This window comes from Pteropus vampyrus, unplaced genomic scaffold, assembly GCF_000151845.1.
Source record: "Pteropus vampyrus isolate Shadow unplaced genomic scaffold, Pvam_2.0 Scaffold58, whole genome shotgun sequence".
NCBI lineage: Eukaryota > Metazoa > Chordata > Mammalia > Chiroptera > Pteropodidae > Pteropus > Pteropus vampyrus.
In genome coordinates this window covers 10,310,800-10,382,888 of record NW_011888839.1, presented here as the reverse complement: position 1 = coordinate 10,382,888, position 72,089 = coordinate 10,310,800, and the positions used below count along the sequence as shown (strand labels likewise).

At 31.8% G+C, this 72,089-nt stretch overlaps 1 pseudogene; it reads right to left on the bottom strand.

Moving 5' to 3' along the window:
* Positions 1-37,545: 37,545 nt before the first annotated feature.
* Positions 37,546-37,664, bottom strand: LOC111740138 (annotated as a pseudogene).
* Between the last annotated feature and the right edge of the window lie 34,425 nt (positions 37,665-72,089).

Below are 72,089 nucleotides of genomic sequence, written 5' to 3'. Positions count from 1 at the left end.
ACTACCATTTGCAACAACATGGATGGACCTTGAAATAATCTTAGTAAGTGAAATAAGCCAGATAGAAAAGGTTGAAAATTACATGATATCACTTATATGTGGGATATAAACCTAAAAGCAACAAACAAACAGGACAAACAAGCAGAGACTCATGGACATGGACAATGGAATAGTGGTTGCCAAAAGGGAGCGGGGAGAGGGAAAATAAATAAATAAATAAAAATTTAAAAAAGAATAAATAATTTTAAAAAATAAAAAATCAATTAAAATTGTCACTTATTTCTTGGATCTAACTTCTAAATAAGCTGTCAGGGTTTTTTTGTTTTGTTGTGTTTTGTTTTTTTCCTGATGAATAAGAGGCATCCTTTCCAGAAAAAAATTTATTTTATATGGGATCCATACACCTTGCATATATATATACAAACACTCATGCACATACTATCAAGACTGAAACTTCTGTTCTCATATATGCATTACTTATGCCGCAGGAAACACTAAAATCTCATGAGAATGGTTCCTGACCAAATAATTTTTCAACAGGTAATAAAACCCTGTCTCCTGGGTTATTCTGTCACATTCCATAATCATTCTTTCATTCTTGGCTTATCAAACAAAACAACAGAAAAAAATAAAATCGAAAACAAATGACAACAACCAAAAGCTGCTGTTGTTACTATATTCTCGGGAGACTGGTAACTTAATATATCTTCCTGTTATAGGGTAGGTAAGTGAGCACACTCTATCAGAAACACTCCACTACTGCCTGGGCATTGCCTAGTACTCACGTGGTGGTCAAGTCCATGAATATTCAGTTACAGCAAATAACATAGTGTCTGGAAGAAATAAAGCATCCAAAACTTACTGAATCTTTTTTTTTTTTTAATGAATATACCATTAGGATTCTTGATTTGAGATAAATTAGGTGTTCTAAGAAACTCTCCCAGTAAAGAACATCTAAAATTCTGGATAAAATACTTCTAAAACACACTTTTAAAATTCAAGGCTGACTGGCAAGAGAAGGAGTGATAATCCTGGAGTAAAGAATTTTTTAAAAAGCATGCATCTAAATTTTAAGACAATCGAAACCAACTTAATTATGCTCTTTATTCATTTTTAAACCCAATGTTACCAAGAACCCCAGACTCTCAGCCCACCCTATCTCCTGAAATCTCATCCTTGTAGGTATTTTATATCCTCGATTCTAACTCAATTTTCTAACTCCTGAAATACTTCTATACTTTTAGAAACACATATTCATTCTAAATCCTCCAAACATTCAAACTTTACTTCGATCATTCTTTTACCTTCGCTCTCACCTAAGGGCTCTGCCTGCCTACAATCTGCTTGAGTAGTGGATATTTTTCCTTTCTCATCTCCGATTGCACTATCCTGGAGTTGGATAGTGCCTGACTTTGCCCTCATTGACACACTTCCAGATCAGTGATGCTCTCTCTTGCCTAAAACCCATGTCACTATACCATTCCTAATGATTGCTTGTCTGTCACCTTGCACATGTATATCAGTATGTATGTATTTCCTGTCATGGTCTATCATTGTTTAAAATGCCAAGTATCTGGTAATTCATTTTCCTCTTCAGACACCCTTGGAAATGTCCTATCCTGGCTAAACCAACTCTTTGCATAAAACTATACATCTTAATTTAGACAATAAAAAATGGAAAGACATACTTCTAGGTCTCACTTTCATTTTGTGATTATTAATCAAAACAGCCCCATAGAGCTGTCTGTTAATTTCACTGTATGTATATCCCATTCATCCTCTCACTACTTTATATAATTATTTCATAGTTCTTTTTTTTCAAGCCTCTAACATCTTTTTCCCCATCTTCATTCTTGGTTTGATTCTCCTCTTTATTTCATGTAGACAACTAAAACATTTTAAAATATAATTTACTTTTTTAACATTGGTATTTTATAAATATTGATAAACTTTTAATATTTATAATTTTTAAATTGATCTATTTATGTATTGCAGCTTTTTTATTTACATTAGGAATTTAAAGCATAAATTTCCTGTCAGTACTGCTTTGACTACCTATAAATAATACATGAATTATTTAATTAACATATTTAAGAATTTTTTCATTGTATTTTGACACATAAATTATTTAGAAGTTGTGTTTTTAAACTTCTTTATGTAAAAGTTGTTAATTTTTTTGTTTTTAAATTGATTTCCCCCTTAATTATCTTGTATAACAAGTATATAGTCTATTTTCTTTATTCTAATAATTATTTGAACTGTGTTTAGACTCACTTTATGACTTAATATGTCATCACTTTGTTAAATGTTCCATGTGTAACTGAACAGATTAAATTGTTAATATAATTGGAAGATTTTATTTATATGCATAACATTACGTATATATATGTACACTTAGGTGTATATTTATGTATGTGTGTATATATATATATGTATATGTGTATATGATTTTTGTAGCAAATGAGTTAGATTGTTTTATTCTTCTTATAAATTATTTCTTTTATCATTAAGTTTTTATGCTCTTTCTATAAAATGCTTTGCCTGTTACTGATATAGATACATATGCATTTATTGTGTTATTATTTTTCTGATGCATCCTTCTCTTCATTTAATTTCAATGCATTCAATTTAGGTACACTCTTGATAATCAGATTATATAGCCCTGTAGTAAATATTTAAGCAATATTACAATATTTTATTTTTAAATGGCAAGTTTATGAATTTGTTTTAAAGTATGATTTAAATGGATTAATTTATTATTTCACAATATTTTGTGTTTGCTCTTGTCCTGCTTTGTTTTACTCATGTTCATCTGTTTTCTTAACTTTTTATAGTAACAGCTCTATTGATATATAATTTAAATATGATACAATTCACTCATTTAAAATCTGATTTAGTGTTTTTTAGTATACTCACAAAATTGTTCAACCACTGCCAGGATCAGTTTTAGAATATTTTCATCACCACAGAAAGAAACCTCATACCTTTTAGTTATCACTTCTCAATCCTCCAACCTCAAACTCCATCCCTAAGCAACTACTAATATACATTCTGCTCCATAGATTTGCCTATTTCATGTACAATGAATTATGCTATCATATAATATGTGATTTGTTTGTTTTTATTTCATGTTTTAAGGATTTAATTATGTTGTTCCATGTAACAGTACTTTATTCCTTTTTATCATTGAAGAGTGCATTATTGTATGGATATAGTCAATTTATTTATCCATTCATTAGCTGATGGACGGTGAGTTGTTTTCCATTTGGGGCTATTATGAATAATACTGTTATAAACATTATATACCAATTTTTATGTGGGCATATATTTTTATTTCTCTCACAAAATGGAGAAAAAAATAAAAATTGTATATCTAATAAGGGACTTGTGTCTAGAATGCATAAATAATTCTTAAAATCTTAATAATACATTATTTATCCAATACTGATAAGAGAAACCAGTTCAAAAATGGGCAAAGTTCTGAGTAGAGGTCTCTCGGAGGAGATACAGAAATGGCAATAAGCAAATGAAAAGATGCTCAACATCACTGACCATGAAGGAAATGAAAATCAAAACCATGATGAGACACCACTTCTCACCACGAGGATGAGTATAATCAAAAGGACAGATAATAAGGATAAGTTAGGATGTAGAGAAATTAGAACCTTCATTCATTGCTGGAGGGTATGTGTAATGTACAGCCACTTTGGAAAATGGTATGGTGCTTCTTGATTTTCTTTTGAATATTTTCAGGCCACTTTCACTTTGAAAGTTAGTAAAATATATTTTCTAATTCTATAATTTTAGTGATTTAAAGTTTTAAAGTCAAGCTTAATTAAATAAAGTCAAAGTTATTGTTTATGTTTTCTTGGCTCCCCAAAAACTGTCTTAGAAAGATTTACCTCTAAGTAAATCTTTTTTCATCTCACATGTCAAACCAATCTAATAGGTTTACATTGGTTTTAAACACCAAACTTTATTATTATTAGCTTATAAATCAATATTACCTTATATTTTTGTGCCTATCTGCCAATCTAATTGATCATCATTCATTCTTATATGACTTTTTTTAAAGTAATTTATTTTATCTTCAGTATAAACTTAGAATTTTTTTAGAAAAGACATTGATTTTAAACCCTATCAATTATTTTTCTTTTCTTTCTAGAATGCATTTATATAGTTCTCCAACTTGAATGATAATTTAGTAGGGTATACTAAATATTCGGTTCTAAGTTGACAATTATCTTCTCTAATAACTACATGGTATACTTTCACTGACTTTTGGCTTTCACTTGTACTGTTAAATGTTGCTGTCTACATGCAAAAAAAAAATTAAATTAAATTAAACCACTTTCTTGCACCATATACAGAAATAAAATCAAAATGGTTTAAAAATTTAAATGTTAGACCTGAAAATATAATATTCCTAGAAGAAAACATAGGCAGTAAAATCTGACATTGCTCTTAGCAATATTTTTTCTGGTATGTCTTCTCGAGCAAGGGAAACAGATAAACAAAAAACCAAAAAAAACAAATGGGACTACATTTAACTAAAATATTTTTGAATAGTGAAGAAAACCATCAACAAAACAAGAGGACAACCTACTAAATGGGAGGAGATGTTTGCAAATGATACATTTGATAAGAGGTTAATATCAAAAATATAGACAGAACTCATATAACTTTATACTAAAAAAATGAACGATCCGATTAAAAAATGGACAAAAGTCCTAGATAGACATCTTTCCAAAGAGGACAAATGACTAATAGACATATGAAAAGATACTTGACATTACTAATCATCAGGAAATGAAAATTAAAACCAGAATGAGATGTCACTTCACATCTGTCAGAATGGCTGTCATCAATAAATCAACAAATAACAAGTGCTGGCAAGGATGTAGAGAAAACATAACCCTCGTACACTGTTGGTGTAATTGTAAATTAGTGGAGCCACTATGGAAAACAGCATGGAGAACCCTCAAAAAATTAAAAAATAGAACCCCCATACAATCCGGCAATTCCACTTTAGATATTTATCTGAGGAAAATTTGGATAAATTTGAAAAGATACATGCACCACTATGTTCAGTGCAACATTACTAGTAATGGCCAAGATATGGAAGCAATCTAGATGTCCATCAATAGAAGAATGGATAAGGAAGATGTGATATGTATACTTACACACACACACACACACACACACACACACACGCAGAGAACAGGATATAATTCAGCAATAAAAAAGAGTGAAATCTTGCCATTTGGGACAATAGGGATAGACCTAAAGGGCATTATGTTAAGTGAAAAGTCAGAGAAAGACAAATACCATATGATCACAGTTGCATGTAGAATCTAAAAAAAAATAATAATAAAAATAAATGAATAAACAAAACAAAATAGAAACAGACACATAGATACAGAGAACAAGCTGCTAATTGCCAAGGGGAGGAGGTAGGGTGGTGGAAATAAAAACAAGTTTTAAAAAATCTTGAGGAAAAAAAATTTCTGTCTAAAATTTATTTTTCTAGAAAAAATTTATTTATCTGAAAATCTACCTGTAAAACTCTTATGTGGGTTTTGGTACTTTGTCATTTTACTACAAAATATATGGGTTTGTTTTGTTTTTGTCCTTGCTTTTTAATTTTTTTTCATGATTAGTTTCTGTGTTCCTTATGTGTGAGAACTTCCTCAATTATGAAAACATTTTACCACTATCGTTAAAAATATTTTCTCTCTTATTCACTTTATTTTTACCTTCTGGTACTCTAAGTTGATATGTCAGGAATCTGCACTCCTTTTTCATGTCTTTTAGCGTTGTTTTTTTCTTATTTTCCACCATTTTAACTTAGTTCTTCAGGTTTAGTGGTTACTTCACTAATTCTCACTTCAGTTCTTCTTTAAGTGCTGTTTAACTCATCCACTGGGTTTTAAATTTTAGTGACTGAATATACATATAGATGTATATATATACACACATATACATAATTATACACACATACACATATTCATAGTCATTAACTATATATTTCAATACAGAAATATATATATATATATACATACATATATATATGTCTCTGTGTGTATTTATAGAGGTGCTATTTATTTTTCTATGTGCCATGTCTTATATTTAATATCTTCAATCTTTTTACTAGTGGGTTGTTTTTCTACATTTTTCTCATTTTAAACATTCCACATAACAATTTTGTATTGTTAAAATTTTCTCCTGTGCTTCCCTTAACTCATAAGAGCTTATTTCATTTTTTTAATAACATTAAACAAAATTGAATCATAATTTCTTCGGATTTATCCCAGGATTATAAAGTCAATTTAACATTAGAACATGCTCAATGTCAGAAGCAAACTTACTAGTCATTAGAATGTAGCTAATAAAATCTTATAATACATATAATTAATAATAAAAGCTCTTTTTAAAATTTAAGGTCAAGTAAATCATCATTTTTGATATTCGGTTTTCAATTTTTTGACAGGCACAGCTAATCAACACAGTAAGATGAAGATAAATATTAATAACACAAGAATAAGAATGGAAAAAATAACTGACTGTATGCAAATAGTCATATAAATTGACCATTCAAATTATAAGAAATAATTGAAGCAGTTAACAAGTTGTTTAGTTTTGTGATCATTACATAAAAATCAAATTTATTTCCAATCCCAAAAACAAACAAAAAATGATGTGGATGATACTTACAAATATAATGCTCAGCTAAAACAAGCAAGGCATAAAAGATTAAATACAGTGGGTTCTTTATATATATTTATACAAAAGAGTTAATATAATAAAAAGTGAACACAAGAATATTTACACAAATTTCAGAAAACTGTTTATTTCTGATTACATTGAAGGAGAGGCACATGGGGGGACTGTCAAAGAACCTGGAGTATTCTATTTATTAATCTAGGTGACAGGTATACTAAAGTTCATATTATTTTTATCTTTTAAACAATGTACTATAATTTTATATATTTATGTAATAATATATATTTCACCACTTAAACTTATAAAAAACAACACAGAGCTAAGAATGGCCATGAGTTTGCTAAAGAAAATTTGGCTTAACAGATATAAAAACTTATTTTTAGCCTTACTGAAATAAACACAATGTGGTTTTAGAGAACAATGGAATAGAACAAAGTCAAGGAACAGAGAAACACTGATGAAAGAATAGTGCCCATAATGTAAAAATAACCTCTACAAAGTTAATAACATATACCAGGGAAGTTATGCATCAAGGGGAGCTGATGAGAGAAAAAAGTGGTATAACCACTTGAGATAATTTTTCATTTCACTGTAAAACTAAAAATTTGAAAATTGTAGCATGAAATTCCAGTTCCAGCTATACAACCTAGAGAAATTTTTGAGAATTAGCATCAATCATCAGATGTAAGCTGTTCTTAGCACTCTTAACTGCATTGTTCCCAATGGCAAAAGCAAAAACAAAGAAACAAAACCTTTTTTGTTTTGGGACACATTACAAATATTCATTGACAAGAAAATTAAATAATAGATTGTAGCATATTCATACAAGGGAATTGTTTAATTCTAAAGCCATGAATATATCTTGAATGCATGATAGTATGTAAAAAAGTACAAGTATCATCAAACTGCATTTTTTTCTTATGTCTGCTGTAATTAAACTAGTGGCTTTAAACAACACAAATTAATTATTTACAGCTCTGGAGATCAGAAGTCCAAAATGCATCTCATAGGCTAAAATCAGAGTCAGCAGGCCTGAATTCCTTGTGGAGACTCTGAGAGGGAGTGAATTGCCTTGCCTTTCCTAGTTTCCAAAGGCTGCCATATACCTTGGCTCACAGTCCTCTTCTACCTTCCAAGCCAGCATTTACATCACTCCAATCTCTGGTACAATCATCACATCTCTTTCTCTGAATCACACTCTCCTATCTTCCTCTTTCATTTATAAAGATTACAATGGGTCCACTGCCTAATCCAAGATAATCTTCCATCTCGAGATCCTTAAATTAGTCATATCTCCAAAGTTTCTTTTGCCATGTAAGGTAACATGTTCACAGGTTCCAGGGATTAGGATGTGGACATATGTTTATAACAAAGTAGATTGACTATAACAGCGTATTTATAAAGGCCAGAAAAAAGCATATTGTACAACATATTGTTTGGGTTTTAATAACTTCTATAATAATGTTCTATTTTTAAAAAGAAGGGGATGATAAAGACATTCCAAGATAGAGTTTTCCTATTTGTGAACATGAAATAAGGTCAGGAAAGGACATAGCACAGAAGCTCATGGCTAGATACAAGGGGTTGGCAGTGTTAACATTTTTAAGTTTGGCAGTATGTTCACAGTTTTTAAATTGTGCTTAATAACTTAGTGTATTATTACAGATATTTTCCTTGTAATACCTATTGTATTACATTATATATCTATTGCACTGAGATAGTTTAACAAAAATCAAATATAGAAATTGAGAAATATGTACATTCTTTTTAAAGAAGTTTCTAGCATTACACATGTAATGTATTATGTATTTGAGCATGTATAAACACAAGTGAAGTAAATTATAAAGGAAGTACTCTGAGACTATGTTATGAATCTCTCTGCTTTTATAATACTCATGATATTCTAATATGTTTCAATTCATGCTTTATTTGTAGAACTCATCTCAAATATTTAATGCCTAAAATACCTAGCACAGAACAAAACACTCTCCTAATCAATATAGTTTCATTACTTGTGGGTAGACATGCAGTCAAATAGTACATTTATAAGCTGGGCTGCCATAACGAAATACCATGAACTAGGTGGTTTAAACAACAAAAATTTTTTTATCAGAATTCTAGAGGCCAAAAGTCTGAGATCACAGCGCCAGCATAGTTGGATTTCTGATGAGAGCTTGCTTTCTGGCTTCTATATGGTCAATTTCTCTCCATGCCCTCACATAGCAGAGAGAGAGAGAGCAAGCTCTTTTGTCTTTTCATATAAGAACATTAATCCCCTCATGAGCGCACCATCATTTGACTTTATTTAAGTCTAATTACTTTCCCAAACCCTCATGTTTAAATACCATGAACATTTGGGATTAGACTTCAACATTGGATTGGGGGTAGGGGGAGTGCATAATTTAGTTCATAGGACACAGTTTCATTTTTAAAGTACCATCTTCAAATAAAATGACTTAGTCTGTTAGGACTTCTATAACAAAAATGCCAGAAGCTGGGTGGCTTATAAACAACAGAAATTTATTTCTCATGGTTATGGAGGGTGGAAGTCCAAAATCAGGGTGGCAGCATGGTTGAGTTCTAGTGAGAACCCTCTTTTGTGTAACAAACTTATGGCTGTTCATTGTATCCTCATATAGCAGAGAGCAGGGAGAGGAAACAAGCTTTGTGGACTCATAAGAGTGCTGATCCCATTTATGAGACTCCACCCTCATAACCACATCTAATCCTAATTACCTCCCAAAGACCCCACCTCCTAATGTCATCACAGGGGAGCAGGAGTAGTGTTTCAACATATGGATTTGAGGAGGATGCAAACATTCAGTCCGAAACATAAAACATTCTCTAAAAAGTCCTCTTTACTACTGACTGAAATAAAGCTCATTATTCCTGGAGGTCACAGTCAGAATCCCTAGAATGTGTACCCAGTGATTATCGATTATTACGGAATAAAAACTGAAACCAGTTTTGCTTACCGCTTGTGTTCTGTTCGTCCTAGCATATGGCACATATTAAAGAAATAAGCCTATTTATAGCACAGAACAATATACTGATGTTATTTTCACCTAATATAACTTTGTCTGGGGGAGGGTGAAAGGAGAAAGCAGAACAAAATAGGAAGAATAACATCTTATGGTGGAGAACAATTAAGAACGTACAACCAATAACATCAATCAATATTGATCAATAAAATTATCTTATAAAATTATCTTCCTCCTGAATTAACAAGCCTCTTATGTGAATTTTAAATTTTAAGGTGTATTTTCTCAATTTAAATCTCATATCAATCTTACAAAATATGCATAAATTGACATCAAGCTATAAATATTTCAAATTTTAATTCTTGAAATTAATAACCAAAAGCATGTCTGAATGTGAACTATCTTGCTGCAGCACTAAATTATTTAACAAGCAATAGCAAGATCAAATTACTATTTGACCCACATAGACAGACAGAGACAAATCTAGATTTACTCACAGTGGATCAATTTAACAACCTCATTCCATGACCCAACCATACCCTACTTTCTGCAATCTGCACCTAGACATACACATTACCATACTAGCATCCAAATTTGATTTGTTTTAATTATCACAGAAAAAAGTTTAAACATCTCTCGTTAAATAGCTAAGAATTTTCATTTAAAATAACAGCAACTAGCAATTCTCTCTCCACAGTAAATTCAAGGAACTATCAGTGTCTGCGTTTATGGCTTCTCTGTGCCATTTCCTTATCAATCTCTTAAATCCTTTCAGTTTAAAATATTTAAACAATCCACACAGAAACAAAATGTACAAAGACTGATCATCATGAAAACAGGCATCCTAGCAAAATGTGCATATATGTCAAATTATTACAAATTTAAGGCACACTGATCAAATGCAGAAAGAATTCCACTAAATATTAAAACAGTTGCAAAAATTCTCCCCACCCCCAAGTCCTACTTTTAAGTTCCTTTGATACAAGGTGGCACAAAGTCAAGAGAGAACTTAAAACAAGCTTCACATTAATATTTGAAAAAGGGCACCCACTGTGTTTGATGTGGCGCCCTTCATGCAAATCATGTAGTCCAAGAGAAATCCCAGTGGGAAAGATGCTGCTTTCTTCTTAGCTTGCTCCCTTTTTTTCTGCTGGATAATAATGAACTTCTCACACTCCCTTTGCAACCCCCCTGAGCAATACAGAAATTAAGTTATTACTTGCTAGCCGAAGACTCTTTTGGAAAATCTTTGGGATATATTATTATCGATTTTTGGTTAAGAGCAAAAGACAATTTGTAAACTTCATTAAGAAGAAAAAATTTAACTTATTTTTCTAGTAATGAGCAACATAAGGTCTGAGCAAATTTTGCCAAAATAGGATATATTCATTTAAATTATTTCAATACATGATTGGTATTTATAGAAAGCATTCCGTTATGTACTGGCAGCATGCAGGGACATCGATTTAGCTGGCACAGGGGAATCATTAACAGAGAGAGCCAAGGCATAGGAAACATGCCACTCCTGACTGTGGACTCCTCATAAAGCACTCCTGCCTTGGAGAGAAAATGGTGAAACTAAATACCAATATTAGAATTGCTATTATATTGACTGCACTCATTTTGTTATGTACTTGGGAGCTCTAACATTTTGGTGACTATGTATATATCTTCAAGAATACTTAGAAAACTAGAGGATAAAGAGCCCTAAACTTTTCCTTCTTTAATAATAACATAGAAATATTTAATGCTCTTCCCCTACCACCACACACACATGCATTCATCTATGGGAACCCTCGGTAATTTTTCTTTGGTCTCTTTAAAATGGCAGTATTTTTGTTGTTGTTGTAGCCTCACTTGAAAGTTCAAGTTCATATTATTAAATATAACAAAGGAAATATCACCTGTACCTCACTTAATAGTTTATCAAACACTTTTGCATACTAATTTTTCATATGAACCTCATCACAACTTGATAGGAAAATTATTCTGTCTCAAATAAAGGAATTGACTCTTAGAGATATTATGCAAATTACCTGTATGCTCATTTGTCCTCTGACTCCAGATCACTTGAATTTCTTAGGACAACCTAATTTTGTTGGAATTAAATAGATATCAAGAGTTAAGATCAGTTCCTTGGCCTAAAAGGAATCTGGCCTGAAATCTCCATAGGACACTGAGTAAATGCATTCCTCTGTGTATACTATTCACGTCAGCTCCAGGATGTGAATCTGAGCATTTGTGGAACTACAAATTACATGCCAACATCCAGGCTAAAATTATTCTAGTCTTTGAGGATGAAGTGGTAAGACATAACTTATTTCAAGTTAAGTCAACTAAACTTTTTATCATGAGGCTCCTAAAAAAAGGTCCCACTGCCTCCATCATGGTCTCTGTCCCATTGTACCTCCATGCTTTCACTCTAGTGAATAAAAAATATTGGATAGAAATGTGAAATTGATCAATTTGGATTTAGATGATTATTTTTTTCCTTTCCTGTACTATTTGCTTAAGAATTATCTCTCTTAATAATGGGTTTTCTCATTGTTATGTTGCTTATTTTTAAGCATATACTATTTTGGCAAGATCTAGGTTTTGTATCTGGTTTATGTGCATAATTGGAAAGTAGGAAAGTAGGTCTTCTACCATGGGTATATTTTTATGTTGTTTTTATAATGATCAGTCTGTAATCAATTTCACTAACTACTGGAATAAGATATAGTCAAAATAATTGATTTATTATATCAAACTATAAATATTTCTGGATTGCCTTGTTATTTCTACATAAACAATTAGGTTCTCAATAAATATTTTATTCTGATAATAAAAAGTACAATGACTGTATTTATTGTTTTTTCAGTGCTCCCACACAATTTCTTGTGAGTTTTTGAGTTTGTTGATTTTGACTACACTGCTTTCCTCATATGTCTTATTATTACTATTTCTAAAATGATATTTTAGAAATTATTTTTCCTCTTAAGCCATCGCCTGTGTAGAATGCCACCATACCACCAAATTTTTAAAAATAGGACACTAAATTCCAACTTAAAATTAAAAGCCACAAACATTAAAAGGTCTAATTTAACATTTTACTCACGTTCTGCAAAAATATCACAGTAAAGCTACACAGACACATCAATAGCATTGAATTTGAATTTTGGAGAACCTTGGACAAAGGATTGAGTTTCCTCCCTGAATAAAATTAGCATGTCTACTGACAAAGAAAAATAAACCCAAGGAAGTAAATAGATGTTAATAATGATGAAAAGGATATGCTTGTCAAAACATGGTCTCTAATGATTATTTTATACAATTACCATTACTTTGATATCCTTTAAATAATGATTTCTTATCATCTCTTCAAATAAGACCATGAATTTCAATATAATGGATCAGACAATTAGTGCATCTAAACTAAAACCTGCATGTGGTAGGTGCCAGTGGGCTGTTTGAGAAAAAGGCTAAACAAATTATACCTATGTACTGCTCTACACAGCATGTGATACTGTTTCTGACTTAAACAGATGATAGGCGTATGCCTAGCAACTCCTAATTACTGTTTTAATGATCTTGTCTTTCATAGCTAAGGCACAGTAGTCATTTAAAGATTGAGCAGAGATATGATTCATAATCACATGTCTGCAGTTTTCTTTCTTATACATGTATATGTTTTAAAAGTTATTATTCATCTACATTGGCTTGGCTTAGAACACAAGGGCATTGCTGAAACACAAAGACAAAAATCACAATTACCATACCTAGTAACAGTATTGAACCACCAAGTCAAATGTTTTGTTTTTCCTAGCCCCTGAATCACTGAGTATACACATTTGTATGGAATAAATAATGTGCTCTATAGTTTTGTTTTGTTTTTTTGAAAACATTAAGGAGATTTGCTTAAGCATGGAGTTACCGAATCAAAGATGTCATTGTATGTTCATAAATTCTTTGTTATCTGCTTCCAGGTCGATGCCTATTATTTCAGCATATACTTTAAGATTTATACATGTTGAAGGTGTTAGTACATAGCGACCAGCAGTCAAACTAATAAGAAGCAACAGAATCTAGTCTTTCAAAATTTGTAGAGAAAGGTGAGGTTAAGTAATAATTTGAAACATAGCATATAATTTTTTAAAGCTATCTTTGCATTTTCTGAATATTCTCTGTATATCTTTCAACAATGATATTTTATATGTAATTAGTGTTTAAATCTAGACAATGGAAAAAGCTTGTCATGCATTATTTACTAATCCTCATAAAACTTCCATGAAGTTAGGAGTATCATCCTAGTTTTTCATATGTAGTTGATTGACACAACTTAGAAGCTGATTCAAAGTTGAAAAACGAGTCACTTATGGTTAAATGTCATCACTTTATTCATCAAAATATTCTTTCTCTTTTTCATAATTAATGTGAAACGCAATGCTTGTTATTTCTCTTTATATAAAAAATTTGTTTAAGTATTAAGTAAACATAAAATTTGATAATCAAGATAGATTTATGTTGGTGCATGGATCTTTCTCTACCATAAATTTCTGCAACATGTTATGTTAATAAAATTAGAAGAACAAAAGGTAATATTAAAAATTTGTGTATATGCTGTTTATATTACGAACAAATCCTTTTAACTAAATAGAAAATTATTGAATTTTTTCTCTACAAGTTGTATCTGAGTAAAGAAATGCCATGCGTCCCCACATTTACAATTATATTGGTCATGGAAGAATTACTGTTTCATTCACTGTAATCTTTAAAACTACAGGCAAAAGAAATTATACATAAGCTCTATACTATAAATGATAAAGGTGAGTCCCATATGGGAAAAGATTAACATTTCTGAACCACTATACATGTTACAGCAATAGGACAATTACGTAAATGAATGGCAGATGGGTGGAGCCAGGTTTTTCACAATGGGAGTAGGAAGTTACACATAAGCAAGGTGAGGATGCTGAAATGATCTGTGTGGTAATGGATTAACATCAGTATGAACTCATGTTTACCTTAATACAGATATTGATGATTACATACTGAAATATTTAGAGATACAAAAATATACACAAGTTAGTATGTGTATTTGTATTTCCTTGCTGAAGAGGGCCTAGAAGCAATGACATCCCAATAGCAACGGCATATTTGTCACCCAGATCTTGGCTTCTAATACTGTTCATCAGGAGAATAAGGGAGCCTTAGGTAAATGACTGACAAAAATTAAGGAAGTCTCTCTCTCTCTCTCTCTCTCTCTCTCTCTCTCTGGTGTGGATTATAAACCAAAGTATAAAATGTGTGTCTATGAGTCCATAGTAATATAAATAAAATCATTCATTCATTCATTCACTCATGGAGGAGAATAGAGAGATCTCATGCAAAATTCCAAATGATTACTGTACTCTGTCCTCAAAGAGTATGATTATATATAATGATTACTTTCAAAAGAGTACCAATTTTAAAGTGTTAGGGACCAGTGAAATAAAGTGAAATCTCCCTAAGGTAGATAATTTTAAGCTGAATATGAAGTATAAATTGGAGTTAGCAAGGCAAAACAGGAACAAAGTGGGATGGATAGAACTGTCCCAGACAGAGGGAACTATTTCTTTGTATTGATTGATGAAAGCATTGAAATTCAAGAGCTCCGTACAAGAAGGAATTAAGCAAAACCAGAATGTCTGGGCCTAAAAAAAGCAAATGTGATTCAAGATGAGGCAGGCAGCTAGACTGAAAAACTTTCTACAAATGCAAAGCATATTTAATTTGTATTATAAAGGCAATATGAAGCCCTAAAGAGTTTGGGGCCTGTGAGTAACCATCTGATTGAATTTTTAAAAGAATGTTCTAGCTGACCTATACAGTGTAGATTGGAACAGAGCAAGGATAGATGTAATAGACTACTGTAACAGTAATCCAGGCAGGTAAGGGATAATGATGCCTCAAACATCTTACTTCTCTGTTTGCATAGAGCCGTGTTTCTCACACTTTAGTGAGCATCAGAGGACTAGTAAAAACACAAATTGCTGGGCACTAGGCCCAGAGTTTCTGATTCAGTAGAACTGGAATGAGGCCTGAGAATTTGCATGTCTTACAAGTTCTTAGGGGCTGCTGCTGCTGTTGCTGCTTCAAATACCAGACTGGCATAGAGAATAAGAATTATGTTGCCTTCATGGGCCCTTATTAGGGTTGCTAGATTTAGCAAATAAAAAATATAACACTCCCAGTTAAATTTTAATTTTACATAAACAACAAATATATTTTTAGTGTATGTCCCATGAAAAACATGGAGGTTCTTATACTAGAAATCAATTCTTGTTTATCCAAAATTCAAATTTAACTGAGAGTCCTATGTTTTAACTGACAAACTTGCAGTTAAAAATGAAATCTTTTAGAAAATATATTCAGAATTGTATTTGCTAGGTCAGATGGCACTGCACACTAATTTCAATAAGAATTACCAGGTTTCTTTTTTCCAAAATGGATAAGTGAGTACATTCTCTCCAGATCTATCTATATGGGACATTTTTCTCTCTCTCAACAACCTCACCAATTCTAGGTATTACACAGCTGGTATTCCAAATCTTCTTAATCTTTGCCAGTCTTCTGAGTTTTTTATTTAAAACATTTAAATCTAACATGTGCAAGTAGGAATCAATTCTCCATTTTTAAATGAAACAAGGCCTTTTAATTATGAATCTATTGATTATATTTTACAAATTAAATATGAAATATTTTAGTACTGTAACTACATGTCATTACATATAAGAAATTATATTAATCATTCGTCTATCCATGGTTGAAATTAGAAAAGAAAACGTTAAAATTTAGTTGAAGTGCTCTGTGTATCTTCTCTTTCTTATCTCATCTGCCTCTTCTCCCTGGCACCAAGAGATAACTGCTTTCTTCAGGGTTGATTTTTTTCATTTAATATTTTATATCTTTAACAAATGAATATGTATTTTTCATATCTGACTAAGGCTTAAATGTAGAGTTGTGTCTACCTATTCCTTCACATACTTTATTAGCTCAACGTTTTATTGAGAGAAAAGCTCTGTTAATAAATGTGGCTCTTTATCATTTACTTTCAATGCTATCTTACATTCCCTTATATATACTATTGATTGATGGATTGTTTAATTGAGAGAAGTTTTAAATTGTTTCATACAGTTTTCTGTTACAAACAACTCTATTAGAATAATTTTTGTTGATGTCCCTTTATAAGAATATGAAAAAGTTTATCTAAAATATATACCAAGGAATAGTATTTCTTGGTAGTAAGGCATGTTACTTTAACTTTATGAATTATTTCCAAGTTGTTCTCCAAAGAGAAGTAAAAACATTTCTTCCGTTATTGATTTCTAGTTAGATTTACTTAGTTAGATAACATACTTAGTATAATTTAAAGTATTTTAAATTTAACTTTGTTTTATGTCTATAGGTTGTCTTATTTTGGTGAATGTTCCATTTGCACTTGAAAAGAATGTATATTCTGTTCTTCTGGTGTTAAATGTTCTATATGTGAATTACATGTAGTTGGTAAAAGATAGTCTATACTTTAAACACTGTTTTTCTGTATATTTATGTTGGAGTATGCAATTATCCAAATATAATTATAGATTTATCCATTTTCCTTTTGTTTCTATCAATTTTTGCTTTATGTATTTTGAAGCTATGTTTTGGATACGTGCATTTTAGTCCATATAACTTTATTTTGATTAGTGTATATTGCTATATATTTATTTCATTTCTTTTCTGTTACTCGGCCGAAATCACATATTTCAGATTTGTACATGTGCAGGTACAGTTCATGTGTTTGCTGTAAGGATTACAATGTTTTTTTTTTTTATTAATTAAACAGTGAAGTTCCTTAGAATTAATAGTTTACCTCTTCATGGGAATTATAGAAACCTTACCAACATTTTGTTCATTTCTCTTTCTCCTTTTCTGTTGCAGCTATCATAGGTATATCTATATATGTTGAAACTCTTCAGACATTTTAATCTTTCCTTTTTCTTAGAAAAACAATATAAGAAACTTTAAAAATAAAAAATATATATTTACCCAGAGGTTTACTATTTTTAATTGTCTTTTGATGTATTTATTTTATTTTCATATAGTCATACTCATTGACATTAAAGTTTAAAAATATTTTTCCATCTTTATTAAATATAATTAACAAGTAAACATTGTATATGTTTAAAGTGTACAATGGGATTTTGTTTTGTTTAAGACTTTTTTTAGAGCAGTTTTAGGTTTGCAACAAAATTTAGAGGAAGGAACAGGGATTTCCTGTATAACTCCTGCCCCTACATATAGCCTACCCCTTTATCGACATCACTTACCAGAATAGTGTGTGTGTGTGTGTGTGTGTGTATAATTAATTTTTTTTTTTTTTTACCAAAGATGAAACTACATTGACATATCATAATCACATTCAAAATCTATAGTTTACCTTAAGGTTCATTCTTAGTGAACCCTATGGGTTTTGACAAATGTTTAATGACACATATTTATCATTATAAAATACAGAGTATTTTCACTGCCCTAAAAATTCTTTATTATCTGCCTATTTATCCTCTACCTCGACCCTCTTTTTTTGGTAACCACAGATCTTTTTATTGTCTCCACAGTTTTCTTTTTCTGGAATGTCATGTAGTTGAAATCGTACAGTAGACCCTGAAATTCCTGGGTCTGAAATTTCTTTAGTTTCTTGAATAGGCCTCTTCATATTATCTAGTTCTTCTTATATAAGTTTTAGCAGATTGTGTCTTTCAAGGAATTGATCCATTTCATTTAGGTTATCAAATTTGTGGGCACAGAGTTGTCCATAGTATTTCTTTAGTATAATTTTAAGTTCCATGATATATGTAGTGATGTTTCCTCTTGCATTTCTGATATTAGTAATTCATGCATTCTCTTTTTCGTCTTAGTTAATCTGGATAGAAGCTTATCAATTTTATTGATGTTTCAAAGAACCAGTTGTTGATGTCATTGATTTTCAATAATGATTTCTTTTTTTCGATTTTATTAATTTCTGTCCTAATACTTATTATTTATTTTCTTCTGCTTTTTTATTTAATTTAATTTTTTTAAGTTTCCTAAGATGTGAACTTAGATTATTGATCTAAAATTTTCTTTGTTTTCTAATATATTTATTCAGTGCTGTAAATTTTCTCTAATCACTGCTTTGGAACATGCCACCACCTTTGATAAGTTGCCTTTTAATTTTCATTTAGTTCAAAATATTTTTAAATTGCTCTTCAGTTTCTTCTTTAATTCATGTATTTAGAAGTGTGTTGTTCAATCTCCAAGTATTTTGGGATTTTCCAATTACCTTTCTATTACTGATTTTTAGTTTAATTGTGTTGCAGTCTGAAAGCAGAAATTGTATTATTTTTATTCTTTTAAATTTATTAAAGTGTGTTTTTCGACCCAGAATGTGTCTGTCTTAATGAATGTTCCATATGAGCCTGTTTTGTGTATTTGCTTTTGTTGGATGTAGCTTATAGATGTTCGTTATATCCAGTTGATTGATGATGATGTTGAGTTCAGCTATGTCCTTACTGATCTTCTGCCTGAGAGACAGGAGTTGAAGTCCCAAACTGTGATAGCAGATTTATATATTTCTCCTTGCAGTTCCCTCAGCTTTTGCCTCAGGTAGTTGGTACTTTGTTGTTAGGCATATGCATATTAAGAATTGTTATGTCTTTTTGAAGAATTACCTCCCTTATCATTATGTAATGGCTTTTTTAAATCTCAGCTTTTCTTTGAAGTCTGCTCTGTCTGAAATTAATATAGCTATTTCTGAATTCTTTAGATTAGTGTTAGAATGGTATCCTTTTCTCCATTTGTTCACTTTTCATTGATGAGCGTTTCTATTTGGAATAGGTTTCTTGCAGACAACATAAAATTGGATCATATATCTGATCCATTTTGAAAGTCTCTGTGTTTTAATTGGTACATTTAGTCCACTAGTATTCAAAATGATTATCTGTATAGTTGGATTAATATCTACCATACCCATTACTGTTTTCTATTTATTGCCCTTGTTCTTTGTACCTATTTTTGTCTTCTATTCTTTTTATGTCTTTGGTCGTTTTGATTGAGCATTTTATATGATTCCATTTTCTCTCCTTAGCATATCAGTTATACTTTTAAAAAATGTATTTTAGTGGTCACCTTAGAGTTTGATATACATTTACAACTCATCCAAATCTATTTTTAAATAACTATACGACTTCACAAGTAGTGCAAGTACTTTTTAAAAACAGAATAACATTAATTCTTTTCTCTTGTCCCTTATGCCTTTGCTATTATTTATGTCACGTATATAACCAAACATATATATATGTATATCCAAATATACATTAATTTCTTCTCTCTAAAAAAATATTTTAACATTTCTTGCAAGGCAGGTCTACCTGCAATAAATTCTCTCAATTTCTGTTTGCCCGGAAAAATCTTTATTTCTCTTTTCCTTTCGAATAATCATTTTGCAAGGTAAAGAATTCTAGTTTGCTGGGTTTTTTTTTTTTCTCTTAACACTTTAAATATTTTATTCTACTCTCTTCTCTTCCTAGGAGAAGTCAGATATAATTCTCATTTTTGTTGTTCCTCTATAGGTAATATGTTCTTCCCTTTGGCTATTTCAGAATTATTCTGTTATTTAAAAAAGATATGGCTAGGTAATATAGATTTTTTGGAGGTGGGAGGAAGTGATGGTCTTTATCCTGCTCTGTATTCTCTGAGATTCCTGGGTCTGTGGTTCATTATCTAACATTAATTTGGGGAAATCCTCAGTCATTATTGTTCCAGTATTTCTTTCTTGCTTTTTTTCTCTTTCTTCTTTTGATATTTCCATTACCCATATGTTACATTTTTTTTGTAGTTGACCTACAGCCCTTATATATTCTGTTCTAGTTTTTTTCTTAGTCTTTGTTCTCTTTGCTTTTTAGTTGTTGAGGATTCTACTGATATATCTTGTAGCTGAGAGTTGTTTTCCTCAGCTATGTCTAGTCTACTAATAAGCCTGTAAAAGAGCTTAATTTCTTAATTTCTGCTAAAGGGATTTTTTATCCTAGCATTTTAAAAATTATTTTTTAGGATTTTCATCTTTGCTTATATTGCCCATCTATTCTTGCATGCTATTAACTTTATCTATTAGAGCCCTTAGTATATTAATTATACTTGTTTTAAATTCCCAGCGTCCCTGCATGCATGGTTCTGATGCTTGCTCTGTTCTTTCAAATTGTGTGTACCTTTCGGTATGTCTTTTAATTTTTTCTTGATCGCAGGTCATACTGTACTGTGAAAAAAGAACTGCTGTAAATTAGCCTTTAATAATGCGGTAGCGAGATGTGGGGGGAGGGGAAGCATTCTCTAGTCGTAAGACTATAGTCAGTCTATCAGTGAGCCTGTACCTCTGGACTGTGAACTTTACAAGTGTTTCTCATTTTTTTTCTCCCTACTTAATTGGGACAAGATTGTTAGAGCCAGCTGGAGTTGGTTATTTCCTTTTCCCAGGTCAATTAGGCTTTCATAACACCCCAGCCAGTAGGGTTCTGATTAGTTTCTCCTGAGGGCAGGCCACGTTTAAAAAAAAAAAAAAATACTATGGTACATTTCAGAATGTTTCTTTTTCTTCACAGGCTGCCAGAGCCAGAGAGGATTTTTCTCTGATATTTACTTAGGGAATTTGGTGGAGTTCCTGGGGGTAAATCTCATGGTCTGTAGAGGCCCCTATGACCTGGCGCCCCTGGAGTTTTTTCTCAGAGTTGTCCACACTGAGCCTCCAGCAAGTCATCATTTACAGTTCAGATTTTCTCACTCTAGCATTGATTTCTTAGGTGGTTTCTGCTCGTGAATCTCTGCTCAGGTAAGCCACAACTCTCTGTATTGGCCTGTATTCATCTCTTGATGCTCTAGTTTTTTTTTTTTTTTTGGAAGGGGGCTGTGATTTACCTTATGCTTTTCCCTCCCTTAGAGATCCAAGAAGAGTTTATTTCTCAGTCTATTTAGCTTTTTACCTGTAGTTAAGATGAAATGGCAACTTCCAAGCTCTTTATCTGTGGAACCAGAAACTGAAATTTCTTTCTTGAAGTTTTTATAATGAATTTCCAAGTTTTAAGAAAACTTTACATCATATAGTTTTTTTTCTTCCAAATATTTATTTATTTTTTGCTATATTTGGGTCTACACATTCTAGTATTGATAGAATTAATATCCCAGCATTTATTTTTGTGTGTAGCATGAGTTAAAGATCTAATTTTATTTTTATGAATTTCTAAATATGCTTAAAAAATTACTAAGTTACCACCCTTGACCATTTGTTCTAAAGTATCATTATCACATATCAGTATTACATATATGGATTCATTCATATTATATCCTTTGTATATTGATTAAAAAGTCTTTCAACCTCATGCTAAAATTAGTTATTACTTTTGATAATCAATGTTGATATTTTATTTCACATAAAAGCCTCCAAACATGCCTGCTCCTTCAGGATTACATGAGTGTATTTTTGGCCCTTTTTCTTCATATTTTCTTAGAATAATATTTAAAAAATTTTAACTTTTAAAATTTTTTAGTAAAATTTGAAGATTAATTTTAGATTAATTAATTTTTTTTACATTATTGTCCCTTTTTTAAAATCTAAGGCCATAGTATAAATCTCTATTCATTTTGAATTTTCTGTGACTTTTTTTTAACTTTTTAAAAATTAAGTTTATTCTGCTAACATTGATTAATACGATTATATAATTTTCAGGTGTACATTATAATTTGACATCTATATATTCTATTGTGTGTTTACCACCCAAAGTCCAGTTTCTTTCAACTACCATATATTTGATCCCTTTTACCCACTTTATCCTCTTCCTAACCCCCTATATTTGACCCCCTTTACCGCATCTACTTCCCTCCTCGTCCCCTACCCCTTACGCTGTGGTAACCACTAGTCTACAGTCTATGTCCCTTCTAGTTTTCTCTGGAAAATCTTGCATGTACTTTAGTTTATGACGATGTTTCCTATATCGTTGCTACTGCTGAAGACAGTATCTTTAATGCTTAACTACATGTTCTGGTTTTGCTTGTATACTCAAATAGATATGATTTCTATATATTGAATTTATAGTAACTAACAAGCTTATTTTTTTCTTGGTGGTTGTATTAGATATTTCAACAATTTTATTACCTTAAATAATGATTATTTGTTTCTTCTCCTTAGTCCTTATACATTCCTTTTGTTTTCCTTTCTTATTCACTTCCCAAGACCTCCGGTGCAATGTTAACTAGAAATACTTATAACAGGCATGCTTGACTTATTTCTGATTTCAATCAGAACACTTCTAATGATGTACAATTACAAATAGTGCATGGCATGTGGATGTTGTAAATAGGAATTTTCATGCATAGCTGTTGAATATTGTTAGGTAGCTAGTCAGACATAAGCAACAAGGGGGAACAAAGAAATAGGGGCCCAGCCTAGAGACCACCCAAAGAACACTCCAATGGTAATAGAATTCTATGTACGTACCTGTGCACTACGCAGAGTTATATAGCAGCCAGGTGTCAATCAAAATGCTCTCCCTTGCCGATCACCTAGGAATGCCTTTGGAACTACCCATCATGGCCCAAATATAAGGCAGACATTCCCTCTCTGGGGCCAATTTTTTCGTCCTTCTGGGTTCTTTCTCTGGTGGCCTTTTGTGGCCTTTTTGTCCTTTTGTGGCCATTTGTTCCCTTTGTATTGGTTATAGTGCTGGGACCATGTGTCTTTTGGGGGTGTACTTTGTCTTTCTAAAATATACTCTTACTAAAGCTGTTAGATCTCAATGACCTGTGATTCTTCACTGCCATCATTTGAGGAAGAACCGAGGAAAAATGCTAACTACACAGCTGCTCCATTGTTATCCCTCTCCCTCCCCACTACCATTGTGGCGACACCAAAATCCAATTGGCCCCAACGGTGACATTATTAAATACATTTTAATAACTATTGAAATGATTATGTATGCATACACATTTTTATATAGTTTATTATATAATATTGGATTTATATAATTCTGTTGTCAAGATTTTACCCTACTTGCTGTTACTGATTTATATAATTCTGTTGTCAGGATTTTACCCTACTTGTGTCACAGTTTAGAAATGCAGGGCAAAAGCACAGCAGTTTTTGATAAAGCACCAAAACTTATAGCAAGTGAAATGCAAGCTGGTCCTTCAGCCTCATGGACTTAGTAGTTACATGGTAGCCATGCTGTAGTTTACTTGACTTACCTAATTTCCTATGTGACCATCTACGGAAATTCTTTTAGCATATATAAACTTAATTGTATATAATGATATACAATTATCATTTTTGCTAACATATTGATGAGGATTTTTGCAACACTGTTCATCTATGAGATGGGCTTCTAAGTTCACTTTTTAATAATTTTTTATTTTTTATTATTCAATTGCAGTTGACACACAATATTCTATGAGTTTCAGGTATACAATATAGTGATTAGACATTCATATAACTTACAAAGTGATCACCCTGATAAGTCTAGTACCCATCTGACATCATACATAGTTATTACAGTATTATTGAGTATATTCCCTATGCTATACTTACACTCCCATGACTATTTTTATAACTGGCAATTTGTACTTCGTAATCCCTTCACCTTTTTTACCTATCCTCTCAATCCCCTCCCCAATCTCGCAACCATCAGTTTATTCTCTATATATATGAGTTTGTTTCTGTTTTGTTTGTTCTTTAGAATTCATGTATAAGTGAAATTGTACAGTATTTGTCTTTTTCTGTCTAACTTATTTCACTTAGCATAACACCCTCTAGATCCATGCATGTTGTTGCAAATCACTAGATTTCATCTTTTCTATGGCTGAATAATATTTCATTCTCTGTGTGTATGTACATATATATACATATATATATATATCACATCTTATTCCATTGTACATATACATATTTAACACATCTTTAGTCATTTGTTTTTCAATAGACACTTTGATTGCTTCCATATCTTGGCTATTGCAAATAATGCTGCAGTAAACATAAGAATGCATCTGTCTTTTCAGATTAGTGTTTTTAATTTCTTTGGATAAATACCAAGAAGTGGAATTGCTGGGTTATATGGTAGTTCTATTTTTAATTATTTTGTGGAACTTCCATACTCTTTTCTATAGTGACCGTACCCAATTTGCAATCCCAACAATAGTGCACAAAGGTTCCCTTTTTTCCACATCCTTGACAACACTTGTTTGTTGATTTATTGATGATAGGCATTCTGACAGGTGTGAGATGATATCTTATTGTGGTTTTAATTTGCATTTCCCTGATGATTAGTAATGTTGAGCATCCTATATATCTGTTGGCCATCTCTATGTCCTTTCTAGAGAAATGTCTCTTCAGGTCCTCTGCTCATTTTTTAATTCGATTGCTTATTATTATTATTTTTTGGTGTTAAGTTATAAAATATTTTGGATATTAGCCCTTTGTTGGATCTATCATTGGTGAATGCCTTCTCCCATTCAATAAGGTTTTTTTTTATATGGTTTTCTTTAATACTCTTTTTGTATATTGTAGGTTATAAAATTAAATGATCTTGTTAGCTTTATAACTTGAGTTGGGTTGTATTTTGCCTTTTTGTGGAAGTTTACAAAAATTGAGAACGTATTCTTTTAAAAAAGATTTAGTAGGAGTAATTAATTAGTTTTTTGGAACAGATGTATAACTGCTAATTAAAGATCTACATAAGTTTTTTTTTGGTATTTCTGTAAATTTATCATATTTTGGTATGTCATTACAAATAATGTTTATTCAGAAATTTTTATTCCATTCTTTATTTAATAATGTTATTATTAAAGCATAGTACATATGCACAGGTATGAAAAGAGTATGAATTTAGAATATAAAAAATTTACAGGTTCATAATACTTGATGGACTGTCTTCCCTGACCAAAGTTTAGATATATTATCCATCTTATTTAGAGAATTATTTGATGAGAGCTTTCTTTCAATTGTTTAAACAATAAAGCTTTAAAACATGGTTATATGAAGATTAAATTTACTAGAAAATAGGAGAATAATGATTTTAACTTCGAGGTTTCAATATGGTACAAAGACCAGGAATGTTATCTTTCTAGGAGTAACCCATGTGCAATGACTGTCCCTGAGTTTTCAGTTTCCTTGGAATATACTCTACTTGTATAACTCATTGAGCATCTTCTTGATTTCTACACTGGCTTGACTGCATATAGCTAAAACTTTTTAAATCTCATGTTCCTTTTATTATTCTGGGGCTTGAGAACATTTATAACACTCCAGTGAAATGCGTAATGACCTATAATATTCATGACCATTTTATGTAGATATTCATAATAGTAACTACAACTTCATTTTGAAGATAATTACAGAAACCAGAAAACAATGAGGTCATTAAGACATCCCTAGATAGTTACTGAAGCATTTTCCAAAATATTAAGTCCCTTACAAGTCTAACATAAGATTTATGGCAAACACTTCTAATGGTTGTTCATGATGCTTGCAGCATACGAGAGCCTGTTTTGTTTTGTTTTGTTTTGTTTTAATCTGTTTTCAGAGATATGAAAAAATACTTGGAGAGAGAAGAACATTTGGGAAGTTTGAGAGTTGTCCAAGTAGGTCGATTGACTAGTTTATATACCTGGTCATCACAAAAGACACAATAATTATATGCTGTATTCTCATGGCTTTCACAGGACTTTCTGTGGCTTGTAGTGTTGAAAAGCAACCTCTAGTTCTGCATTTAGATGAGTTGTGAAGGCTGTGTACTAATCTCTCTTCGTGATACTATTCCCAAAAGACCACTTGGTTGTACATCTTGGCATCTGTTCTACCTATAATGCAGAGAAAGAAATGGCATGATGAGAAGTATCAGGTTATCTCAGCAGGGAAGGAAAGCAGGAGGAAGGGATAGCAACCAGATCAGGAACAGTAGTGTGACGACAAAGTCATTTAGTTGGAAAAGTGGCCCATGGCAGTTTCTCCAAACAGGGAGTCCTGATTCCATCCAGATCTAGTCCAGCCCTAAAAACTGTTCTCCTCAGATTCACCACTAAGCACCAAAACCATACACAATAAACACCTACAATTCTGCTTCTCCCGAGTATTTTTAAAAAGTGTGCTTTTATGTTACCAACTGTACTGGCTTTTCAAAAGTTATTTTTCCATGTGTGTGAATGACTTCTAACTTAATTTTGTTCGTGTCCAGAACTGTGGTTTATATCTTTTTTCTTCAAATTTTTTGAGACTTGTGTGATTATCTAATATGTGGTTAGCTATTAAAATATTCCACATGTATTCTCTAACTATTGGAAATAATAATTATATGTACCTACCAGAGCAAACTGTTAAGTATATCATCCCCATCTACTATATTTTTCTGATTTTTGTTGACTTGATCGTTAATTATTGTGATGATTATAGACTGATACTTCAGCTTATCTTTGATGATATCTCAAAGTTTCTTAATATATTTGAAACTAAGTATATCTATATGCATTTATTTTTATGTATTATATACAATATAAATTGAGGTACATTTTCTCTGTTTTTTTTTTCTTGTTTTAATATCATACACCAGATAGGGAATATATATATTTTTAAATGTTGGAGTAGAGAGTTTGCCATTTCTGTTTATTTAGTATTATTTCTATTTGACTAATTTTTCATCTTAGTCCAGTTTTAGAATTTTAAATTTCTATAAAATAATCAATTTTGCAAGATTACTAAATTTATTGGTGTATCTTACTGCATTTTTCATTTAAAAATAATTTTTGTCAGAGATATCTTGATAAATAATTCATTTATACTATTCCTATTTATTGAGTTTCTGACATGAAAATGCCCTGTTTATACCTTCAGGATACATATGCTGTTTAGTAATTTCAGATCGTGATAAATATAGATAATTAAACATATAACTTATGATTAATTATTTTAAAAGCAATATATGCAAGATGGTGGAGGAAAGAAAAGGCAGGAGGTCATTTAGTGCTTTTGTTATTCAATAAAAGATATTCAGAAAAGGCCCTATTAATAGAGTCACATTTGTCAGAAGCCGCAGGAAATAGTACAGGAAGTCATCCAAGTATCTGGATAATAAGCCTACTTGGCTGGGGAACACTAAGTACAAAGAACCAAGGCTGGGGAGTTTATGGTGAATTCATGAAGCAGCAAAGAGGGCAGAGTAGCTGAAATAATAGAGAGAATAAGAGGAGAGTGTTTGGAAGATGAGGTCAAAGTAAGAGTCAGGGGCCAGTCCTGAGGGCTGCTTAAACTCTTATAAGGACTTGACTCAAAAAAAGTTCTGGTCAGGATAATAAATTGTATTTATTCTAGCTGCTATAGTTTCCCAGGGCTGCCATAGCAAATCACTATAGTCTGGGAGGCTTAAAAGAACAGATTTGTTCTTTCAGTTTAGGAGGCTAGAGTCAAAATGGAGATATCAGCAGGTTAGTTCCTTCTAGAGGCTCTGAGGAGGAAATCATCGATGGCTCTGTCCTAGCTGCTGATGGTTTCTGGAAATGTTTGCTGTTACTTGACTCTTTCAGCTTCTGGTATCACTAAGCATTCTTTGGTTTCTGAAAACATAACTACAATCTCTGTTTCCATCTGCACATGAGCTTCTCTGCATGAGTCTCTGTGTGTCTGCTCCTCTTTTTGTAAGGACAGCAGTCTACTCTTTTTGTAAGGATGGCAGTCTTTGAATTTACGGCTCACCCTAATCCAGTATAACATCATTTTAACTAATTACCTTGGCAAAGAGTAAATTTTTAATAAGGTCACATTCTGACATGAATTTGGTGGAGTGGGAGGCAGGGGGAGAAGACTATTCAACCCATGATATAAGCAAGAGATAAATCAAGCGTAATTTCCTTCCCAGTGTCCACTCAGATCTGCAGGAAGCATCTACTATTGTTTGTGGTTAGGGGCATTTCAGCCAGTACTCTCTGCAGTGCTCTGTGCTTGGTCTTCCTTCAGAGAATTCCAACCATGTTATTCTCTGGGGGAGTTTGTAGTTGAAGGTCAAGCTTCAATCCAAGCCCTACAAATTACAGCAGAAACAAACTGGTCAGACTCTTTTCACATTCAAATCTTTAGTGGCATTGGAGCTCAAAGTTTTCCGCATCTCAGCCAGTATTCATTGAGAGAGGAAAGGTGAGATGGGAGCTGGTCTCTTCTCTCCACTCTGTAGATGGTAAGGGAAAGAGAGAGGAGAGAATATATGACATTTAGGCAATTTCCTGCAAAGTAATTGTCTCTCTCTATCTTTTATTGAATAACAAAAGCAGTCTCTACTAGTCTCGCCATCATAGTCTTTAGTCTTATGCTGAGGGACAAGGTCTAGTTTTCTAGTCCCCTCTTAGTTCTCACAAATGATCTGGTAACTCTTAGAATGTGTGATCACTTTATACTCTTTGTTTTAAGCTCATGCACCTCAATCGAACCTGAGACAACTGACAAAGTTTAGTTTAACTCTCTGATACAGAAAAAATAAATAATAATAATAATGATAATGAGAATGTATTCTTGTTCATGTCTCTTGCATGTTTACCCAGTTCAGGGATCTTTAAGCTCATAAGTTACTTGCAACCTGAGTATAAAACAACTCAAAATGTCACATTCAAATTCCAGGACTCATCAAAGTTTTTTATTGTCTTTAGCTTAAATTAATGTGGACAAAATACATAGAAATCTCATTGTAAGAAATGTGTTATGATATAAATTGGAACAAATTCTATTTGTTATAAACACACAAAGCTGTGAATGTTAGAATGGCAGTAAGACATTTTAAGCCATTTTTAAAGACCATGAATCAAAGAATTGCATACTTCCCTGAAGACTAACATAAGTAAAAATGGGTAACTCACTAACATGATTTTAAATAATGTTATAAAATTTATACAAGTTAATTCTTAATAGTTTGAAAATATATAAAACCACAAAGTTATTCAGAGATAAGCAGTAGCATTTAATATTTTGATATAGGTAATCCCATATTTATATGCATATTTTTATAAAGTAGAATGTTTTTTAACATTACATTTTACATTTTTACTTAGGTCTATTTATACCATATATGGTTTGAGAGTATTTTCTTATATGCTTTGTCTCACCATTTTCCTGTGTTATCGGCTCTTCTGAAGTATAACTTTTTTCCTTTACTTTTTCTTATAGAAATCAAAAATACGCAAAAGTAGGGAGACCAGTATAATAAACCCACATATACCCAATACTCAGCTAAAGCAACTACAAACATCATTTATATGTGCTTGCTCATCTATTTTCTTATCAATATTTTTTTGTTTTAGTTTATTTGTTTCTAGAGTATTGTAAAACAAATTTTAAATGTGCTATCACTGTATCTATAAATACTTCAGTGTACATTTCTAATAGTAAGAAAATTTTTAAAATATAATTTTAATAACATAATTATACCTAACAAAATTAATAATAATCTTCTAATATTACATAACACACAATGTTTGCTATTTCCCCAATTGTCTCAAACATGTATTTTTACAATTGACTTATTTAAATCGGGATTGAAAATGACTAACACATTGAATTTGGTTATGTTTCTTCAGTCAGTTTAAATTTTTAGGACTTTGTTTATTTTTCCATCCTTTTTATTTGTAGAAAAATAAATGGATCTTTGGACTATAAAATTTTTCATGTTCTGGATTTGGCTGATTTAATTTTTCTAGTGTCATTTGATGTGGTCTCTTTATTGCATTTTCTATAAACTGATATTAAGATCCTCAGTTCTGATTAGGTAATGCTTTAATTTGTATTGACAAGAATAATTTTTAGGCAATGCTATGTTCTTCCTCTTGTATTACATGAGATGAAAAGCAATGTCTAATTTATCCATAGTCATATCACTTGCAATTAGTGACTACTATTTTATATAACATGTTTATGATTATAACATCCTTTTCTTTCCTTTTTTAAAAAAATCCTTTATTATTGAATATTTTGAATCCAAAATGTGCTTCATGGAATTTGACAAAGTTATAGTATAAAAAATATCATCTAATAATTTTCTTATTAAAGGCATAATTTATAAATGGAGAATTCAACTGATGGCTTTTGAAGGGCATGCCTTCTTTGAATAATTTTCTACTCTAGTCACACTCAAATTAAGATATAGAAAAATCTAGGATTCTGCACCAAAACTCCTGAGGTAAGGTCAGCGTGGGTGGTAAAACATAACCTGGGAGTGATTCAATGTATTGTCATTTATTATTGCTCGAATAACTTTGAAAAAAGTATGTGGTCATACATACAAAGGGGGATTTAAAATACGGTAAATAATCATTAAATACTTATAATATGTACAACTATAAATGCCTGGCTCTAATTAATGATGTTGAAGAGTATCTTTAATTACTTGGTAATCATTATAGATTTTTCGGTATTTGCTGTTCAGAACTCTCTCCTGTAGATGGTACTGATCCAGAGCAGTTGTGATTGGTGCCTTAATGCTACCCAGCCCTCAGTGGCTAAGAAAGCTTCCTAATCTCAAAGCTTCCTAATATCAGCAGTTATTGTATCATAACCCCGACTAAGAAATAAATGACAGTTTCTTGTTCTGAAAGCATATCCAAACTGGTACTTTCCAGTTCCGTAAGATGGAGTAATTTTTCTGTAAGGGATAAAATGGTTTAGCAACAAGTACCATTTATGCAAAATCAAAGAGTAAAATGTGAATGACTTGATGTTTTGGTGATGGCTCTTTTCTATTTAAGTTATGGAAGTCCAAATCAAACTGTAGCTATGTGACACAGAAGTGTGTGCCTCCAAGAATAATTCTCATCCTTCTCTCTCTGTATTTCGCTTCTCTCAACTCTCTCATTGCTGATTTTCTCTGAAAAGCTGCTTCATTCTTTCAGACTGTCAATCTGTAAATATGAACTCAGCTTTCTGTTAGCTTTATCATAAGAGACTGACTCTGATTTAAATGTAAAATCTGGGAAGGTGGGAAGGAAGGAAGGAAGGGAGGAAGGAAGGGAGGAAGGGAGGGAGGGAGGGAGGGAGGGAGGGAAAGAGGGAAAGAAAGAAGGGAGGGAAGGAAGTAAGGAAGGAAGGAAGGAAGGGAAGGAGGACAGGCAAACTGATAGGCATAAATCTGACAAAATCTGTGTAGAATTTGTATGCCAAATTATACAAGATGGAAAAACTTGAAGAAGACCTAAATAATTGAAAAAAATATACTGTGTCCATGGATTTGAACACTCAGTGTTGTTAAGATGCCATTTTTCCTTAAATTAATTAATCCTAGTCAAAATCCCAGCAACCATGTATGTAGACAATGATAAGCTGATTTTAAAATTGTACAAAAAGACAGAAAGCAGAGTACCTCTTTTGAGAAGGAGGAACAAAGTTGAAGAAGCCATACTACCTGATTATAATACTTAATATAAAGTTACAGTAATCAAAACAGTATGATTTTGCATAAGAATATACAATAAATAAATAAAATACAGTTCAAAAATGGACCCACATAAATATACTTGTTTGATTTTCAGCAGAGCTCAGTCTTCTTCAACAAGTGGTGTTAGAATAATTGGACACCATATGCAAAAAAAAGAAAAGAAACTCAAACCACACCTCACACGTTATATACAGATTAGCTCAAAAAAATGGATCATAGACTTAAAGGTAAAATGTAAATTTATAAAATAGTAGAGGAAAGTATAGAAAAACTTTTGTAATTCTGGGTCTGGTAAATATATATTAGATGCAATATCAAAAGCATAATGTATAAAATAACAAATTGGATTTCATTAAAATGAAAAACTTCTGTATGAAAGAGAATATGAATAAGATAAAAAGATAAGCCACAGACAGAGAAAATATTTGCAAATCATATATCTCACAATGGACTTGAATGCAGATTATATAAAGAACATTCAACACTGAATAATAAGAAAGCAAACCAATTTTTATAAATGAGCAAAATATTTGAATAGACCTCTCACCGAAACAGATATACTGATGTCAAACATGCAGTGGAAAAGACACTCATCTTCATTAGTTATTAGAGAAATGCAGATTAAAACCACAATGAGATACCACTGCTCACCTATTAAATTGGCATACAACAGTCTGACAATACCAAGCACTAGTAAAGCTGTCCCAAAGTTAAGTTTCAGATATGTTCTTTATTTATTAGGTAGTCAACTTTTCTCACTCTCAGTTTCCACATTTGTAAAATGTTGCTTCTAATACCTGTCCTGTATATGTTATTGGGCTGTTGTGAGAAACAAAGCAAAACATTTTGTAAAATACTAATTTACTAATGTAAGCTATTGCTATAGTAAAGTTTTAGTGAAGTTAATAGGAAAGATTCAAAACTACTGAAAACAGAATAACCCATATATATGAGGTATATTTATATTATTTATCACACAACACTCTTAAAAAGATATAACTATAAAATGTATCATTATCAATTAAACATGACAATGATATTAGTGAGCATAGAATTGGCTCAGAATATCAAGAAATATTACTAACTAAATTGATGATATAAATATGAATTTTGCATGTATAAATTTTTTCTGTGATATTTAAGGAAAGCTGATATCAATTATTTCAATGTTTGCCTCAAATGGTCTCAATTTTAAAAAACATATTCATTATATAAATATATTTGTCTTTGCTTCTGTATCTGATTATTCGCTATAAAGCAGACAGATAATACATTGAGCTGTACTGTTCTGCAAAGAAAAAATAAAAAAAATAAAATAACGACTCCCAATCCAAAGAAAAAATTAAAATGTCAACAGTCCCTTGGTGACAGTTTTAAATGAGTCTTTAAAAGAAGCTTATTTTGGAAAGCCTTCTGGTCACCCCCAATTACTATGGTTGCCTTGGTTGTGACAGCTGGTGTATAATCTTTGATTACACTGTCATTAAAATGTCTTTTATACCTTTTTTAATGCCATCAACACACCATTTGCTTTTCAAATCACACCCTAAAGAGGGTGGATCATGGGTATTGAGGTATCTATGAAGTTTCTAAGCCTTTTTCACACTTTTAGGAGCTGGTAAATGCAGACACAATATGGGAATCTGATGCTACTCCAGCTCTGATATACTAAATTTATCCTAGATTTTTTTTAAACACTTACTCATTTTTAATCTTTTTCTCCTCTCTTTTTTGACAGAAAAAGTATTAATTTTATTAGAGTTCATCAGTGTACCTCATTGAGAATAGTTATAATGGGGTCATGATGACAAAGGTGCAGCCACCAAGCACATCAATTACAGCTTTACTAGGGGAAAAACATAATTGTTTCATAGCCTTAGACCACTTATTTAACCCAATCAGCCAGCTTGAAAATTTGCATCAATGAAGTAGAAGGGCATGCAGATTCATCTCTTTCGTGTGGATGGGAAACTTAATGAGGAATCAGAAGGTCTTTTTTTTTTTTATTTTCCTAATCGTGGTTTAAAAAGTAAATGCTGATAACTTTTCTGAGTCCCAGTTTCTTTGAAAGTAAAATGAAAATGATAACTTGTTTTTACTTCTTGGAGTTATTCCAGTCATTAAAAAATATAAATCTTGACAACATATTGCCCTCTGGAAAGCTCTATAATGTAATACATCATTGGTGATGGTACCTCCACAGATAAATTCATCAGAACAAGTGTTTAGCTCCTAGTGGGTCAATAACCTGAGTACTGCAAAAGAAGGACTGGCCAGAACAGCTGAGGCAGTTCTGTGTCCACTTGTGTCTTCAAATACACAGCCAAGCAGCAATTAACATATCAAATATTTATTATAAAATTTTAAAGGATTATTTTAGTCAGTTTTCATTGGAGAAAACTTTTTTATAGTTTGAAAAATTAGGATAAAATCATAAGAAATTTCTGTTAGCCAAATATTTTCAGTAAGAGATCTTCAGATGCTTAAAAAACACTGAAATGCTAATAGAAATGGGGATAAGAAGTTGCTTCAAGATTTAATTCAAGAAGCGTGAAAGAAATATATCTGAAACAACATAGGACAAAGTTTCTTGCATTTTCATCTTTTTAATTATGATTTGCTTTTCGCTGTGTATACACTCATTATCTAATGCTGATTAAAATGTTTGTATGGCAGTATCTTGGAATAATGCAAACCAAACAAACTTAAAAGTAATGTAATATATTCAGTTAGGAGATAAAAAGTTTAAAGGTATCAAGTTCATATGAGCAACAGGAGTTCTTTAATCGGGAAAAGGCTAGTAATCTCAGTTTTAAACCTTAAAACTATTGTCCTTGAAGTATGTTACACTTAAATTACTTGACGTGAACCATCTAGTTGCTGTATTTCTTAGTTTAAGCTCGGAGTTAGTTGACATTTCTAGACTCCATTTTGAGTATGAGAAGCTTTCCAATCATCAAGTGCTTATTGCTTTTAAGGTATATCCTTGTCAATATCTCTCCTATTTCACACTATATTTCCTCCATACCTCATCACAGAGCACTCATCCAGTTCCAGTGATTTACTGCTGGTGAATTTCTAAAGTTGCATCATGAATTCCTCCATAGAGACTTCACTCTATTAAATCCACACTGATTTTCCATAAAAAGTGCATTTAAAACTGGGATTTTTTTCCACTGTTATATATAGTAAAGCCTCATGTAAACTATTCAAGTTTTGAACTAGTTCCCTTTTTACATATTAGATATATAGAGGGCCTGTATCAATGTAGCCTTTGTTTAAAAATATACTCATTCTGAGATAGTTTATTTAACTATATTCCAACACATGAAACATATGAATTGTTCATATTAAAAGGTTATGACTTTTTGGGGACAGTGTGTTTAGAATTTAGGGAAAAAATAAGAATTCTAGAAATCCTGTCTTCTGTTACTAATTTAATTCAAAATTTGTAAAAGACTCTGAAGTAGTATTATAGTCAATATTTTTAAAATGTAAATTATAATGTCTTTCTAGGAGCTGTATCTCATTAGTAGAATAATTTAAATATATGCATAACTACTAATCAATATCAGAGAAATGACTAAGTAGAGACATTGAGAGTTCCAGTATGAATTTGGGATGATAACACTCCACTGACATTTTCTTGGTTTCTAAAAAAGAGTTTCCTCAAATTCTGTGGGGGCTAATTGTTAAAAAGTAAACATTATAGAACAGTGGCCAATTTTTAGCTAAGTTTACTAGCGCTTTGAACGGTACTATGTTATTCATTATTGATTGAGGCTGAGATAATTGTTACTTAAGGAATGGATATAGTATAAGCATTAGAATGAGAGTGTAAATAAGTTTCTGACTGACCAAAGCAGTGTTTGGAAAACCAGCCAATTCTCAAGATTTCCTGAACGTCTATCTACTATCTGTTATAGCATCTAAAGGTCTGGATGTGATGACAAGAACCCAGTTCATGTAGGCAAAGGAATAATGGTCCTTTCTCCTCGAGTTTGTGAAGCCTTGACCATTGTTCATATATGTAGACTTGTGGGTTACATGTCAGGGGGCACATGATAAGGCACCACATATTGAATGTATCATGAAGGAAAATGAGGTAATGACATAAATAATATAAAAATGTGTAAGGAAGGAAGAATGAGGGAAAAAATCCTGACTCTATGTGAAGCTGAATCTTTGGGAATAGCACAATCTCCATCTCCAGCATGGATTTATCAACTCATGCCCACAGTTAATGGATTGTAATAACTGAATGAGTCTCTCCAATGGATGAGTGAGTGTGTGCATTTTCTTTTGGAATCAACAGATACCCAAAATGGTATTATGAGTCTTCCACTTGTTATATTGTTTCTTTTATCTATATCAATGTAATTCTCTTAAAACTTTTCTCAGCAATTATCTAATCCGGAAAGATAATGTTATGCTAAATATCATTTATCTCTGCTACTAATACACTTTCAATTATATCACCTACTATGTTCCATTGACTAACTTCTCACAGGTTTAATATTTTGGTGACAAATATAAACAAATACTTATCTGCTTAGCATAGTCAGGCAATTGTATCTCATTAGCTCACCATTACTTCTTGGTGTCCATTTCTTTCCACTATCCAGGCATGGAGATATCTAAGGCCTTCTACCACCCTTTGACTATTCTTCCATGTTCTTGATTCACAACAGTGAGAAAGAACTGATTTTACCTGAACTTTAAATTACCAATAATGAAAGTTAATACGTTACCACTGCTCATAATTATTTGCATTTAAACATCTGTTTAATTAGGTCTCTTTATAAAGGGCATTGAATCTCTAAAATGTAAATTATAATTAACTCACAGGTAGATTTGAAAAGAATATCCTTATAAGTAGAGTATAATCCTTGGTTCATTCCTAATAAAATTGTTTATCAGAATACCTTTCACTTCATTTGTATATAGTCTTAGCCCTCAATAAATATGATTGTTTGTTTTGAAAACACATTTCTCCCAGAATCAACTCAGTACTTGTCTTGAACATCAGCTGTGTTCTAGATCCTATCAAGAGATATTTGACTACCAGTCTTTTTCTTTACAATAGCCATGCAGTATTTTGCTCAATGTTTTTAATCACGTTATTCAAAACTGCTGGACTACTTTCCTAATCTAAACTATCTGATTCATTGATAAGAAATTGAGGAATCAAGTTGAACATGTAGGAAATAATGAGACCTAGGACTAAATAAGGAGGAAATATTTTACCATTTAAGTATATTTCTGTAAAGCCTTTGATTATGACAGAATTCTTAATAACATTCCCAAGTCCTCAAATGTTATAAATGTATATCCACTTTGGTCTTGACATTATTTTTTAACACCTACAGCACCTGGTCTTCCTAGGTGGTCTCCTATCCAAGTACTAACCAGGCCTGGCCTTGCTTAGCTTTCGAGATCAGATGAGATCGGGCTTGTTCAGGGTAGCATGGCTGTAAGCTTTGGTCTTTACATTTTTGACTGCTTTTTTACTGTTAACTCATTAATATATTGCTTCTATCAATGTTACTTTTTGAAATTCTTTCACACCAAGTTAACAATTATCTTCTAGGTCTTGTTTTAGTATATTCTATATAATCATGTTTTCTCTGGAGATCTTGACTCTCCATTTACTCCCTGCTTACTAAAAGCTTTCCTTTTTGTTTCTGTAATAGCTCCTGGTATCACAGTCACCTCTCAGCTTCTCTTTAGACTTTTTTATCCATGCAATCCTATAAATGTTAGTGTGCCTCAGTTGTGTTGCTCCAACCTTCTCTCACTTCACACACATTCTTTTAACAATCTAATTCCTACTTAAGAATTTACTGTTGAGCTGCATGCTGATGACTATTGCAAATGTCCTTATGAACTCAGACCCACAGATCCAGCTGTTGACTACACATTGCCACCTAGATACAAACAGGCATCTCAATCCCAATATGCCTAAATTAGAACCCATCAATTTTTTTAATTGTTGCATCAATCTCTTTGTTAAAATAAATTTCTCTTAAGGAATGAATAATTTAATGCTTTTTAGTTCTCCATTGTATTAAGAGCCAAGGATAGGAAAATTATGTTTTAAGAATGAAATGTATTTTGTCACCCCTCAGTGTTTTATATTCTCTGTCCTCTACCCTTTAAGTGGCTCCTTAATTACATAAATTTCATATCATAGTGCAAATGTGTATGTTTAAATATGTATGTGTGTATATGTATATATGGATACAAATATATCTATCTATGACAGTTAGTATTGTATATATATATATATATATATTAACAACATTAAGATATATATGTGTGTGTATATATAATATATATAATATATATATGTAATATATATATATGAGATAGGTAAATTGATAGATTGATACTCATTCAGTTTGCTGAATATCCCTGAGATTATGGTTGATAGCACACAGCTGAGAAGAAAGTTATTAAATTCTCATATCCTATGTTCTAAGACAGGGGTCCTCAATCCCTAGGCTGCAAACCAGTACCGGTCCATGTTCTGTTAGAAACTGGACTGCACAGCAGGAGGTGAGCGGCTTAGGAGTAAGCAAAGCTTCATCTGTATTTGTAGCCATTCCCCTGCACTAGCATCACCGCCTCAGATCCACCTCAGATCATCAGGCATTAGCTCCTCATAGGAGCACTGATCCTTCAGGCCAAAAAGTTGGGGACCACTGGTCTAAGAGGGCTCAGATCTTTGTGTGAGAAACCATGGCTGCTTCTGTATTCCAAGAGAAACCCAAGTGGTATCTGCTACTTTTATCACAGGAGACATTAGAGAAAGTGACAGTTCTGAGAAGAACATTCTAGACACCTAGGTATAGTGTCTAATTTCTCTTGGGAAAGTTTGATGTGGACATCAGAATAAAGGGACTAGTCTCTGGTCCTGGCCAGCAAGTGTACAGGAATAGCCCATACTTAGGGCTTCAATGTACCAAAATTTATTTTGCCTACTGTTGAGAAGATAGTTTCCATCTTTCCAGCTCAGAGAAGTTGAAAATAGAACTGGACATAAAGTAAGCGGCATAGTTGGTGTCATAGTTGTGCTAATAGAATGATCAAATGGACAAGGCCACATGAATTGTTCATAGGACTAAATGAGATATAGCTTAGCCTGTGGAGGTCTCTCATGAGAAAGGACTGCTGACAATGTTTAAGCATGCCTACAAGAAACACCCTCACTTCATTCTACTCCGTAACCTCATCTACATACTCATTCTGTGCCATCAGGATGAGTTAGATGAATCGATTAGCTAATAAATAATTCAAAATAAGATATTTCAACATGATTTCCACCAATAAAATTTCCTATTATCTGAGGAATTTAAGTGACTGTGGTGAGGAGAAGGAGGGAAATGGACTGATTCTTTTTTCAACATTGATTATGTGGCAAGCAGTACACTCAACACCCTACATGTAAAACATTGCTTAATCTTTAAACAACCTTATGAAACAATAATACTGTTAAATTTATTAGATGAGAAGTAGATCAATGAACTGATTCGTCCAAGATCACACAAAGTATTTGCAGAGTGTGAAACAAACTTACGGCTGCCCTCCTCCTGAGCTGAAATGCTTTTTGTTACGACATGCCTTAGCATCTCATCTCATCAGGGGACCATTTTATTCATTGTATTTTAAGTTTTCTTCTCCACTCATTTATTTAATGATTGCTTTTAAGACCTATTCTCACCACATCTGTGTATCGTTAGATTAGAAATGCATATATTTACATAATGTATAAACTTGATCATGTTTTACATTAAATATCTAGATGTACATATTATTAGATCTGTTTAATTATTTTATTATAGTTGATGACATTTTTAATAAGAGCTAAACATGCCATATAGTATTCAATGTACTTGATAAGCATTAACTCATTTAATCATCACCTATGAAGCAGAAACTATTTCTACTCTATTTTAAATATTGGACATAGAGAAGTAATTTTGCCAAATTACCTTATTTAGTAAGTGAGGAAGGGAAGATTTAGACCTAAGTGGTCAGGTTCCAGAAGAGCACACTTAAGCACTTCAAATTATTATTGTTTCTATAGTTCTTCTGAGATAATTGTATAAATTACACAATAATTATATGAATTGCATGAATATTATACAATATACACAAAAATAGAAATTAAAAATAATGAAAAGCAAATATAAACATATCTTTGGTTCTTTTTCTAAACTAGAATGGATAATTTTATGCATCTTAGTTTAGAAAATACTGGTTTATTTTCTAGAAATTTGATCTCATCTTGACTTTTAACAATAGTGATGCTACCCTTAGATATATTTTGAGGAGAGGATTTTATTATTTTACAAAACAAGCAAGAGAGAGATAGAAAATTTATTCTCTCAAAAGGTTTTGTTGACTAGACCCTGAAGATCATCTTTGGAATAAGAAAGAAGAGAACATATGGAAATTAGTAGTAAACTATCAAAAGAACAATATTACAGAAGCAGTAAGAAGAGTTTACAAACCATCTGTGAATTTATCAAATATGTCTATATAATAAACATGCTTCATGGGAGATCAGCTTGGTTTGCAGGAGTGGTTTTATCTTCATTGTCTGACTAATTGGAAAAGGTATCCTTACCTTCTGAAGAAATGCTTTACTATCATGCGTAGAAACTTAAAAAAGAAAAAGCACTAATTAAATATTTATGTTAAATACATAATTCTTTGCATTATAGAAACAGAAAAGATTGTTTCATTTAGTTTAGAGAAATTCATACTCATATAGGAATTTTTGTATAATAAACTACTAGATTTCTGATATTTGTCCAGTTTTAGCTTTTGGCAAATATATGAATTTTAGCTTCATTGCACATTTTCCTACAAGTTTACCCAGCCACAAGTAGACAGGTAATTCGTATGTCTCAGCTGGGGGTGTTTTGGAGCATGTTTCATGCATGATTTCAGAGAGAGAAGCAAATGAGATAATCAGGAGAAATCTCAGGAGCTAACTCTTCCTAGGCAGAAGCTCCATTTAAAAAGCATAAAATTATAATAAAAATTAAAAATGCACAACATGCATACAAGCGATGTTTGTTGTTAGAGAAAAAGAAACCTAATTTAATCAATCTTTTCTATAAGAATTCTATTTTTTATTGCAAAATGACAGTGCATCATTTTGGGGATGGAAGTTAGCTAGTAGGCAAATGTCAACATGGAATTGCCCATTTAAATCATCGACTTCAGTCATAATATCCTTCATCCTGAAAATATTTTTAAGTGAACTCACTTATAAACACAAGGATGACTATTCAATTCCAAATGCTTTGACTCAATATATTTAAAATATTTAAAATGAACTATTTGAAGCTTGGGAACATGTCGTATTTCTCTGTTCTTAGAAAAATCACTTTAATAATAGCTTGCTTTGTTTATAATTATATTACATTTTCTAAAACAAGTGTTATACCATGGAGAGGCCTTCCTGTATAATTTATGCATTTTCTATAATTTTTAAAATGAACTTGGAATTTAAGCCTACCACATTTTCACATAGACCTAAATCCACAAGGCTTAACATTAGATTATATTTTCTCTGGAAGGTCTCAGAAGTTATCTCTTAGAAGAAAGAGACATACTAAGAAAAACATTATTTAAAAAAAAAAAAAGGATGTTTTAAATTTAATATATATTATGATAAGTAGTGAATCTAGTTTTGTAAGAAACCACAGAATTTACCCTATCAATTAAATATGTCCCCATGCTAACCGTTCCTATAATCAAACTGAACTAGATATATACATTCTCTAGATAAATGCCATAATTTATCAGTGGCAAATTCTAAAGCCAAGATCCAAAAACATACGCATTTTTCCATATTTTGAATTATGAGTTACAATAATTCTATTTAGTTCAGAAAGATAAACTCTAGAAATTATCCAACCATACAAACTGTTTATTTCACCCAGTTATTGATAACATACAAATAAGAAAATATGAATTAGAACTTGATCTGATCTTAGGTCCATATGGCAGCTAAATACAGCATTTTGTCTAAAAGATTTTATTCAGAATTCTCAGGGATTAAGTATTATACTTCCAAAATATAAAAACAACCCCATAATGGAAATATACACACACACACACACACACACACACACACACACACACACACACACACACAATGTATAATGTATATGTATTATATATGTATGTATATTTAATTCATGATATAAATAGTCTTTAGGAGCTACTCTATAGAAGATTATAAGAAGAAAATATTTTCAAGGATTGGGTCCTCTTTCCCAAAGAAGGCACATTCTTTTTGACTCTGTGTTCTATATATTATTTTGCAAATGCTATTTGTATACTGAAACATTCACAATTGAAAAGTCCTAATTGGCTTATTTTAGGGAGTATATTACCAATTCTCACAGCTGTGGGATTATACTAGTAGTGTCTTAGGTAATACAAAAGCCTACCTTCCTGCATGCCTTGTATTTCAAAATGTCTTACATATCTTATAATTTATTTTTCTTAGAGAAATTTAATGCATTATTAATATAAAATCTAACAAATTATAAGCTTTATTTGGATTACAGGTGCTTATTACATATCTAGTAAGTGTTAGACAATATTTAAAAGCACTGGATTCGTTTAGGCATGACATGTTGTCTCCTTAAATAACCTTTAGATATACCTAGCTCAATAGCCTTTGGTTACAAATGAACATTGGTTTATTCTCAAGACCATAGCCATTCTTGCTCAGTGAGTATTCTGTACTTTGGAGCTACAGAGAAAACCTGTCCTCTATTTAAACAGATTTTTTTTTTTAATTATGCTCAAATTTTACTTAGCTTTGGCTTTCAAATGCCTTAGTCTTGTTTTAATCTAGTTACTTGGATTTTATGTATACCAGTTTTACCTCTAAACTCTACCTCAGTGGAATTACATTTAGAGCAAAGCATGTTTGTAATAAGACTGCTCATATTTCACTTTTGTTAGATCTTCTTTCAGAAAATGTCACTTACCATTTTCATATTTTTTATTCTTTCTTCTCTCAGTCTGGAAGAAAGCATATAGAAAGATACTGTTGAACAGAGCTTCTATTAAATCACCCAACCAGCTTGCCAGCACCATTTTTGAGGCCTGAAGTTGTGTAATCTTTGGAAAGAAGTACCACACTAGACAATGGGAGCAGTCTTCTCCCTAATTCATACTCCTTAAGTCATCCCCACCACAGGATCTCAGTGTAACACCATCAGAGAGTTTAAGGGTTTCTTGGGGCATCCAGTTTACTCCACAGGCAAAGACAGTGGAGTGTGGTAGGGGTTCACAGAACACCCTGAAGGGTCTCAATCAGAATATGGGACGCCTTGTTCATACAATGTTTTCTACTCTGGCAGATCCATGACATCCAAAAGAAACAGAAAATTTTGAGAAAGGCACACAAGAATGTAGGAGCCAGCTGAAGCCAGGGGCCTTGAATAGAGGCATAGCTTACTATTTTGAAGAATTATACACCCATAGAAGGCTCTCTCTCTCTTTTATAATCAAGATCTTTAACAACTTTCTTTTATATATAACATAGTTGAGTGGTTAAATCACAAGTATATAGTTCTCTAACTTTTCTCTTTTATCATTGTAATGAACACCAAACAGCTCTTATTTTAACTCAAATTTTAGTTCTGAACTTCAGGTCAAAGTGGTTTTTCCCTGAAAATATTTAAATATAATGCAAACTGAGCAATTTTAAACATAAATTAAAATGACTTCCTATAACTGTCCTGCTTTAATTAACCTTACATAGTCCCCTTCTTTCAAAAGTATTCCATGATATTTATTTGATTCAAGAATTCGATTATTACATGGCTTATTTTAGCCAAAATTATGAAATAATAGGTATTAAAGACATAATGTACTGAGTGCAATAAGTGCCCCGACACTGTGGTAGGAGTTTAAAAATTAAATTAATTTTATTTTCATTGCCTTATGTATTATTTTGATAACTGCTTTTCTTTATCAATTTAATTTATTCATTCAACAAACATTATTGAGTGCTTCTTATGTGCAACACACTAATCTATATCTGGATACACACTACATAGCAAAACAGTAAAACAAGAGTCATGCACCTTCACTTATGTCAGGACTCATTTGGGTTCCCTTACTCATGCCCAAAGACTTCTAAACCTCTAAGCAAAGGCAATTTTGCTTCCTAAGTTCAATTCTATACATGCCTTCTACCATCCATATAGGTCTCATTTCTCTCTGCTTTCTTTCTTTGTCTTGAAGCTTACCTATATTTAGACAAGATCTCCTGTCCTGGAAAACTTCTTATCTGATAAACATGCTAGTAAGATGTTAAATTGATGAGCCATCTTCCTAGTACTATACATTCATTTTAACCTTGCTCTCCTAGAAATATCTCCACTGTAATTTCTGCTTATTCTGGAAACATGATGCTTGTTATGCTATACTGTATAGTTCATTTCAATTATGAGAAAGGGCAAAGTAATGGAAAACTCCTAAGGGGATGGTTCTGTTCTGCAGACACCTTAGTTTCCCTTAACCTTTCCTGAATTACTGACACTTAAGAAGAGGTCAAAGAAAGGAAGAGGTCAGTTTTCTTACATTTGCATTTTATAGCGCTTTCCTCCTTATATTTAAAATCAATAATTTACATGCATAATTTACATACAATAAACATTTTAAGTGGACAGCTAAATAAACTTTTATGAAACTATGTACATGGCCATCACCACATGGCCATCACCAAAATCAAGCTATGAAACAAGTACATCCCTCAAGAAAGTTATTTTATATCACTTAGAGCAGAAGTCCCCAACTCCCGGGCCACAGATATGTACTGACCAGTGGCCTGTTAGGAACTGGGCCACACAGGAGGAGGTGAGTGGAAGGCTAGTGAAGTGTCATCTGTATTTGCAGCTGCTTCCCAGCACTAGCATCACTGCCTGAGCTCCACCTCAGATCATCAGGCATTAGATTCTCATAGGATCACTAGTCTCTGGGGCCATAGAGGTTGGGGACAGCTGATTAGAAGACAATCTTCTTGCAAGACTTGCTAGGCAACTGATTTTCTTTCTGTCATTACATATTCAATTTATCTTTTATAGAATTTTATAAAAATAGGATCATAAAATATGTACTCTTGTATGTCTTGCTACTTTCACTCAAAAAAAATTTTTGAGATTCATTTATATCTATTTGTAGTGCGTTTCTTTGTATTACTAAATAGTATTGCATTTTGCAGATATATTTCAATGTAATTATCTTTTTACGTGCTGATGGGCATTTGGGTTAGATCTAATTTGGAGTTATCAAAATAAAGCTGTCATGTCATTTCTATACAAGTTTCTGTTTAGATGTATAGTTTAATTTCTATTGGTAAATATCTAAGAATGGAATTGCTGGGCAGTATATAATGAGTATATACCTAAATATTTCAGAAACTGCTAAATTGTTTGCCAAAGTACTTGTATGTTTCATATTCCTAAAAGCAGTGTGTGAAAGTTCTACCTTGCTCCATATTCAGACCATCATTGGTATTGTCAGTTTTTATTTTATTCTAACATCAATATAATACCTCACCATTGTTTTAATTTTCATTTCTTTGACAATATATTAATTAAATCATCCTATGCTTACTGACCGCTCATATCTTTTTTCATGAATTTCGCTTCAAATCTTTTGTTCATTTTTATTGTATTGCTTGACTTATTATTGAATATATATATTATACATTTATAATATATATTGAATGTATTATACACACACACACACACACACACACACACACACACACACACACTCTGGATTTAAGTTCTTAGACATAGGTGTTATAAATATATTGTCCCATTCTGTTTCTTATCTTTTCATTTTTAGTAGTATAGCTTAAAAGCAGAAGATATTAATTTTGATGAAGTACAATTAATCAATTTTTTAAAATGTCTTATGTATTTCATATTCTATCTAACGAATCCTTCCCTGACTAAAGTTTGCAAATATATATTCCTGTGTTTTGGTAGAGATTATGATTTTTTAGCTTTTAGATAAAGTTGGAGGTCTATTTCAAATTAACTCTTGGTATGATATGAGGTAGTAGTAAAGTTCATTTTTATGCCATTTGTTTATAACTTAATAGCTTTTGTACCTTTCCTTTGTACCATTAAGTGTATCCTTTTCCATGTAATTTCCTTACCTCATTGTCAAAATTTAATTGACAGTAAATGTGTGAGTTTGAGTATAGATTCTTTCTTCTTCTCCATTGATCTATATATTTTTTTCTTGTCCTAATGTTTAACTATCTTGATCACTTCACCTCCATGAAAAGGCTTGAAATCTGAAGTGCAAGTCCACCAACTATTCATTTCTTTCCTTGCATTTTCATATAAATTCCAGAGTCAGTTTGTTGGTTTGTAAGAGGGTGGGAAGTTTTTAATTAATTATTTAAGCTATTTTGGTTGATGTCAGGCCCTTCTGTGTTTTTAGGTTTCTAGGTAAGTTTTAAATATGTATGACTTACAAGGAATCTGTCTATTTCATAAACACTTCAGATGCATTGGCATAACATTTTCCACAATAGTCACTTATTATTCATTTATGTCTGAGGCATCTGTAGTGATGACTCCTGTTTCAATCTTAATAATTTTTTTCTTTTTTATCAATACACGTATTTTTATTTATTAATCTCATTTATTTATATTTAGTTTTTAGATTTTATTAAACAGTTTGTCAATCTAGTATAGAGTTTCTTGATATTTTCTAAGAAACTGATTTTGGCCTAATTATTTCTATCTGTTTCTTAATTTCATATTTAATGGATTTCTGCTTTTTAGTTATTATCCCTTCATTCTGCTTGAGTTTGATTTGTTCTTCCATTTTTACCTTCTAAAGTTGGAAAGTTAGATCATTGACGAGATTTTTTTTCATTTTAATATAAGCATCTTAATACTAGTTTTATTCTCCACACTTCTTTTGTAACAGCCAAAAATTTTTTTTTTCATTTTTGAGCATTTTTCAATATTGATGAAAAACATGAATATTTTTCAGTTTATTTTGTGATTTTTTTTTGACTCACGTTCATGCTTGTGATATTTAATTTTTAAATACTTGGACACTTAGGTATATTCTTATTGATTTTTAATTAAATTTCATTGTAGTGGTGTCACATATTTGATATGACACACTTTCACATTTATAAAGAATTTCATTATAGACCAGCATATGGTCAATCTTGGTGAATGTGCATATGGAAAGAATGTATATTTTATAGTTATTTGTAGAGATATTTTAAAATGTTAATTAGGTCAATTTAGTTTATAATGTTATATCTTTTATATTTCTACTTGCTCTATTAATTAATGACAGAGTAGTGCTGAAATCTCTATTTACCATTGTGAAGTAGACTGTCAGTTTTACTTCAAAGACTTTCAAACTCTGCTATCGCCTGAATACTCATTCTGTATTTGTTTATTTTAGTATTATTATTATTATTATTGATTAGTTTGTCCCTTTATCATTATGAATTTTCTCTATTTATACTTGATACTAGATTTTGTTCTATATTTAATTGCTCTCATATTAATTCAGTCATTTCAGATTTTTAAAAAAGTTTCTCTTTCTATACTATATATTTTCTACTAATTTACTTTTTCTGTGTACTTATATTTAAATTGCATATCTATATATAGCATATATTTAACTCTTGCACTTTTTTCAAGTTTTACCATCTCTGCGTATTTATTGGAATGTTTAGATCACTTATATTTATTGTTATCATTGAAATTAGTTTCAATCTAATAATTTGCTATGTTATTTTTGGTGTAATTTTCCATTTATTCTTATAGCTTTTTGTCCTCCTTAATTTCTTTATGACTAATAATGTTTAGCATTCAATTTTCTTTTAATATTAGCTTATTAACTATCCTTTTTCTTCTTCTGATAGTAATTCTGGAATATTGACTATGCACTTTTAATTTATCACAATCTACTATCAGGTAATAAATATTACATTCTTTCACATAATATGAAAATTTTTGCAATAATATATTTCCCTTTCTTTTCTTCTTTCCTTTGTTTTATTACCATATAGTTACATAATTTGCTTCTATAAATGGTATAAGACCTGCAAGAGTCAAAGAGCCTTTTAAGAAATTAAAAAGTAATACGAATTTTATATAACTTACATATTTATTATTTTTGATGCTTTGTCTTTTTTATATTGATACAAGTTTTCAAGTTACATAATTTTCTTTTATCTTTATGATATCCTTTAATATATAAATGTAATGTAGGACTACCTACCACTGATAAATAAGCTTTGTTTTTCCTCTGCAAAAAAATATATATATATATATTTTTTTAAGTTTAATTTATTGCTATAGAATTGGAGAAGCTTCACTATAAATTATCTTTTCCACCTTCCTTTAGTAAACTTGCTAAAGGAATCCAAAGTAGTTTCGAAGAAATAAGATCCCTTCACATATCCAAGAGAGTGAAGCCAGGCCTGGGATAGCCTTGAAGCAGTATCCCATACATCATGCCATGCTTGGAATTGGACTGAGCTTACAAAATACCTCCCAGAGAGATACACAGGTCTGATTGGCTTCTCTGATTTTCAATCTACTTCTTTCAAGGCAAGTTTATTGAGACTACGGCCAATTTTTATTTCCCCAGTTTCCTTATCTACTACCTGATTCCTAGTAGGCAATCGATATACATTTGTAAATAACGAATAAACAAATCAATCACATGCCCTACATTCCAAGGTTTGAGGTAGACTTTATGCCATTCTGGGATCAGTGAGTTCTCTGATCCCAGAATGGTATAAAGGAGAGGAATCTGTATTCCTGTGATTCCTAAGGTGCTCTTGCCTGGGAAGGTATATAGGGGACCTGGAATTCTATAGAATAAAGATATATGTATCCCTATTAGAGCACCCAGTTTTTCTGCTACATACAAAAATTACTTAGAAAGAATCAATTTGATTCGAAACTGGTTTCCAAGTCTGTGTCCTCCCCAGACCATCAAGGTTTTGAGAACATGCCACTGTACACTGTGCTCAATGTGTTCTCTACACTATAGCACCAAATATGATATAACTAAATGAAAAGCAAACACAAAAATATATCTGTAGCTCTTCACTTTGCTAGAAGTTAATAAAAATAAATTTCAGAAATAGAGATGCCACATTAAAATATGGATGGAAAAGCACCCCTCCTATATTTACTCTATAGTGATATAGAAAATCAAAAACAAAGCAGGCCTTTATTTCTAAAATATTATTTGAATTTTAAATACATTATGAAATGCTACAAAAATATTAAGGTGGTAAACATAATTTAACCAGAGTGAAGCTTAGAAGTAGAAGTATCATAAACATGGGTACATCCAGAAAAAAAAAATGGCAGTGTGACCATCTTGGGGCAACATTGAAGAATGCACTAGAAGAAATGTGTTGCTGAAAGAAGTAGCTGACTCAGGAACTCAAGGGAACTCTTAGCACTGAGAAGCCCAGATTTCAATCTAGGGTTCCATTCAGTCCTTTGTCAGATCCTTTCATTGCTTAAATTCTCAATATTTGTGCACATGACTATCTCTAGTAATAGGTTATAAATTCATACTATACAGTGACCAAAGTTGTCTTCTTTATATCTTCTAGTGTGCTTGAATACAAATTACATAGTAGTTACTACATACGTGCTAATCAGATAATTCTATAAGATGACACATAACACATATATATCTTATTTAGATAAATCTTTTCCAGAAGAGGAAGACAGATTATAGATGTCCTGTTTAGGCCTTTTTATCCCTAAAGAATTAGGCTTTTATATATTTTTACTTCTGCTTTTCTTGAGATTATTCCCTGCTTTCTCGACTAACAACCAAATCAAGTCTATACTTTTACTGACCATATTTCTCAGATGATTGATGACTCAATCTTGGGCAAGATTGCTAAAGCTTCAAGATATCATAAAATTGGCTACTTCCCCAATTTAAACAATGAAGCAGATTAAAGCAGTTTGAGTACAGCAATGAAAATATTATGCCATTGGAATGCAGAAGCAGATAACAGCCTGAGGCTGTTTGATTCACACCAATATAATTACATTTAAACAATGTAAAGAAATCGTTTCCCTTAAGGGAAGATCTATTCCTGCTCAGAAATAAGTTGCATCCTCCTATCTAAAGCATGCTAATAGGGCATCTCTCTCTAACAAGCCTGTATTGATTCTAGATGGATATATTTGGCTAAAACATGAAGGACTTTGGAGTCTGTTTTCTACTTTAAGATTAGGTCATACTAAGTATTCTGATTCACTGTTCTTTTAGTTCAACAATCAATTTCAACAAGGTTTCTATGAAACCTAGTTTCATTCCCTTATCAAAACCCAACATGTCATATACAAGTAGTTATGAAAATAATAGACAGAAGAAATCTCTTTTAATCAGAACTTAACTAAATCACTGTTCAGTAATAAATAATAAAAAAAAAGTAGGAAAAGTTTTTTAAAGTTTTAATGAGGTATCTGTTTTATTGTAGCCTTTGTATGATTCCATTATTTTGCTTAGGTCAGAACAGTAAAAGCGCAGGTTTGTACACTTACAAAGGAAACCAAACCTGTCTAGACTGCTAACTCAGAATGTTCAGGAAAAGAAATCTGCCCCACCTTAAAAGATTTCTTTGATGATTAATTCAGATATCTCCCATGGAGAAAAAAAAAACAAAAACAAAACACTAATTTCTAACATAAATATACTAAGACATATAAATATATTTATGTGTAACTATATAAGTATACATTTCCATCCATCCCAATCTCACCGTATTCTATAGAGCTTTAAGAGGAGTAACATCAAATCCTACCCAAGAGAAAAGTCAACAGTTTAACCATTTTAATAATTTTGTATACTACTTATAAAACTTGTTAAAGGTGTTTTTAAAAAGTGTATGTAAATAAAGGTTTAAAATTTGGGTATTCTATAAATTCGGGTTTTCTGGACAACTGCGGTAAATTACATATTTGTGAATTATTACACTTTTGAAATCACAACGGATGCAGGACAGGGAGAATCCCTATGAGTAGAGACTCAAGTCCTGCACGGAGAGAAAAGAGGGCCCTTGACTGTGCACAGGAAAGAATTCAAACACATGCCAGAGTTAGAGACAAAGTAAAGTTTATTAGAGAAGGAGTAACATGCCATAGAGAGAGTATAGACTCCTCTCAGAGACAGAGAATGAGAGAGACAGATCCCCAGTGTTTGAGGAATTTAATTTATGTGATTCTCAGTTACCACATATCATAGTTTGAAGAATTTATTTCCTTTTTTATCCTTTGATGGTATGGCTATGCCACGTGAAAGGCATGCTAGCAGTCTCAGCTTTTGTTCCCCATAGTCTGGCTATAGGGAATGAATGGTTGGGTTTATTTTGTGTAGAGTACGACATAAAGACTCTGTTTTCCTATTTGCAGTTCATGGTATAGATAAATAGTTTGTTAGTAATCCGTAGGTTTCCCACACACTGTAGGCTTTGAATACAACTTGTCAATTTGTATGGTTCTCATACCTCTTTCCTATATCTGCCTAGAATTAAATTAAAAAGCACTTATCCCAAAGTAATATAAACTGAGTTAATATTAATCAAAGTCTTACTTTGTTTCATGGTTACTATTGTGAACAAACATAGCCTTTGTATATATGCCAATGCAGACCAAGAAAGAGATTAGCCTACATCCTATATTATGAAACATTCTAAAAATTATATTTAAAATAAATGGACAAATGTAGTTCATTTATTTGCTGATTATCCTTATAAAAATATGGACAAGGATCCATCTAAATCCTTAATCTTTCTAGATGTTAACATTTAGGTTGTTAAAATTTAATATTAGGCTTATTACAAATAATATAAAATATAGAATAAATGTTGTTCTCTTAAGCTTCACTGTATTATATGTAATTCATCTAAAAGTAGATCTTTAAAAATAAAAGATGTTAATCAGTCATCTTTTATATTCATTTAAAAAAATAGTAAGTCGACTTTGAGAATAAAATTATTGACTAAGACAGCTACTTTCATAAATTACATATGGGCATGGACATAAGCAGAAAACTCAACTGTTAGAGAAAATCCAATTTAAAAGAAAGATAAATTCAACAGGTTTTTCTAAGAACCTCCATTGAGTAAATCAGCTTAATAAATTCTGTGTGGTTTCAAAGCTACATGAGTTGCCCTCACAGGCTTGTGCTGACTGAATAGGATATGAGAGAAATATAAATCACATGTGCCACCCTTTGGAGGCTTACATTCAAGGTATTAAGGTAAAAGTAACATGCACCAAACAGTTGGAGGATAATAAAAGAGAATATAAATATATGCAGCAGATTATTGAATAGGAAAAATGTTCTAATCAAATGCATTTTTTTTTTGTTTCAACTGAAACCATGTCATTGCCAATGTAAAATGGAAAACTGGCAATAAAAGCATCCATTTACATGAGAAATTGCCCAGTGCCCCCACACATACTGCCTTCCGTGCACAATACAAAGTGGTTCCATTTTCGGAAGAACATATGCTAAACGTTTAAGCTCAAAGATGATTTAGACAAAATGGAAAAGATTTTTTAAACATTTATTTTACACTTTACGGGATTCATTTAGATTGGCAGATGTTCCAAAACCCAAAGTAAAGTAACTTAACTAGCTAGGAGAGAAGACAATATTTGAGGAGAAGGCAAGAGAGAAAAATTATCCTCCACTTTGTAACATTCAGCAGCAGAAAACATATAAATAAGTCAATGAGTAGTAAATAAATAAAATTTCAGAGGAAATCTAATAGTTAAAATACCAAAGGACTTCCAAATTCTTTTAGGTACCTGCAGCAAATGATGTATTGATTTTGCTGTTAAACTGCACAGCTGTAACCAACACATTAGACATGGAAGATAAAAGCAATGACTAAATGCACCTTATTTCATCTGTCACACCTGAGGCACTGGCTTCTTCAGACCTTTAGTGTATTAGCACAGAAAATCAATTACGTAAAGAGCTAAACAAATGAAGGGAGAATAAAAAAGGCCTCATTCACAAAGTGTCAAGGATGTCAACAAGCCCGAGAGACTTCAGTAAATTATATGATATCTCCAAATAAACCATAACAACATTTTCTGAACTTTTAAAAGTAAGCAATTATGTATCACAGATTCCTCTAAGCTTGTTTTGGAAGGTCCTCAGCCATTAAATAACATACGATAACTCTAAATTGCTTATGGACAAAAATGAGCCATCTATGACATAATACTGCAGAGTATTTTGTTTCAGCTTACCGTTCATTACATACATATCTCGTAGATTATAAAATACTCTATGTGTCCAAAGAAAGCTATACCAATATCTTATATACCTAATGAATTCTTAAAATGATTGTATACCTGAATCTGCAGGTAAAGATCATTATTAAAAATTGCATGGCTCATGCTTCCACATGGCTCCCAAACTGGTAGTGCAACCTGGATGATTATTTTTCACAGCCATATAAATAGTCAACTTTTATCACAACAGTCATATGGCTCCTTTATAAGCAGACAAAACAGAGCATAGTATCAACCTCAGGGATTTTAAGTATCATTGTCATTGTTGAGGCCAGAGTTCGGTGGTGCCCCGGTAGTGTGGAGGGAGATGGATAACTACTGAGAAGACAGGTAGTTAGCATTCTCCCTCAGTTCTTCCTCAGATGACAGCAGTGAAGAATCACAGGTCATTGAGATTTAATAGTTTTATTAAAAGTATATTTTAGAAAGAGAAACTCTATAAACTCTATTAATCCTTTAAGGAACTTTTTTTTGTACAAAGAACATCAAGTTGCTTCTTGAAAGGGATCTCATAAAGTATCAGAGTGAATGTACTGAAGCCACATTTGAACACTGAGATTGTTTTATGGTTGACGCTTACTCCTTCATGCAACTTCCTCAAATTATAAAATTATTTCTTCTATATATCTCTTTTTATACCATTAATACATATCACCTTGTCAATTTTCAAGTCACTGATTCTTCATCTCATTTACCCATACATAGCTGTTAATCTAGAATCTCATTCTTCTCCTTTCTTCTTTATCTTCCCATAAATTCATAAAATATTTTATAGTCCAATATATAGAGCTCCATATGCTTCAGTCCTACCTTAATTACATCCTCATAACCTCTTGCATTTACTTACATTTCTGTTTTCTTATATTAACCATTGGTGTATAGCTATCAGGACCTTTCCTATGAAGACCCAAGTCTCCCTCTTCTCTTCCTATTGGTTTGCTCCTCTTTTCTCAGGTCCAAAACCAGCCACTAACTCTCTACATCTTGCTCTCTCAACTGAAATACGAATTAACAGATAAAGCAGTGAGTATCCTCTATACATCAGGCACTGTGCTCCCACTGTGTATACATAATTTAGGCATTTGAATCTCAAATCAATCTTGTGACTTGTTCATTTTTAGGGATGACAAAATAAATTTAGGGAAGGTAAGAAACTTTTCAAAGCTAGTAACTCCATCTAGTCCTACAACACCCATTAAAATCTTGCACTGTGTTACCTCCTTCTAGGAAATACCTCCACTTTCTCACTTGTGGGCCTAGTAAGTCATCAGATCAGCTCCTTACCATCTTTGATTGTTATAATGCCCTGGGAAGAAGAAATAGAAGTTACTCTCACAGAATTCCAATATGTCATCAAGAAGAGCTAACAAATGGTAGAAATGTAGAAGATGTAGGAGAGTGGTCATGGCCCTTTGGAGATTAGCTTTGTGTGTATGTGTGTGTGTGTGTGAGTATAGAACTCCACAAGTGTATACATATATATACATATATACATAAAGATAGAGACACACATATATATATATATATATATATATATAGAGAGAGAGAGAGAGAGAGAGAGAGAGAGAGAGAGAGAGAGAAAGAAGAAAATGGAAACATGAGGTTAAAGAGGAAAGCAACAGGAAAGTCCTAATGTGTGTGCCATATCTTAAAAATTGGATTAGGTTGATGTTCAGGAAATAAATACAAAAACAAGTGGCTATTAACAGGACATGAGGGTAATAAAGCAAGTCTCGCCCACTACATAATATCTCTAAGATACCATGCTATTTTATAGATTCATACTGAAAGCAAGAATAATAAGCTTCTATGATTTTGGTACCTCTATTTTATGACTGTTAGTTGTTTGATTCAAAAGTATGTCATATATTCAACTCAATAATTTACAGTATATAGCCTGATGATTTAGAAATTCTACAGTTGATCATGTATATTGTAAACTTATCGCATTAGAATGTAAGGATGTTTTGTTAATAGTAGTACATGTATAGCTTGAAACTGTGTTGCTCATAAAAATTCCTAAGATTTCTAAATATTTTGTAGCCAACAAAATATCCTGTTCTTTTGTACAATTTCTCACAACGGTGCCACTTAAGATTGCACATAATTGATTTAATCAAAACTACATGTCTCGGTATCATCTTAGCACTTGGTCGGAGAAGAAAGATCTGTGTCAATTTCATATTTTATTCATCTTCCAGCTGCTAAATACAAGCGAACATCTTGATCCATTTCCTAGGAGTGAACAGTTCTGTCGAAATGATAGTCCCTGATCACTGAGGATATCTTATAATTTGACAAGGCAGTTTAGACCAGCACTAGGCATCTCAGATGTTTAAAAGTCCAACTTTTATCAGGATGACTTGGATGCTATGGCTAAGCACATTATAGGCAGAACAGTACAAAATGTCTTTCTAAGTGACTTCAGATATTAGATAAGAAGCCTACTTGACTCCTGTAAATCTCTTCATCAATATCAGTTTTTTTTTTTTTTTCCATAAGTTAATGTCTCCAAAATGGCTTTTTTGAAATGCAACTGTATTAGCAGGGAAGGTAGTACATTGTTCCATTTGCCTGTGAGAACAGATTACTTAGCAAGGTCCTCAGGGAATGAACACCAATAAATTTGATAAAAGAGGAAAATGGATGAATGGTAGAAAAAAATCTGATCATGGATCTTTGCCCGACCAAATAGTTCCAGGTAGGTCCCTCTAAAAATCAGCAGAAGGGCACTTTTGAGAAAGTAGAGGTAAAGATGAGGTCACACCAAAGATAATTGTTTCCCAGAGTTTAACAGGGCTCTATGGGGAAATTATAAGAGGATTCTTTTTAGTTCTAGAATATATGGATTCACTCTCCTCTACTTTCATTTCCTCTTCTGTAAGATAGGCATAGTAATAGAAGCTGCATCATCATAGATAATTATCAAGATCAAATATGTAAAGCATTTAGAACTTTATAATATTATTAACATTTTTAAAATACGGAGATGCATTAATATTGCATCTTAATTTACATTATGAAAATAATATTACTTTTATGCATTACTCGTATTCCCAAAAGCCAATGCCCTGAAAAGAATAAATGAAATGATTTTGTAGTATTTTTGTTTTGTTTCGTTGGCAACACGATCAAGGGTGCTTGCTTTTCATTTTTTCTTTAACTGAGTAAAATGTCTGAAGCTTTCCTTTCTCATGTCAGAGAATGAATTTCAAACCAATTATAAGCAGCTGTCCTCATTTTTCACTCCTAGCAAATGAACATATTTTTAAATGATATTATAGGGTATTTTTCACACTCCTCCTAGATGATAGATAAATTCTTCAGGCACTTCTCATTGCCAGGAAATGAACGCTCTTGTTGCTGTTTCAATAAAGTGAGCATACACAAGAGTCTCTGGGAGACTGATAATCTCACACACAATTTCATTTGTCAGCTCCCTGCAGTCAATGAGCTTGTCTTCAAGGAGACTTCACCTGCATGAGGATTTGAGGATTAGGTTTTTCTGTGTAATTTCACTCTGTAATAATGGGATTCTGGGGGTACTTTCTCAATTATTTCTACTTCCAAGGGTCAGGCTACAGAGGTAAATACAGAGATTTATGCACTTAATTCCCTTTGGAACAAAATAGATATACCCACTTTTATTCTTACTTTTTATTTATTAAACTTTTGTACAGCTGGTATTACCTGCAATTTGTAGGCTAACAGGTGGCTTAATTTTTTTTTCTTTCTCTTTCCTTCTCTCTCCGTACTTCTCCCCTCCCTTCTTCATTTCCTTTCTTTCTAGTAGTCAGGAAATAGATGTTGGTGTTTCAGTTCTGCTATATTTTTCTTTCCTTTTGAGAAACAACCCTGCTTGTTTTGTGTTTAAAGACCCTTATATGCATGTACAGAGAGAATCATATGGAAATAAATTCATATACAAAACTAAATTCTCAATTAACTATGATAAATTAGTTAAAATGAACTGACTCCCTGTTTTTCAATCAACCTCAAAAATCTCAATATATATGTAAATGACCCTCTTAAGAATATAATGTCACATTTATTTGATCTTCAGTGCGTTGTTAGTTGTTATTGTCATCTCAGTTCAACTTTCAACAGTCATCAGCCACTCTGTTTTCTTCTTTGAATTTAATCTCTTTTCAAGCACCTTTCTCATGCTCTTATAACAAAGAAAGAAGTTCTTAATTCCCACTAAGATCTCTATTAGCTCATTTCCTTTGTATTTTCACATTTCCAAAAAAAGGGGAATGTCTCTTAGAATCAAATGGACCTATCATTCAGGCTTGGGTACCTTTAAGTTTATTACTTTGGCTAATTATGTAACTAATATGAAAATCATTTCTCCAGTGGAGAAAAAAGGTTATATGACATGTAATTCCCAGTTTCATTGACCTGAAAAGTTTCCTTTGTGGATAATCCCCTATCCCAAACTCCAGTTAGTGGTATTCACTGACATTTTTCTTTGTGTAGTTTTGATTTTTTTTTTTTGAATGCTATATATAAATAGAATCAAAAAGTATCTAGCTTTATGAGTTTGTTTTTTTAAATTAGCATATTGCATTTAAAACTTATTTATGTTGTAACATGTACTTGAGTTCCCCTCATACTTCATTTTATTGCTGACTAGTGTTCCAATGTATGGATGTCTCCAAGAATTGTAATCTTTCTTCCAGTAATAGACATTTGGGTTGTTTAGGAGTATTGATGATTATGACTAAATTAACTATAAATATTCATATATAGTTTTGTGTGTCATATGTTTTTATTTCCTTTGGGTAAAGATCTAGGAAGTGTACTATCATATGATATATCATATGATAACTATATGTTAATTTTTATAAATATTGTCAAGCAGCTTTGCTAATTGGTTGCGACATGTTGGATTCTCACCAGCAATGTATGAGAATTCTGATCACTCCACATTCTTTCAAAGGCTTAATATTGCCAGGTTTTTCTCTGTTGTTATTGTTGTTTTGATTTACCCATTATAATAGTTGTATAATTTTATCACATTATTTAAAATAATAATAATGTAGAGCATCACTTCATGTCTTTGTGGGCCATTTGTAGATCATCTTTGGCAAAATGATGGCTTAAATCTTTTGCCTGTTTTTTTTTTTTTTAAGTTGGATTATTGAGTTTTGATAGTTCTATATTTTGGATTTCAGTTTTTTATCAGTTGTGTGTTCTTCAAATATTTTCTAGCAATCTGTGCTTTATCTTTTTATTTTCTTTAAAGTGCCTTATGAAAAACTAAAGTTTTTAATTTGATGGTCTATTTTCTTCATTTTTTCCTATGATTCATACTTCATGTATTTTCTCTGTGAAATATTTGCCTAATACAATGTTGCAATATTTTTTGCATGTTTTTCTATAAATTTATAGTTCTAGATTGCACATTAGATCTATGTCCATTTTGAATGAATTTTTATATGTTATATAAGGTTATAACTTATAGATTGAGATTATCCTTTTTTTGAATATCAATGTTCAGTTGTTCAGCACCATTTGTTAGATATTCTATCAGATCTCCATTAAATCGATTTGATAATCTGTGTTGAAATCAGTTAAACAGATATGTATGTCTGTGTATGTGTCTATTTATACATTCTTTACTCTGTTCCACTGATCTATGTTTACTCTTTCCACAATTCTACAATGCAATAATTATGTAGCTATATATTAAGCCTTGTAATCAATTAGTGTGAGTTCACAGACTCTTTTATTTTTGATCATTTTGGTTATTCTAATTAATTTGCTTTCCATGTATACTTAAGGATCAGCTTGACAATATCTATAAAATGCATCATAGTGGATATAGGGGTGTACTATGTTTCCTGCTTGAAACCCAGCCTAAGAATGACCTGGTGTGTTGGCTCCATAAAGATTATTAAAGGAGACAGAAACACACAATCAATTTTCTACCTCAGTTTTTTATAATTCTCCTGAATTCCCATTCTCTTGTATTTTTTAACTATTGTGCATACCTCATACATTCTTAAGTTAAATCTTGTCATTCCTCTGCTCAGAAACTGCCAGGCATTTCCCATCATGCTCAAAGTAAAATTGAAAGTCCTTAGTAGCATACAAACCCCTTTGTGATCTAGTGTCCCATAAATGCTGGTTCTCATATTTTTTCCTTTGCCTCACTGACCACCTTACTGTTGCTGGAACGTATGAGGCACATGCCCACCTGAGGCCCTTTTTATTGGTTGTCTCCTTTGCCCAAAAAGTCTTCCCTTAGATATCTTCAAGCTTAACTCTCTTAAGTCGTTTGACTCTGTGCTTAAATATCCCCTTTCCAATGAGGCCTACCCTGACCATTTCAATTAAAATTGAAATCTCTCCCTTTACCTCTGATTTTCACAATTCTCCATGGCTTTACTTTACCTTATTTATTTCCTTATTTATTTTTTTCATAGCATTTACTTCTTCTATTACAGGGTCAGGAATCCTTATTGTTTGTTCACTTACATACCCTAAAACCTATAATAGTGTCTGATACAAAGTATGTGCTCTCTAAATAGGTATCGAACAAATGATACATTAATAAATAAAAAGGTAAGTGGCAGAAAAACTAAACTAAAACAAACATGTAAACATAAACAAGTATCAAATGTCAGAATATCAGCAAGGACAGTAACAGAACACTAAGGCAATTTTATTCAACTGAGAAAGATAAAGCCACTAATCGAGAGAAAGCAGATACAGTGTGAAGCACTCTGAATCACATGATGGGCATTTAGATCCAGTTATACATTACTCTCTGGTGTGATCTTTAGAATATTCTACAATCACCCAGAGTCCCATGTAATATCACATTATTAGATAATCTCTAAGTTTCTTCTATTTTTAGGGCCACTATATAGCCTCATTCTAGGCAATTGCCTCTTATCTTATTGGCAAATTATTTTTTTCTTTATATCACATTGGTTTCACATGAGATTTTTTTCAAAAACTTAACTTGAGGAAACACTATTTCAAACACAGAAATTGCAATTTTCCAGTGCAGGTCTGCTTTCTTTCTTCTGCATACTTTAAAAGACCTTTCCAACTTTACTATTATAAGAAAAGATCAATAGAGGAAAATAATGTGAATGCTTACTATATAATGAAGAATGAGTCAAATCAAGTTTAAAATGCTTCAGACACAGGCATTTTCTATTAGACAAATCAATCTCTTTCTTGACCAAATCTATCAGTTTTTCCCTTTCAAATATGGCATGTTTTGTTTCTCAACTTAATGGACACATCCATGTGGTTCAACCATTCTCAATGTAAAGATTCAGTCGAGGATTTTGTGACTGTCTGCCTCTTCTGAGCTCTGAAAAATAAAAAGTTTGACGAAATGAAGAATAGAATCAGAGGTTAATACTATGTTTTTTGTTCTGTTTTAAACATTCTCAGATAAATCATGTATCATTTTGTTTTTATTTCAACAAATGTCCGTAAGGTTTACCCTGAGAAATAATTTGTGCCAGAAGTAGTTTGTTTTAGAAGCACACAGTACATTAAAAGATTAAGGATTAATGACGTCTGGCTGAGCAGGCTATCTAACTATGAATTTGATAATTAAAAGCTGTGTTACAAATTACATATTGCATAATATGTTTGTTCTCTTTTCGGAATAAAATATATCATCCTGTAAATAGACAATTTTTAAATATCTTCATTGTATGTACCCATGAATAGGAGAGGATTGTGATTGCATAACTAAATATTTATTAGGAAATTTTAATGAAATACTAGTTCTAATCAATTATCAATTCCTAATTTAAAGCTATCTATATACTTATAAGTAAGAATAGCTGTTGAAATGTGAAAGAATAAAGAAATAAATATTTGTTTAATAAATAATGATATTTATTTTTCTAGGTATTATTACTTTGGCAAATCCATAGTGGCTACACTGTTCTACCTAATTAAATTAAAGAAAATAGATATTGAACTCTTCCATAGGTATAGACAGTCTCCATAGAGGAATTTGTTACTATCATAAAAGAAAAAACTTTCACTCCTCCTCTTTAAATGAATTTCTTAATATTCAAAGCAAATTCCAAACAAGAAGACTGTATGTAGAAAAATATTATCAGTAATGCTTTAAAATTTTGGTTAATATGATTAATAAAAGTCAATGAATACCAAGAATTAACTCTCAAGTCATTTCAGTTCAATCCTTCTTATTTTAAAATCTTTCTCATATGTATGTCTTTTTTTTTTTTTTTTTTGCCCACCTTAGCAAGTTCATGAGTCTGAAGATAATTGAATCTCTGATAATTCAAGATTTGCAAATGCCTCAGGCTCATCGTTCTAAGTGTCAATTTTCATTGCATAAGGAGGTAGATGAAATGCTAGTGAGAGTACAGAATATTGACCTTGGTCTCTACTGACTCAAAGATAAGGCCTAAAAAGTATTGATATTCAAATGAATCTTGAAGATCCAATTATTAATTTATTATTTACCACATATCTCTAGAATGAAGAAGTAGGTAAAAACAATTAGGAAAAAAGTGTTTTCCCTTTTCTTTTGGAGACTTGGCATTTTATGTATCCAAAAGAGTATTTCTTAAGTATCAAGAGGTAAAGTATTTCAGAATGGGAAATGGAAAGGGTAAAGGCCTTGGAGTGAAGACTTGGTTGGCCTGTTTAAGGATCAGCAGGGGAGCTATTGTGTCTGGGGCACAGTGAACAATTGTGAGCCAGAGGGTGGGTACTCAAAGGGGGAGCAGCAATGAAAGGTAGAACAGATCATGAAGAGATCTGGAGGTCCTATTCAGGGTTTTCACCTTTATTCTAAGAGCAAAGACACTGGGAATTTCTGACTTTAGAAACAACTTAATTTACATGGATAAAACAATTTGCTGTGGAGCCTAGATTAAGCTTAATTGGGGAATGAGTGGGAGCAGAAAACTAGTGAGAAAGTTGTTGAAATGGTTCAGGAAAAACATTAGGGTGATCTCTACTAGACAATAGCACTGGAGGTAATAGGCTTAGTTCTAGAAATAGAAGAATTTTTTTGAGAAGAAAATTATAAGCATTTTCTATACCCATGGAAGAGTGAATAAAGCAGAGTAATGTAAAAACAAACACATATTACATTGATTATAAAAATTAATTTTTAAACAGAATTGCAGCTAAAACCCAAGTAGGATTCCCATGGAAGTTCCACACTCAAAGATCATAGAACAATAGCGCTATCTCATTTCTCTTTCATGGTATACACATTCATGCAATCAAAGAGCCATTTGATCAGGATGAGCTTTTAGTTGTTAGAATCTCTTATTTTCACCTGAAAAATAAAAATAAGGTATAAAATGTGAAATATACACTTTATATAATCTTTACAGAGGTATTAGGGAAATAAACTTGACAATTTCTATGAAATACTTATATAGAGATATATTTGTACAATATATTAATATAGTCATATATAGCTGGATATAGATAGAGATAGATGAATATAGGTAGATATATTTATAGACATAAATACATATATTAAAATGTGTATAATATATATTATATAGTCAAATATATGTGCATGTGTGTATATATAAACATATATATAAAATTAAGGAGTTGAAAATTGGATATTATTTCTTTGGCTTCTTTTCTCTTTTCAATTTTCTTACTTTTGCAGTCAGAGGGATTGTATCTTCCATGCTCATTTTCTGTCAGATTGCCATTTTTTTTAAATGTCTATATAGAATCTTTTTCTCTGCCTCTTCTTACTCCTCCTCCTCCTTATCTTTCTCTTATCTATTGACCTTCCTTTCATCAAGTTAATTATTTTTTGATAAAATTAATAAGAGGACTCATTCTTAAAATTTCAACTTCTACTCGATGCTTCTAAATCTAAATCTCTGGTCTTGATCAGTTGCTCTTTTTCTTTACTGGAATTTTTGTGTAAATATCAGACAGTCTTATCACTGTGTTTCATTGGGCTAGTTGTTCACAATTTTGTCTTCATGCTATCTATGCAAATGATATTTTCCTTGCAATTTGAATTTGAGATAGTTTTGTTCCATGAGAGGTTCTGGCAGAAGATTAGAGTCTTGGAAGTAGACACCAGAGTACCTCTCTCTTCCTGCTTCAGGGGTGTCTGTGGAAGTGGTCATCTCTCTTCCACAGTTGCATCGATTTCCAAGCAGGCCTGCCCTTCATGGGTAAAGATGAAGCCAGTGATCCCTACTCTTGGTCTCTGGTAACTCCATTTTTCTTGTCCTTGCAATCATAGGGGTGGCAGAGGCTTCTTGCTGTTACTAATTCTGGATTGCCTCAACTGTTCTTCTGATATTTTAGTTCTCCTGATACCTTAGAAACTAGCTACTACTATCCATGTCACCTATTTCCCCCATTATTATAATGATATCATGATTATCATGACTCCAACTTAAAACACAGAAGTCACTCATGCATGTCAGTTCTTAATTTTATTGTGGGAAGAACTAAAGTACAGGTACATATGAAATAGCAATGGATCAAGCAACCAAATAATTTATAATCTAGTGTACTTTATGTAAATCACTTAATATTCCTAAATACCTTGCAAAATCACTACTGAAGCCATTTTACTGATGTCTAAATAAGAGAAAGAGGCTAAACAATCATTCTAAGATCAAATAAGAAGCATGTAAAGAAGTTGGTACATAATATGATATTTTATTTATAATATAATCAAATGAATAAAACCAATTAGTGAATAATATTTGCCATATTCTTTTTGAAAAGACACTAGACATTCAGACAGAATTGACATCTAAAATGACTCCATATTTAATCAGCTTCTTAGAAATCTTTCAGGTTCTTTGATTATCTGGCCGAAATGTATATTTAGTAAGAATTAGCAATAATTTCCAGTGGTTTGACATCTTCTTTCCCTCCCCTAAAAGAAACAATAAAAGTACTGTCAATTCCAAAAGGAGATTCATAAATTCATTAGATGTTTAAAATTCATTATTATACATTTAAAAATAAAACATATTCTATCTGTTATTGCCAAATTATATTCAGAAAATCACTTCTTCCACTAAATACCAATAAGTTTTCTTTACAAAAAGGATACATATTTACATACAGTTATATAAATATTACAAAATTAAAATGGTGCTTGAAATTCAGAACACCTATTAATATATTGAAAGTTTTTGAATTTATAAGTAAATATGTTTATTCTATTAAACCTTGAATTATAATAATAATCTCTCTGAAAGTTTGATATTCACATACATATGCACTCATGTACAATTATAAAGATGTATAGAATATTCAATTTGAGAGTGAGGAATGTTAGTGCGTTCTATACATAACAGAACTGTATCCTCATCTATAGTATGTTATTAAAGTTTTTTTCATTCATGCTTCTAATTTTTGACAGAACTAAAAGTAGAACCCAAGTTTAAGAACATTCAATTCATCACTGACCAAGTCAGCTACGGCTTGTAGAAAGAGCATAATATTTTAAGTGACACTGTTCAACTTCATGTACTGCCTTCTTACTCATTAATTGAGCCAAATATTTGTCATATTTAAGGTAAGCATAATAATAATAATAACGACAACAATAATAAATGTGTATATGCCCCAATTACTTCTCAGTGTCAGTATTGTGAAGATCAAATAAGGAAATGTCTCTAAAAGCATTTTAAAGGCATTTTAATTATACTGGAAAGACAATACCATAAAAATCAGATCATTTAATGATCAACAGCTTATACTTAATATGATAAACAAACTCATATTTCCTTTTCCAAAGACAATGTAAACTACCAACAATTAACTGAGATTTAGGCAAATTTGTTTTAAATTAAAGTGTTTTAAGTGTTTTGTTTGTTTTTGAGCCTATTTATACTTGAATTAACTGAATATTTGTATAAGTTCTTTGCAAATTGAAGACATAAAAAATAAAATATTTGTATTAAATTAAAATGCAAAGATAATTGAAGCATATTTTGTTACTTTAAAATATAGAAAAAATACACAATCCTCTAATCATATCTCTTTGACAGTTCTCAGTTGACATTTTTCAATAAATTATTATTTTGAGTTGATTTAGTGACTAGTTTGAGCTGAATACATGATATATCCTGTCAATTATGACAAACTCAGTCCTCAAAAGATCCAGAAAAAGGGCATTTTAACTAATTGTAGTTGATTCTCGAGTTTCACATAGATATGGCCTCGGAATATTAACTCTCTCATCCACCAGAATCATTTTAGATATACCAATGGGATGACGTCATTTCATGTTTCACTCCACTCTCAGTTACCCTTGGAAATAGGAAATTGCACAATCGGGATGAACAAAATTCTCGAATAACCTGTGATCTTACTGCATTTATTAATGTTCACATCCTTAACTTCTAGCCACAGTTTCCAGAAAATAATCATATGACAGATTGTAAATTGACCCCTAAGTTGTTTTTTTTTTTTTTTCCCCAGCCATGAGTTGCAAGTGATAATAATCAGAGATATGTGATGAAAATTTAGGAAGCCAAATAGAAGACCAGGAAAAATAGTTGACCCAGTTGTGTAAAACTTAGAGTGTATTGTGTTCACATCAATTGTGGATTATTTTATTTTATCAAGTTGTTTTTATAAATACCATATATATTGTATCCCTATCAAAGAATAATTTAGAAAATGCTGAAGACAACATGATATAGTGAAAGTTTATGCATTATGCATTATGCATTAGGCAGGCCAAATCAAAATATCTTAGTCAATTAATTTAATAGCATAGGGATACATTTTCTGATCAATTAAAAAAAGGAATTTGGTTTAGATAATTTCTGATTTTGCTGACAAAACTTCTGTTATTTTAACCTATGTACAAAGTACTTGGTTGGACATTCTGGGAGAGTTAGAATATTTAAAATATGGTTTCTAATCTCAAGAAACTTGAAAATTAGTTGAAATAGATGTATTCACAGGAAGATGGTTAGAGATGTTCTCTAAACAAAGAAACATGAGCAAACAGGAAATATTTGTACATATTTATAGTGAGGGCGGGGAGCTGGAAAAACTTGATAGAAATTAATATTGTATCTGTGTTTAGGAGTATTAGTATGATTTTTATAGATTAATATGTAAGATGAAGGGCATTCAAATAAGAATGAGCAAAGACAGGTGGTTATGAAAGGGCATTGTGTACCTAGGTGATAAATGGCAATCAGATGTCATTATTTGATTTTTCATCTTAAAACACGAAAGCTAATCTAGATCAGTAATTTTAAAATATATTTCATAGTCTACAATTTGGAATTTTAAGGTCCTCCTGATAATGATTTTAAAATATGAGTGTCTATTTATCATCTTACCTACTCACTTCCCAGAATCTTTACCCATGTATGCTGCCTTCCTGCCTTATACTATTAATAAACTATTCTGGTTTCTCTTCATAACCAGTTTTCCCATTCATTAACTACCTTCGCTCTCTATATTAGTTTCTTAGGGCTTCTGTAACAAAGTTCCACAAATGGGGTGGCTTAAAACAACAAGTTTACTATCACAATTATAAATTTTAGATGTCTGAAATCAGGATAACAGCAGAGCCAGGCTCTCTCTGCAGGCTCTATGGGAAGAATTGTTACTTGCTTTTTCTAGTTTCTGGCAGTGTCTGAGTCCTTGGCTTGTAGATGCAGCACTTCAATCTCTTTCTCCATCTTCATATGGCCGTCTGTGTCCAAAATTTTCTCTTTTTGTAAGGAAATAGGCATTAGGTTAGAGCCCACCTTCTCTTAACTTGATTGTGTTTGCAAAGTCACTATTACCAAATAATGTCATGTTCACAGGTTCTGGGTGAACATGAATTTGGCGAGAGGACTCCATTCAACACAGTACACCATCTCATTCACATCATCATACGAACACAATGCCATTTCTCTAATGTTGAAAAGGATGCTGTTTACCCTATTTCTTTCACCAACCACTACCTATTTATCTTATTTACAGAAAACTCTTTAAAGGTATTGTCTACATTTGCAATCTTCAATTTCTCTCTCTCGATTGCTTATTATATTCACTCTTAAATATACCCCCTCCAACTGCTCCTTTACAGACCATGAAGAGCCTGCATGTTGCTAGTTTCAGTGGTCATATTTGATATTTACTTATTTGACACTTGATGACATTTGACTCTTTCCTTGATACACTTCATTTATTTGGCTGGCAGGACACTCCTGCATCTTGATTTTCCTCAAATTACACTGAATGCTTTGTCTCAATTTCCTGTGTTTGTTTTGGTCTCAGCTTATTAATAGTGAGATTTGATGCTTGATCTTTGCTCTTCTTTGATGATTTCTTTCAGTCTTATGCTTTTAAACACTATTTATGAGTCAGTGTTTTATGACCTACAGACTCCTATATCCATTGCCTGCTTGATATTTTTACTTGCAAATCTATTACATATCTCACATCAGCATGGCTTAAAGAGAATTCTCTCTGACCCTCTTAAAAACGGTCTCTACTAGCAGCTTTTTGCATCTCATTTTATAGCAAATGCATCCTCCCAGTTGCTCATGTCAATAAATTTGAAGTCAAGTCATTCTTGACTTGTTTCTCTCTCTCCTTTCTCCTCATTCATTCCATCAGAAAGTCCATGTTAATATAGAATCTAACTACCTTTCCCCTGGTCTGACCACTGTCATCTCTTGCCTGTATCACTGTCATTGCCCCCTAACCAGTCTACCTCTTTCTTTCCTTGCTCATGTACAATCTCTTATCAATACAGCAATGAGACTGACTCTTTAAACTACAATTGGATCATATCATGCTGATCTAAAACCTGCTATGACTCCATATCTCTCTAATTAAACACCAACATCATGCAATGACCTCAAGTTTCTTTGTGATCTGATACCTATTTTCCGACCTTAGTTCCTAACTGCTCTCCTCACTCATTTTTCTACAACCATATTGGATTCTCTGCTGAACTTTGAACATGTTAGGTACATTCTCATTGTAGAGTCTCTGTATTGTCTGGTCTGCACTTGCCCCAAAATATCTAATTTGATAAGTCTCTAACCCTCTTTAAATGTTTCTGCAAATGCCACTTTCTCAATAAGTCAGTCCCAAATTCATTTTTTCTACTGTTCATCCTACCATATATATTGTAGCATCTCAAGTCTCAGTAAAATCCTCTATTGTACTTTACCTTTTCATATACATAACACATATATACATGCATACACATGTATGTACACATATACATATATATTTATCACCTTCTAAAATACTATACATTTAATTCTTTATTGTGTTTGTTTGTCTCTGTGAGTAAAAATTTTGTTTTCTTCATCAGTGTATCACAGATACCTAAAAGAGAGACTGGTACATATTTATTGTATAAATAAATAACAAGATTTAATGGGGGAAATGACACATGATTCCTCAGACATTTTTTCTCTTTTTGTTATATGTTATGGGCTCAGGTTTGTCTATGTTCTTCTTGCAGGGTGACTCCCAGAACTAATAACAGCCATGGTATTTAATGTTTGTTAAATACGTATAATGTTCCAGGTCCCATGCTAAGCCACTTACATATAGTAGAATCACACAAAACCTCCTCTTTAAAAACAACTTATTGTATTAGCCCCAGCTGAAAATTGGAAAAAAATAGAGATAAATAATACACTCAAGATCATAGACCCAGCAAAGGAAGGAGCTGTTAACTATTAAAGACTATTATCCTCTCTCCTAACACACAACTCAATTTAGACTTCTGTTATGCGTGGTCAAATATAATGAATGCACATGGATACCAGTTTTTAAAGAAAATATATGTAATTTAGATTAATACAAATTGAAATCCACTATCATTTATATTTGCTCTATGATTTTTAAAAACTCTATCTTTGATTTGTTCACTAGAAGGTATTGTGTAAAAGGTGTTGATAAAGCCAACAATCTTATCTTGCAATATTATAAGATATAAAAATTTTAGTAAATCCATATATGCCTAAATATAGTCAGATATTTTTAAGAAAATATTGCAAATATTTTCACAGAATTCAGAAAAAACAAATCTCGTAATAAAAAATTAATTTTAAAGTGTGCTGTAAATACAATTTTTAAGATCTTTAATGTAAGAGCAGAGTTAATATAACTGTGCAGGACTGGTAAAGCCTGTCCTTTTGCAGTACGAGGCAGCTTAAATCATTCCAGAATGGGGTTTTAATGCTGGCACAGAAATCTTAGTCAGGAGTCTATTTCAATATGAATAGACTATTTCCAGTTATTTCCTGTGAATGCAAACAATCTTATTTTTATGGATTTCACTTGTTCAGAAGCTCAATGAAACTGGGCACCTGTGTCTTTTAGAAAATTCGACAAGGACAGAGAAAGCCCACCCTTGTGTTCTGAACTATGATTTAACCCATAAATTTCGAATTTATATTCTACCTTCTTAAATAAATTACACATGGCTCAGTTTTTCTAATGATTATGATAAAAAGCATTGAAGAATACAAGTGATTGATTAAATTTACATTCTATTTCCGATTCAGTTGATACGATGAACAAAAGGCCAAGTTGGGTATTTCTAGTTCTACACAGTTATAATAAGTCATTTCCAAAGACATAAAAAAACTCACTATATTGATTTGAATTTTACGTTATTTGTATACTAAAACATTGCTCATTTAATCAACTAGCTTTTTTGGCTTTGCTGTTTCTTGAAAGAGAGCTAGATTGAGGCTAAGTATATCTAGCTCTCATTCTGCTATTTTTGACTGTTTTCACCTTGGGAAAAAATATTTTTCTGAGTCTATATCCCTTAGGAGCAAATTGATCTATTAAATTAGGGGTTGACGAGCTGTGGCTCATTGTCTATTTTTATAAATAAAGTTTTATTTGAACACAGCTGCATCCATTTGTTTATGTATTGTCTATGGCCGCTTTCCATCACAGTGGTTGAGTTGAATAGTTATGGCAAGACCACCTGGTCTGCCAAGCTTAAAATAATTACTATCTGAACCTTTATAAAAACTATGTGCAAACCTCTGGTCTAGATAGTTTCTATGATCTTCCTAAATTTTATATTTGTACAAATTTATGATACTCTTTGGTCAGTACTGTAAAAAACTGATTAAATATTCACTACACATGTGACTCATGAATGAATGGCTGGTATATTTAAAGTATAATGAACCATTCTTGTACTCAATAATTTCTTCTCTGTCTTACGATCTCAACTGAGAAATACAAGATGAATATCAATACGTAACTGGAAATACTTGGTAGCATCTGCTAATAAAGTGCTGCACTAGGCATGGGCATTAAGGAAATTTATCATTGCAGTACTCACTGAGAAGTAAGGCTAGCAGGTAAAGCTTTTGAGCAAAAGTGGAACTTGAACTTAGGTTAGATAGAAAATGAATATATTGAATATCTACTATATTTCATAGCCACTGAAATAGGCACTTAAATAATTTATCTTCTTTAATCACCTGATCCTGCATGGTAGTCATTAATATCCTCATTTTGTGCATAATGAACTGTATTCACATAGCTACTTTAGGGTAGAGTTTGGGTTTCAGTCCAGGTCTACCTATGACAAACACATATTCACACATAAGCTCACACACATACTAGAATATTTTTATCCCTCTAGCTTACACAAACATCCTAAATCCTTTACTCTCTCCTTGGTTCTACAATTACATTCTTATAGTTAGTTAAGCTGTAAATCTTGAATAAAAATTTCATGTCTACTGTAATTATTGAGACATGTGTTAAAAAAAAAGCCTGAATTAACAAAGATATAAGTGTCTCTATATGTAATGTGCATTTGTGAGTATGTGAAATTATATGATATGTAATATATTTCTACAGACATATACATGCATATACATACTTTACCCTTTTTTAATTATTAAAATATTTTTAAGTATTATCTAACAAGCCCGTATTTTCTAGAGAGAAAAAATAGAATGTCTTAAAAGTAAAGAATAAAATACCCAAAATTAATTCAAAATGACAGTACATCCCAGAATATTTCTACAGAAAAGATGAAATCGCCTTTATTTTTTTTTAACTTCTCATTTTTAATTCTAAGCTAGGTGTGTAAAAATCAGCATTGCTAATTTCTTGCCAAATGATTTCTGTCTAAAGATATTCTATATTTTTCTCAAGGTAAATTCAGTAACTAGAGCCAAGATGACTATAAAGCTAATAATTATTTCACATTTAAGCATGCCATTAAATGTAATTTGTAGTTTTGTTATGTGTATTCATTATTCCCAGTGACAGAAAAACGCAGAGAGACTACAATGATAATCTCCATTAGTACAAGGAAGAAAAACACTGGCGGAAAGACTTCTTTACAAAAGCATTATAAGAACTAAGTTACATTGTAAATAGAAAATGCTTTGCAAATGTGACATACAAATCCATCTAACATCATTTCTTTGGTGCAGAAAAATAAAATAATATTGCTTCCTAGAATCTGAAATTGCTATTAAAGATAATAGAGAGGAAGTGACATAGAAAGTAGAGAGATTATAATGCCT